At 37.8% G+C, this 72089-nt stretch overlaps 2 pseudogenes; one reads left to right on the plus strand and one right to left on the minus strand.

Moving 5' to 3' along the window:
• Positions 1-22377: 22377 nt before the first annotated feature.
• On the minus strand, positions 22378-23069 carry LOC144371207 (uncharacterized; annotated as a pseudogene).
• Positions 23070-33866: 10797 nt separating this feature from the next.
• LOC144371208 (uncharacterized) lies at positions 33867-60454 on the plus strand (annotated as a pseudogene).
• The last annotated feature ends 11635 nt before the right edge of the window (positions 60455-72089 follow it).

Here is a 72089-nt window from a genome sequence, read left to right on the forward strand (position 1 = left end):
ATAAGGATAGACATTTTCTCTCATTGTGGCCTCTACCTTCTACTCACAAAATGGGGACATTATACACGTTTGCAAACGTAGATATTATCCTGAGCCAACCTATAATATTAAAGTCAAGAATTTAATCACTGGGTCTGGGGTCAGGGTTAGAGCACCTGTCTAGCACATGTGAGGCACTGGGTTCAATCCTCTGCACCATATAAAAATAAATATATAAAATAAAGGTACTCTGTCAACTACAACTAAAGAAAACATAAAAGACTAATCCCTACCAGGGTTGTGATGGCACATGCATGTAACCCCAGCCACCCTGGAAGTTGAGCCTTGAGGGTCACAACTTTGAGTCTAGCCTCACTAACTTGGCAAGACCATATCTCAAAGAAAAATAAGAATGGGATGATGATAGAGCTCACTGGTAGACCATACCTAAGCCCTGTCCTCAGGATCACAGGGGAAACTTTTAATTCCTATCTTTTTTCTATAAGTTAAGGTCACCACAAAAAAGAAGGTGGCTTAGGGATAAAGGTATATTTTCTAAAAACAAGCCATGTTAAATGTGCAAGTGTTCACATTTCTTGAAAAAATTCCCAAGTATTATGCTTTTGATATTGTGGTCATTAGAACTGTCTTTAATTTTATGTTTGCTACTTACTTTCTTATGCACATAAATAACTGATGATACTAAATTTTATTACTGTTCTGAGCTCATCTGTTGCTTCTAATAGTAATTAGTGAACTCCTACATTAAAAATATCCACTTAAAATCCACTTCTACCTCATACCTCATATTGGAAAACCACAAAAGTTAGACAGCAAGAAACACAAGTAAGTTGCAATACCCAATTGACAAAGGCAAAGATACTGGTGAGAATCTCAGAAAAACTCTATTCCCTAAAAGTCAGAAACCAAAAGTCAGAAACCAAGAGAACAAGACTATAATCTCACACACACACACATGATTTTATTCTTTTATTGCTGAATAAAATTCCATTGTGTATAAATAATGCATATTTTTTTATCCATACATCCACTGAAGGGCCTCTAGGTTTTCTCCACAGGACATCTGGGTAAAATTTTTTTTCCATTCTCAGATTTCCAAGGAATCTTCATACTGCTTTCCATATTGGCTGCACCAATTTGTAGTCCCACCAGCAGTGTATGAGTATACCATTTCCCCCACATCCTCGCCAATACTTGTTGTTCATTGTCCTCATAATAGCTGCCATAATAAAATTTTTATTATACTAAAATTCACAAAGACACACACACACACAAACACACACACACACACACTCGGGTTTTGCTTTGGTGTCTCTGGACAAGACCATGTGGAGTAGGAACCTACAAACATGATGTCATCCTACTGCTAGTTAAGAGTAGGACTTGGTGCATGAGCAGGCCTCTGGAATCACCCACAGCATCTCCCATAAACCTGAGGATCAAAGGGGTATGAGGCCTAGAGTTGTCAGAGAAGACTCACGGTTTTTCTCCCTCCTTCTTGATAGTGATTTCTGGGCCAATAAACTTTGCTCTACTTTGATTACATTTTATGTATTATGTAAAATTCACTCTTGCAAGAACACAAGATCCAAGAAACACAACACAATCTTTGTATCTCTGGGATCACAACCAGCAACAATGTCAGATTTTTTATTGCTTTACTTATTTACTCACTTCATTTGATCTATTTATTAATACAGGTGGACACCAGCAACTGCTCTAGGTCCTGTTGGAAGGTAACAGTCACACACCTACACACAGCATCCTAAGGGGAGACTGTGGAAACAGGAATTCTGACCCTTCACTGTTCATGAAGACTCACCAGTGTCAGAACTTTGAATATTTTATTTTGAAGCAGGGTCTTGCTAAGAGGCCAACTGTGGCCTCTGACTTGATATCCTCCTGAAGCAGCCTTCCAAATTCCTGGCCTTAACGACATGTGCTACCAAACCTTGTCTTTTGCTTATTAAAAATACTGCATGGGGCTGGGGATGTGGCTCAAGCAGTAGCGTGCTCGCCTGGCATGCGTGCAACCCGAGTTCGATCCTCAGCACCACATACCAACAAAGATGTTGTGTCCGCCAAGAACTAAAAAATAAATATTCAAAATTCTCTCTCTCTCTCTCTCTCTCTCTCTCTCTCTCTCTCTCTCTCTCTCTCTCTCTCTCTCTCTCTCCCCGCTCTCTCACTATCTCTTTAAAAAAAAATACTGCATGGCTGCTAGTTACCTCCCTCCAGTGATATATGTAATATCAGACCCCAAACAATAAAAAAATCCACACAATTACAAAGCTCAAGTCTGACTTTTGCTGTGTGAGGTTGTGTAGTGGGAAGGGATTTCAGGAAGAGAGAGGGACATCAGCTCAGAAAAAGTAGGTTCCTTGGTTTTCAAAGCAGAAAACAACTTCATCATTGTCAGGTGCGCGAACAGACCTATTTAGAAAACAGATGCACATTCAGAAAAGAACGTGAGGGGCCAGGGATTCAGTGAGGTTGGTAGTGTGCTTGCCCTGCATGCACAAGGTCCTAGGTTCAATCCCCAGCACCAAAAGAATAAAGAAAGGAAAAATGTGAGAAAGCTCTTAAGGGAGAGACAGCAAATACGTGCTCTGAGGTGTTGCTCTTTGAAGAGGGACATTTAAGTGGGGCTGGACTAGAGATGGGGCCAGAGCAGAGTTCTGTAATTTCTCACCCATTTTTCTAATCTTGCTCATATTATGCTGGTATATGGGTGTCCAGGAAGCTGGTCTAGGAGAAATGCTCCATTGCAGGGTGTTGCTTTTCTTTTTCATTTTAAATCTGATCTTTATTTTTTTTAATAGTTTTTAGGACAGAATACCTTCATTTTATATATTCCTATTTTATGTGGTGCCAAGGATCGAACTCAGTGCCTCACAGGTGCTAGGCAGGTGCTCTGTCACTGAGCCACACCCCAGTCCCTTGTTTTTAATTTCAAGTTTTGTGGACATTCCTGCATTCTGGTTATTTATGAACCTTCTCTTTTGAGGTTCAGTGAAACTTTCTTGTTGGTATCCCAACATTTCTGTCCCATTCAGACATGTTCCACAGTTCTTTATGGACCTCAAGTGTTGCTAGAGGAATGATTAAATGATCATTCAGTTATCAAAGCACATTGTGCAGTGTTTTCAGGAAAGAAGTCTTAAGAGAATGCTCATTATTAGATTTCTATTTTTACTTATGTATTTAGCCATGGACTCATATGGATTTGCAGTGATCCACAAACCAGCAGATTTCAGAAACTTTTCATGTTGACAACTCTTTTCAAATGGTTTCATTCAGATTGAGGTACATTTGACCGAGGGCAAACATTAAGATGCTTTTAAAGTGCTCATGAATTTTCCTGGCTAGAATATTGCAGAGGGTTTTGCCAGTGTTCTCACAACTTTGTTTATCTCATTGTTGTTGAAAAACCTCCCAGATGCAAGGAATGCACCCCAGAGGCAAGTTTCTGCATCTGGCCACCCACAGACCCCACACCCACTGATCCAATTCTCCGTCCCCTATTAATTGGGTGTGGGGTGCTGTTGGATTGTTAATTATTGGGTAAACCCCAGTGTTTTGCCCCCAAGGAGCCCAAGGTCTAGCTTGTTGGTATTGGAACAACTTGGTTGGTTATTCACTTTCCTTGCCTCCTAAGACAAATCTGAGCTTTATCCACGGAATTATATCTAGTGGCACTGGTAGCTTAGGAAAATCTCTCATTTGGGTTAAGAAAACTAACAGCAAGAATAATTTTCCTCATGGGAGAAGGAGAGTTTCTGGCCCAAAACTGTCCCCAGCTCTTTCCCTCTTCTCACCCACATAATCTTCTCATCCTGGGCAAGACAACTGTGTACTGCTCATCCCTGGAATCCTGGGCATGTGCCTTGACCTTCTCAGTCTTTCTTCAAAAGAAATGTTCCTAATTCACAAAAGCAGCAAAACTGGTTCCCCAAAGACCTAGTCTGTTGTTACTGAGAAACAAAAGTAAAAAATACTGAAAATGGGGGCTGGGCCTGGGGCTCAGCCATAGAGTGCTCACCTAGCACATGCAAGGTACTGGGTTCCATCCTCAGCACCACAGAAAAATAAATGGATAGATTAAAGGTATTGGGTCCAACTCCAACTAGAAAATGTATTTTAAAAAATAAATACTGAAAAGGCAATTTATCTAGCAATTAGGGAAATGCAAATTAAAACTGCACTGAGATTCCCTTTCACTCAAGTCAAAATGGCATTTATCCAGAATACAGTAACAATCATGCTCACCCACATGAATGGGGTCCTAAGGAGAATAAGGTATATTTTATGCTTGGATAATTTTACCTAAATGGACTCTCTGGTCATGTATAACTAAGAAGAACCAACAAAATAGAAAAACATAAAACATACTAAACAGGACCTTAGGACGAAATTGATAGCATCACACTCGGATGAGGAAATGTCTTTAAGTACATTACAGAATTTTCTAAATCGCTCTCCCAAAGATGTTGGAGTGTGAAGGGAAGGTGGAGGTTCAGGGTGCTGCATGGAGAACAAAGGACCCCCCCCGCCGCTTTTATCTGCAGGAGCTGGGGTCCCAGGGGGCAGGTAACCTGGAGGCCTCCATGATTAATTATGGCAGAGAGCAGCAGGGTGCATTCGAATCAATGGCGTTATTTACCAAATTAGGAAAACCTGGAATTGGCTTTCCTGGACTCCCAATCAAACCCAAATTGTTTTTCATTAATAGACAGACCCTGGAGCCACCCTTAACGAGAAGTCTTCTCTGTATTATGTGACTTTTTGCACCATTGAATTGGGGGTACAAGACCAGAGCTCTCTTTGGAAACACATTGGCTTTCTTTGCATCAAGACAAGCAGGAAGGGTCTGTCTTTTTCTTTTCTTTTCTTTCCTTTTTGTCAAGTGCAGAGTATTTAGCTGATATAAGGATGCACACCTGGGCAGGGTGTCTCTGGTTTTTGGAGGAGGCAGGATCCCATTGCCTGGGATCCAGGGAACTGGTGGGAATCAGGGAGAGTACCCAGGGTGGCCTTGATCTGCACAAGGCTGTTATCCTGTGGCCACTGCAGGTATTTCTCTCAAAAAGAAAGAAAAAAAAGTGTCACAAGCCCTTCATTGCAGCATCTAGGGCGGCTGAGGCAGGAGGATGGCAAATTGAAAGCCAACTTCAGCAAAAGCAAGGTGCTAAGCAACTCAGTGAGACCCTGTCTCTAAACTTCAAACTAGGGCTGGGGAAGGGACTCAGAGGTCGAGGCTTCTGAATTCAACCCCCAGTGGCCAGAGAGCAAGAGAGCCCTGGTGCAGCTGCGGTTTACTCAGGTCTGCGCTCTGGGGGTCTCTTCTGTGCTGATTTCCTTACTCTGCCTCCAGCTCAATGTGGGCTCCAGATACAGATTCAACTCAGCTGGAGGAACATTATCTCTCAGGCTTCCAACTCGGTGGGAACCTCCTCCAAGGGGCCTGCCAGCCCCCCCGTCCCCCCTCCCCCTGCCCCGTGAGCCTCCACCAGTGATGGCCGTGATGCACTGGACAGTTCCTACTGGGCGAAAGGCCAGTTCTGCTTGGAGAATTTTGCACAGATGAACAGAGGACAAGTCAGCCTCCCTAGGACGCTCTGGGAGGTCTTAATATAAGAGGAGGCCCAGGTGGTGAAACTGTCAAGAAATGACTTCAATTTCCTAACATCAAAACCCAACAGAACTTAGAATTCTGGTCACCCTAACCCTAACCCAATGCCCAGACCTCAAAAGGAAAAGAAAAAAAGCTGCACTCAAACCCTGCCATTCTGGCCACCTTCTTGCCACTGTCACTCAAAAAGAAGGTTTGCTGGGCTCAGGCTGGGGAGAGCGGAGACTGACTGATGCCCTGTCCAATAAGAAGCCCCCGTGCTGAGCGCTGACCAATCCTGAGCGCAGCCAGCGAATAGGGGGCGGGCATCTGCGCTCGGGATGGGATTTATTTCTCCTGGGTCTGTGCAGTTGGCCTCCAGGTTTCGCGGTGCCCGGGATCCTGGTTGGCCCTGCCATGCAGGGGCTGAAGCTCCCCAGGTCAGGCTTGTCTGCTGGGCACCAGGAAATGGTGAGTGGCACCTGGTGCCTGGACAGGGAGGCTTGGGAGGGAGGCGGGGCAGGGAGGCCATCTGGTGGGTCCCACAGTGGCGGAATCTGAGTTGGCCGACCCTGACTCTGGGGGCTTTCCGCATCCCCAGGCCTGAGCCCATTGGAGACAGCACCCCTCAGTCTCCATGGCCAGCTGGGTGGAGAGCGTGACAATGGTGGAGACCCCTCCAGCCTCCCCATCCCCTGGGGCAGCCTCAGCCCCTGCTCCAATCCTAAGTGGCAGGTGAGCTTGGCTGCCCAGCGTCTTCCTGGGCTGTGGTGATTGACAGGTGGAACCAGAGAATAATCAACTGCAAGCCAGGGGATGGTGCACACCTGTCATCCCAGTGGCTGCGGGTAGGGGGCTGATGCAGAAGGATTGCGAGGTCAAGGCCAGCCTAGGCAAGTGGGTGAGGCACTTAGAGACTCAGGGAGACGCTGCCTCTAAATAAAATTCAAAATAGGGCTGGGGCTGGGGCTCAGTGGTTGAGGGCCTGTGAGTTCAATGCCAGGTACCAAAAAAAAAAAATTCCAATTTCCAAACACCCTTTTCCTGCAGGAGGGGAGCTCCAGTGAACAGGGACCTTGCTTATTCCTGAGCTTGTTTTGTGGAGTTTGTTTTTTTTTTGTTTTGTTTTGTTTTGTTTTGTAGTTAACAGAAGGGTGCCTTACCACTCAGCAATGTCCCTGGTAGTTTTTAGTTTTTATTCTGACCGCGGGTCTAGCTAAGTTGCTGAGATTGACCTTGTTAGGGTTGGATTGATAATGACTTTTCCGTTGCAATTAAGTATAGGATTTTCACATCCACGTGGGTTCCTGGGGGGACTTTATTGACGTCGTGATTCCTAGATGATAATTGTAACAGTACAGTTCCACAATGTACATGTTAGGTAATAACTCTTTTTCTCTTATAATTCAAAAGTTTCTTGGTTAAGTTTACATGTATTTAACTTTGTGGACGAATTTTAGGACTGGATCCTTTCATTAAGAGTAAAGCATGCTGGATTTTTTTATTAGTGCATCATAGTTATACGTAATACCTCATGAATATGGCACCCGTGTAAAACTTACCCATGGTATTTTATACTATTTTTAAGCTGAATGTACATGACTATTAATGTATTATCCTGGTACTGTGAACTGATTGCAGCAAGTCCCTGCAGCGGGGGTCTATCATGTGTCTTTATTAGCAAAAGAGTTTCTACAAATAGTTAAGAGCACTTAAACTCTTTCAGTTTATTAGAATTCTTCTGTTTCCTATCATCATTGATACTATTTAATTTTGTCTCTGATAGAATTTTATTTTACATTTCTTGGGTTTCTAAAGATGTTGGATTCCTTTATTCTTATTATTAAACGCATGGGTATCTCTTGTACAAATTGGCAGCTTAAGTCTTCTCCCTGAATTTTTTCTGTGGTGGATTTCAGAGTGTTGGGACCATGAGAATTATCAGTTGGTGGGCCCTTTTCCTTCCAAAATGGGCTGGGATCTGAAGGGGTCTCAGGTTTTTCTCACCCTTGAGGTTTTCATTTTTTGGGGGGGGCATGGGGAGCATAGTGGATTGAATGCAGAGGTCCTTTCCTACAGAGATACATCCCTCGTACTTTCTATCATTTATCTCCTGACAGATGCTGAGATGCCGAGTCTGGTCTTGAACTTATACCTCAGCCTCCCGAGTGGCTGGGATTTCAGGTGTGGCCCTCCTGCCTGGGGCCCCCTGAATGTTCTAAATGTAAGAGAAGAAAAATGTCAGATCCAGAACCCCGTCTCCCAGATGAAATCTGTACATTTGTATCAATGAATTCCTCACATTCCAGTCCCCTGTCGCTACTGTAATAAAATAAGAAGCAAAGGTTTTGTTTTCTGTTTATGAGCATTTCACATGAGAGAAAAGTACACCCAAAACCACTTGACATTTGAAAAATGTGTGCACATGTGTGTGTGTGTGTGTGTGTGTGTGTGTGTGTGTGTGTGTATTCTCCCCTCCTCTTCCAGGCTAGACCCTGGTCAGAATGTTTTTGGGCTGAGGGTCCCCCTTGTGGACAGCATGTCCCAGGGGTCTCATGACCTCTGTGATATTTTCCTGGTCCTGATTTGGCTCTTCCTGAAACGAGGATCCCACACCTGGCTCATCTGAGGTCTCCTGAGCGTCTGGTGCATATCAGCCACCTGTGGACCTATGAGCAGGTGCATTTAGGGGAAGTAGTTTCTCAGGGGAGCAGGTGATGGCCCTGCAGCTGGGATGAGTCCCCTTAGCAAGAGCCACTTCAGATGTCCCTTGTCCTGGCTCCTGTTGATCCTGGAACAGCGATGGGCATGCAGCCATTTATGAACACACTGGTTCAAGTTTCTCTGGGAATGCATCCAGAGTTGTTGTTGTTCTGTTAGCTTTTAAAGAACTCCATGCTGTTTTCAAAAATGGCTGCACTGAGCTTATATTCTAGCCCCATGTGAGCAGGTCTCTTTCTCCATATCTATGTCATTGGAGGACTGGTTCCTTTGACTGTTTGGTAGGAGCCTTTTCCACAGCTGGGCTCAGACTGAGAAGCTGTCCTACTTGGCTGGGGTCTGAATTCCTGATGCAATTGGTTAGAACCCAGGCTGCCTGTGCTCACTGCAGGAAGGTGGTGTGAGCCTGTTCTAGAAAGAAACAGGAAGCTGTGCTTTTGATAGCTTTTCCTTCACTCCTGGGAGGGGGGATCATAGCCCAGGGAAGTACTCACACACCTATGTGAAACCCCTCCTTGCTGATCCAGGGAGATATGCACATGCACAGTTGCCACTGCTCCCAGAGCTTGGTGGGTCAGGATGGAGTCCACGGAATGGAAAAAATATGGGGACCCTGAGTTCCTAGAGATCCTTCTTCCAGAAAGAACTGGTCAGGCCTGGAGTTATTACTGAGGTGGGGGGAGAGGGCTAAGGCAGGGCTGCTGGGTGGACTGCATTTGTCCTGTCTACCCTCAGGGACTGGCTAGGGAGGAGCTCAACTGTTAGCAACCACAGTTTGCAGATCATGCTGCAAATCCCTTCTAGGGATAAACTGGGACCCTTGACATCACTCCCCTTCTGCAATTGTCCCATGGATAAAGCTCATGACCCTCCACAGCCATAGAAAATCTCCCCCTTTCTCTCATCCTGATACTTGTGTATATCCAGCTTTTTCTTCTATGAGAACCAGACAAATTCTGTTTCCAGCTACAAGTCATTTCGTGTCCCATATTCTCCATTTGTGACACCAATCAGTTTTCCTCTACTCTGGGTGACACTGGATGGGGGTACTCTGTCCCAATTATGTGGCACATTGCTCAAGGCAGGACTAATGCCCACGTGTCCCCCAACTTTGCCTGCCCTTTGGATGGTAGAGATTTTCTGAGTGGTCCAATGCATAGGTCACTCAGTCCATTATAACTTTATTTAAGAGGGACTCAAAACAGAAGTAGGTGTTTATTTGCTGTATCCATGTGTGAAGGGAATCCAGGAGCCTCCTATTCTGTTATAATGTTGAAACATAAAGCTATTCAATATGTGCTTCTTTGGGGTGCTGGAGTGTAATACAGTACCACGCACGTCCTGCCCCCAAGCCCTACCAGTGCTCTGCACCTCCAGTTCCCACACCTCCCTTCATATTGGGTTGTCTTGTTCATTCACATCAAATCTTCTGCTGGAGATGGTGGCATTTATTTAGGCTTTTTCATTGCACTTCATAATAAAAATAACATTTACATACATGTGGAGTCATCTATGAAACTTCTGCATTGTGATTTTTTTGGTCCTCAATTTACTGCAATATGATAATTTTATAACATGCATTCGTGCCTGGTATTGACAGCTCCTGCTTTTGCTCTTAGAGTTCAGAATTCTTGGCTAATTTCATATCGATTCAACCTTCCAGGAGAATTTTCAAAGTGTTTGCTTTGGTCCCTTCTTCAATTACAAGGAAATCATGGTGAAATTTTGATGGGGTGTTGTCATAGATGAACCTGAGGGAAGCTGTCCTCTGTATAATGAGGAGTCCTATCATCTATTCCCAGGATGTGTAATTCAGTCTGTTATGTGCTGATCTGAATTTTTATTTTTTTCAAATTCTGCAGATGTGCTATTTAAGTATGCTTATATGTGAAATGTGACATTTAAGTGACAGCTGTATAAAACTGACATGGTGTTCTAATATTTGTCAAACTGTATGAAATATGGCAAACAAAATGTTGCTGATTGCCAGAAATGGTTATTTTTCATAGTTTATTATTTATCTATTACCAAATGGACATTCTCTGTCACCAGGCCCTGGGTCTCAGCTCTGGAAGAGCATGCTGTGTCCCCATATGGACAGGTGCTGTAGGGTCCACATCTGTTTCTGTGGACCTTCATGATAACCCACATGTTCTTCAACACTGTCTCAATTTTTGTTCATTGTGATTTTATGGTGCGGTCCCTCCTTTCTTAAGACGTTGAATTCTTTGTGATGAAGGGACATTTAGATACCTGCTATTTGAAGGGGCTGTTCATGGCTCTTGCCTGCGTTTCTCTTGTAGTCTCTGTTCTCCTTTCTTAGAAGAGTTTGGTTAAAGGTGAGGCAATTGGTTTCTTTCATCTGTCACTTCTCCTTGTTCTTTTTAATGGAGTCATTTGAGGAATAGAATTTTTGTTTTCATATATACAATATATAAATTTGAAAATATTTTTTTCTGAAACTTTGAAAAGGACTTTTTTTTCGTTCTTTTTTTTCTTTTGTGAAACTGGGGATTGGAACCAGGGTGCCCTGTTACTGAACACTATCCTCAGTCCTTTTAAAATTTTTATTTAAAATTTTAATTTTTTCTTAATTTTTTAAAATTACTACTTCCTATTTATTTTTAAATTTAGGCAGGGTTTCACTCAGTTGCTAGGGTAAGCTTCACAATTGTGATCCCCCTGCCTCAGCCTCCAGACCACTGGATATATCAGGTATGTAGCACCAAATGCATCCTATCTCAGTTAGTTTCTTTCTTTGTTTCTTTGTTTATTTGTTTCTTTTTTTCCTCTTTCTTTTTTCTATATGTTTTTTAGATCATGATTTTTATGGTTTTTATTATTTTTTAAATACATGACAACAGTGGAATGCATTACAATCCTTATTTCACATAGAGCACAATTTTTCATATTTCAAATTTTCATGAACTTTGTATAAAGATGTCCTTCACATTCCATTAACCTTGCTAATCCCCTGTGCCCTCCCTTTCCCTTCCACCCCTCTGCCCTATTTAGAATTCATCTATTCCTCTCATGATCCCCCTCCCTAACCCACTATGATTCAGCCTCCTTATATCAGAGAAAACGTTCGGCATTTTTTGGGGGGGGATAGGCTGACTTCACTCAGCATTATCTTCTCCAACTCCATCCATTTACAGGCAAGTACCATGTATTTGTTCTTTTTTAATGATGAGCAATATTCCATTGTGTATATAAGCCACATTTTATTTTATCCAGTCATCCACTGAAGGGCATCTAGGTTGACTCCATAGTTTAGCTATTGTGAATTGTGCTGCTATAAACATTGACCTGGCTGTGTCCCTGTAGTGTGCTCTTTTTGTTTCTTGGTATAGTCCAAGAAGAGAAATAGTTGGGTCAAATGGTGGTTCCATTCCCAGATTTTCAAGGAATCTCCACACTGATTTCCAAATTGGCTGCACCAATTTGCAGTCCCACTAGCAGTGTATGAGTGTACCTTTCCCTCACATCCTCGCCAACACTTATTGTTGTTTGTCTTCATAATATCTGCCCTTCTGACTGGAGTGAGATGGTATCTTAGAGTGGTTTTAATTTGAATTTCTCTGACTGCTAGAGATGATGAACATTTTTTATATAATTGTTGATTGATTGTATATCCTCTTCTCAGAAGTGTTTTTTTCAGGTTCTTGGCCCATTTATTGATTGGATTATTTTTTGCTGTTAAGACGTTTGAGTTCTTTATATACTCTAGATATTAGTGCTCTATCTGATGTATGAGGGGTAAAATATTGCTCACAGAAAGTAGGCTCTCTATTCTATTGGTGTTTTCTTTTGATAAAAATCTTTAGTTTCAATCCATCCCATGTGTTGATTTATGGTTTTAATTCCTGTGCTATAGGAGTCTTATTAAGGAAGCTGTAGCCTAATCCCACCTGATGGAGATAAGGCCTACTTTATCTTCTTTTTGGAGAGTCTCTGGTTTAATTCCTACATCCTTGATCCATTTTGAGTAAACTTTTATGCATGGTGAGAGAGAGGGATTCAATTTTATTTTGCTGCATGTGAATTTCCAGTTTTTTCATCACCGTTTGTTGAAGATGCTCTCTTTTTTTCAGTGCATATTTTTAGCTCCTTTGTCTAATATAAGATAATTGTGGTTTTGTGGGTTGGTCTCTGTGTCCTCTATTCTGGGCTATTGGTCTACCAGCCTTTTTTGATGCCAGAACCATGCTGTTTTTGTTACTGTGGCTCTGTAGTATAGTTTAAGGTCTGGTATAGTAATGCCACCTGCCTCCCTTTTCCTTCTAATGATTTCTTTAGCTATTCTGGGTCTCTTATTTTTCCAGATAAATTTCATGATTGCTTTTTTATTTCTATGAGGAATGCCATTGGGATTTTGATCAGAATTGCATTAAATCTGTAGAGTGATTTTGGTAGTAGGGCCATTTTGATAATATTGATTCTGCCTATTCAAGATCAAGTTAAATCTTTCCATCTTCTAAGGTCTTTGATTTCTCTTTAGTGTTTCATAGTTTTCATTGTATAGATCCTTGACCTCTTGTTGATTCCCAAGTATCTTTTTATATTGAGGATTTTGTGAATGGGGTAGTTTTCCTCATTTCTCTCTCAGAGGATTTGTCACTGATATACAGAAATGCCTTTGATTTACGAATGTTGATTTTATATCCTGATACTTTGCTGAATTCTAGTTCTAGAAGATTTCTAGTGGCGTTTTTTGAGTCTTCTAGGTACAGAATCATATCATCAGCAAATAGTGCTAGGTTAGGTTCATCTTTTCCTATACTTATTCTTTAATTTCTTTCATCTGTCTAATTTCTCTAACCAGTGTTTCAAGAACTATATTGAATAGAAGGGGTGAGAGAGGGCATCCCTCTCTTGTTTCAATGTTGGAGGGAATGCCTTCAGTTTTTCTCCATTTAGAATGATGTTAGCCTGAGGCATGGCGTAGAGAGCCTTTAAAATGTTGAGGGAAGTTCCTGTTATCCCTAGTTTTTCTAGTGTTTTGAACATGATCGGGTGCTGTATTTTGTCAAATGCTTTTTCTGCATTTGTTGAGATGATCATAAGGTTCTTATCTTTAAATCTACTGATGTGATGAATTACATTTATTGATATCTGCATGTTGAACCAACATTGCAGCCCTGGATGAATCCCACTTGATCATGATGAACCATCTTTTTGATATGTTTTTGTATTTGATTTGCCAGAATTTTACTCAGATTTTTTGCTTCTGCTTTTTAGAGGTATTGGTCTGAAGTACACTTTCTTTTCTGTTTTTGTCTGATTTTAAAATGAAGGAGATATTGGCCTTATAGAGTGAGTTTGTAAGTGCTCCCTCTTTTTATATTTCATGGAATAATTTGAGGAGTATAGGCGTTAGTTCTTCTTTGAAGTCTTGTATCCATTGAGTCCTGGGAATTATGTATTTATTTATTTTTGGTTGGTAGGCTTTGATGGTGTCTTCTATTTCATTGCTTGAAAATGATCTGTTTAACTTACTCAGTTTGGGTAAGTCACATGATTCTATACATTTGTTGATGACTTCAATATTTTCTGTTTTATTGCAGTCCAAATTTTCAAAATAATTTCTAATTATCTTCTGTATTTCTCTAGTGTTCATAGTGATATTTCCTTTTTCATCATGGATTTTAGTAATTGGAGTATTTCTCTCCTTCTCTCCAGTAGCATGGATAAAGTTTTATCAAATGTATTTGTTTTCCAAAGAGCCAACTTTTCATTTTGAAAATTTTTTTAAAAATTAAAAATATATGGCAGCACAATATATTACAATTCTTTTTATACATATACAGCACAATTTTTCATATCTCTGTATATAAATAGGTTGACATCAATTCGTGTGTTTATATGTGTACTTTGGATAATGATGTCTATTATATTCCACCATCCTTGCTAATCCCTTTCTCCTCCCTATTTCTCCCACCACTCTGCCCTAAATAAAATTCATCAATTCCTCCCATGCTCCCCCTCCCTACCCCACTATGAGTCAGCCTCCTTATATCAGAGAAAATATTCAGCACTTGTTATTTTGGGTTTGGGTAACTTAGCTTTATCTTCCCCAATGCCATCCATTTACCTGCAAATGCCATGATTTTATTTTCTTTTATTGCTGAGTATTATTCCATTGTGTACAAATGCCATGTTTTCTTTATCCATTCATCCACTGAAGGGCATCTATTTTGGCTCCACAGTTTAACTCTTGTAAATTTTGCTGCTAAAAACATTGTGACTGTGTCCCTGTAGTGTGCTGTTTTTAAGTCATTTAGGTATAGACCAGGGAGTGGGATAGCTGGGTCAAATGGTGGTACCATTACCAGTAACTTTGTCAATTTTTATTTGCTTCTTTTGTTCCAATTTCATTGATCTCAGCTCTGATTTTAATTCTTTTCTGTCCTTTACTGCTTTTGGTGTTGATTAATTGTTTTTCCTAGGGTTTTGATATGTAATTTTTGGTCATTTATTTGACTTTCTCTTTTTTTAAGGAATGAACTCCATGCAATGAACTTTCCTCTTACTAATGCCTTCATACTGTCCCAGAAATTTTGGTATGTTGTATCTGTGTCCTCTTTCACCTCTAAGAATTTTTAAATCTCATTTTTGATGTTTTCTGCAACCCATTGTTCATTCACTAGCATATTATTTAGTCTCCAGGTATAGGAGTAGCTTCTATTTTTATCATTAATTGCTAATTTCATAACATTATGATCTGATAGAATTCAGGGTAGTATCTTTTTTTTCTGTATTTCTTAGAGTTCCTTTTTGGCATTGCATATGGTCTATTTTAGAGAAGGATCCATTTGCTGGTGAGAAGAAAGTGTCCTCGCCTGTTGAAGGATGAAATAGTCTATGTATATCAGTTAAATCTAAATTGTTGATTGTATTATTGAGTTCCATAGTTTCTGTCTTGTTATTGTTTGGAAGATCAATCCAGTCGTAAAAGAGGTGTGTTAAATTCACCCAGAATTATTGTCTTGTGGTTTACTTGGCCCTTAAACTTGAGAAGCCTCTGTTTGAACATAGATGCTTCATTGTTTTGGGGGTGTGTATATTTATAATTGTTCTGTCTTGTTGGTGTATGGTTCTGTAAGGGTATGGCGAAACATCGGAGTAGAGACCACAAGAGACTCTCTTATGCAAAAGCAGAAGGGTGGGTTTATTTGGAGACCAGCATGCTGGGGCTCCCTCTATAGCAAAGAGAGATAGAGCCCTGAGAACAGCTTGAGCAGAGCTTATATACTTTTCTTGGAGAGGGCAGGGAGGGAAGTTCATTGACAGGTCAGGGCGAGTGGGCAGCTTGCCTGCAACCGAGTGAGGGAGTGCATTCTGCAGCTTGGCAGTTGGGGACAGCACATCTGGGAACAAGATTATCAAAAACAGTTCTCAGGAATTAGCAAAAACAGTTCTCAGGATTTTAACAGTGTTTGTTAATCATATAGAAAATCGAAGTGACAAGTACCTATTTTATTAACCCTTCATTCCCCACTTCTTCTTCTGACTGCTTTTAATCATAAAAGTGATCATTGGGGGGTGTCACCTTCTGTGTCTGCTAGTGGAGTATATTGTTGTCTGATTACCATAAATTTGACTTGTCCAATTTGGGATTGGAGAAAGGAAATTACACGATTGAGCAAACAGGGTCCTAGAGTTAGCAACAATATAAGAATTATTAGAGGGCCGGCCAGGGCTGATAAAAGTGTAGTTAACCAGGGGGACTGTGTGAACCAAGACTCATACCACCCTTTTTGGGCATCTCTCTCTCTCTGATGCTCTTCAAGGCGTTTTTTTTAGTTTACTCATAGATTCTCTTACAACTCCAGTATGGTCGGCATAAAAACAACATTCTTCCCTCAATGCAGCACAAAGGCCCTTTTCTCTCATGAAGAGGAGATCTAACCCTCGCCTGTTCTGTAAAACAACTTCAGAGAGAGAGGTTAAAGATTCCTGCAAAGCTGTGATGGAGGTTTCTAATATCTTTAAGTTTTGGTCCATTGCTGTTTCTAATTGGGTCATTTGTCGTGTCCCACGGACCAGGGCAGTGGTCCCTGTGCCCACCCCTGCAGCAATTCCCATTCCTAATAAGATGGCTAAAGTGAGGGATACAGGTTCCCGGTGAAACCGGGTTGTATGCCCCACTATTTGATCTTCAAATGAATCTGCATCATGATAGAGCACTCTGGGAAATATCTGCACCATTACACAATAATTTACAGAGTTGTTAAATATCTGGGCTGAAATGCAAGGAGTCAACCCTGTGTCACAGGCCCACAAAGTTCCATTATCAGGAGTAAGGAAGCCCTGTGTGATGTCAATATTTTTTGTTTGGATACATAAGTGTTGTTTACTTTTAGGTGGAGACCCTATACATAAGCCTGCCCCAGTTACTTCTGGGAGGGTTAACTTAGGATTTTCACCCCAATTACAGGAGGAACTCTGCGCTTTTACTACATAAGTCCCATCAATTGCTATCCCTTCATAGTAAGGAGGAGCAGAGGAGAGACAGAGCCAGCAGGACTGAGTGAGGTCTGGCTGTGTGAAATTCAGCACCGCAAAGGCTCTTTCAATTAGCCTCCAGGGAAAGGGGTTGACTTCACTCTGGATTGGGGAAGTAAATAAAGGTGAAACTTGAGGAGTATGGGAAAGTGAAAGATCCCTAGTAGGTTTAGGTTCGGATGGTCTATGAGGCCTAATTACTGGCTTGAGGGGATTGGGCCCTATGGTCAAGGGAATTTTTTTTTTCTAACCTGATAGTGAACCACAGGCCAAAATCATATCCTGTGGTGTAAAATCGCATTCCATAGGTTTTTCCTGAAAGCCATGCCCAGATATTTTGGTTTCTTCCTTTGGAGGTGAAAGTTATATTTAGGGGATTGCATAGGCTATTTGTGTCACATGGAGTAGGGTCAACTAGTCCAGAAGTCCCCACTTGGGGGCTCCGTTTAAATGGGAGACATTGTTTGGGATTTAACTTAGTCTGATTCGGGTAGGAAGAAATAATACTATCAGGAGAGTTTGGGTTCCACCAGACAGCCCCTGTATGCTCACATCCCCATGACTTACAGAAGAAGTCGACTTTTCCCCCACACAGCTGTGACTGTTTGCGGCTTCGACAGTCTGCCGGGCATACATAATAATCTAGGCTAGCCAACCTACATCTGGCTTGTATGTCCCTACATCCATAATGTTTGTTTTTATTATCTATAGTACGGGGGGGGATTTAATGGAATTTTAGTGGGATCTTTTTTATCAGGGATGTCCCAATAGGAAAGACCTATAGCCAGCTGACAAATATCTGGGTGGAGAGATGACCACCAGGTCCCTAAGGGGGCTGTATGCGAGATAGACCATACTTCCTGTCCAGTAGGATTTATGATTAGCCATCGCTGCTGAATGGGCTGATGAGGGTTAGGACTGCTGGTGGTCAGGGGGAGAATCCATAGCCCTATCCACATGGCGAATACGCAATTTGAGAGGGTTACCAGTCTTTTCCAATTTCCAGCCAGAGTCTGGACAAGGCGCAGGCTTGAGATGAGAGGCATGGATCCAGGAAGTGATTCCATCTACTTTTACTGCTGTAGGTGTGATAAGTAGCACCTGGTATGGTGCTTTCCAGCGGGCTTCTAGGGTTGACACCTGATGTCGTCTTACATAGACGAAGTCTCCCACTTGATATCGGTGTGGAGTCCCTTCGTCCCCAGGTTGGTAGGCAGTGGCCAGCTGTTTCCACAGGTATCGCTGGGTTCTTTCAAGAGCTTTAAGTCTGTCAAGCAAGGGGGTGTGAAAGGAATCGTTAGGTCTTAGAGTTGGGGTCAGGTCCCTTACTGGAGGAGGGGCACCATAGAGAATTTCATAGGGGGTGAGGTTACACAAAGAAACAGAGGTAGTATTTCTTACACGAAACAGTGCATAAGGCAGGAGCATAGTCCAATCTTTTATGCCGGTCTCCAAGCTTAATTTTGTCAAGGTCTCTTTAATGGTTCTATTCATTCTTTCTACCTGTCCTGAGCTCTGGGGTCTATAAGCGCAATGTAACTTCCAATTAATCCCCAGGGTCCTGGCTAACCCCTGACTTACCTGGGCCACGAACGCTGGTCCATTATCAGACCCTATTACCTTGGGCAGGCCGTATCTTGGAAAAATATCTTCCAGGATCTTCTTGACCACCATTTGTGCCGTTTCTTTTTTTGTGGGGAAGGCTTCAATCCATCCTGAAAATGTATCTACAAAGATTAGGAGATATTTAAGTCCATACCTTGCTGGCTTAATTTCAGTAAAGTCCACTTCCCAAAATTGTCCTGGTCTAGTCCCTCGAAGGCGTCTTCCTACAGGAAGCTTGGAGGGGTATGCATTAACCAATTGACAGGCCCGACAGGCTTTTGTTACTTGTTCAGCTATTTTCCTTCACTGTGAGCCAGTTAGTGGAAAACTCTGTTCCTGATCCTTTAGGAATGCCTGCAGTTTCTTTGAACCAAGGTGAGTGAGTTGGTGTACATTTTTAATGTAGTGTAGGGCTTTCTGAAATTGCAAGCTGGGCTCAGTGTAGTCAAGGAGTTCAGTGTCACTGTCCTTTGTTAAGTTGTCGGGATGCTCTGATGTAATTAAATCTCCTGACTTATATTTCTCCCGTGTGGAAAGTGTTAACATAGTTATTCCATTAAGGGCTGCCAATTTAGCCTCTTCATCCGCCCTTCTGTTCCCGACCGCTACGGGATCATTTCCTTTCTGGTGTCCTGGACAATGCACCATAGCTAGTTCTTTAGGGCTTTGCACTGCTGAGAGGAGGCAGAGGATCTCATCTTTATTTTTTATTTTCCCGCCGAGGTTAATAGTCCCCTTTGCTGGTAGATAGCCCCGTGTATATGAGCGGTAGCAAAGGCATAGCGACTATCTGTATATATGGTGGCCTTTTTGCCTGCCGCAAGCTCTAATGCCTTCGTGAGGGCGATCAGCTCTGCCTTTTGAGCCGATGTTCCCTCCGGGAGGCTAGAGGACCAGATGACTTTAGTTCTGCTAACTATTGCTGCCCCAGCCCATCGCTTACCGTCCTGGAGAAAGCTGCTGCCGTCAGTGAACCATATGACCTCAGGGTGGGGCAGTGGCTGATCCTTTAAATCCCGTCATACACTGGTTTCTTCTGCCAGTATATGTTGACAGTCATGAGTGACAGGTTCTGATGATTGTTCAGGTAGTAGTGTAGCTGGGTTAAGCGGGGCGGGGGGTACCAGTATTATTCTGTCCTTGTCAAGCAACAGGCTCTGATAGTGTGTTATTCTAGAGTTTGATAACCATCTGTCTGGTGGCTGGCGGATGATGCTCTCTAGGGCATGGGGGGCTATAACGGTTAGCTTCTGCCCCAGCGTTAACTTATCAGCATCTTTGATTAATAGGGCTGCTGCTGCTATAGCTTTTAGGCAATGGGGCCATCCACTAGCCACTGGGTCCAGCTTTTTAGATAAGTAGGCTACAGGCCTTCTCCAAGGTCCTAGAGTTTGAGTAAGCACTCCTCGCGCTATTCCTTTTTTCTCCTCAATGTAGAGAGTAAAGGGTTTTTCTACATCCAGGAGTGCTAAGGCCAAAGCAGATAGCAGCGCCCTTTTGATGTTATCAAAAGCTTATTGGTGCTCAGGGTTCCATTGGAATTGGGCATTTTCCTTTAACAACGGGTATAAAGGAGCAGCTAAGGATGCAAACCCAGGTATCCATAACCTGCAAAAGCCAGCAGTTCTGAGGAACTCTCTGAGTTGCCTCTTATTAGATGGGGGTGGTATCTGCACAACGGTTTGTTTTCTGGGCTCAGTAAGCCATCGTTTACCGCCCCTAAGAGAATAGCCCAGGAAGATTACTTCTTGCTGGCATATTTGGGCTTTTTTGACAGAAGCTCTCTACCCGAGTTGAGCAAGCTCAGATAGTAGTGCTTGGGTCCCAGACTCACAGTTTTCTCTGGTGTCTGCTGCCAATAGCAGATCATCCACATATTGGAGTAGGGTGACTTCGGGGTGCATGGTTCTGAAGTTGTTGAGATCTCTGTGAAGGGCTTCATCTAAGAGAGTGGGGGAGTTTTTGAACCCTTGTGGGAGTCTAGTCCAAGTTAGTTGACCGGACGTTCCGGTTTCTGGGTCTACCCACTCAAAAGCAAACAGCAATTGACTATCTTTATGCAGAGGCAAGCAAAAGAAAGCATCTTTTAAGTCCAGAACAGTATACCATTTTCGCTCAGGGTTCAGGGTGCTAAGCAGATTGTACGGATTAGGTACTGTGGGGTGAATGTCCTGCACTCTGTTGTTGATCTCTCTTGGGTCTTGAACAGGGCGATAGTCCCCAGTTCCTGGCTTTTTTACTGGTAGCAGGGGAGTGTTCCAGGCCGATTGGCAAGGCCTTAGGACCCCCAAAGCCAGATATTTCTGAATATGGGGCCTTATCCCATCTTTAGCTTCTTTGCTCAGAGGATATTGTTTAATATTAATTGGGGAGGCTGAGGTTTTTAACTCCACCATTATTGGAGGTTGTTTTAAAGCTAGGCCTAACCCAGAAGTTTCTGCCCAGGCATCTGGGTAATCTGTTATCCATTTCTGGGATAGCTTGCCTGTTTAATCAGTCTTGGGGGGTGTGAAGAGTTGATGTTCATCTTCTACTGACATAGTTAAAGCCATGACTATAGGAGTTTTTACTGAAGGATTTAGAAATTCCATTTGGGGGCCTTCAGGGTTAAAAGTTATTCTGGCCCGGAGTTTGGTGAGCAGATCTCTGCCCATTAATGGGGCTGGGCATTCTGGGATCACTAGGAAGGAGTGATGGACTTTTCCTTTTCCCAGGTCCATGGTCCTTTTAGTTGTCCAAGCCCGATATTTACTGCCGTTAGCCCCTTGAACTAGAGACCTTTTAGTTGATAGAGGGCCCAATGGGGCCTTGAGGGCTGAGTATACTGCCCCTGTGTCCACTTCAAAGTTTACTGGGGTCCCCTCCACTTCATAAGTTACCCTGAGCTCGGGGAGGGGATCCGAGCCCCGACTTTCCTAATCATCCTCCAGAGTTAGAATGGCTGACTGGCGTGGCTGTTTCTTTCTAGGGCAGTCTTTGGCCCAGTGTCCTTTTTCTTTACAGTAGGCACATTGATCTGAGGCCAGATGTGGCTTCTGGCGTGGACCCAGGTATCCCTTTCTGTCTCCCTGTCTCTTAACTTTTGGCCTATTTGTTGTTGTGACCAGGACCTTAGTCAATGCCTCAGTCTGTCTTTTGCTTCTTTCATCCTCCCTTTGCTCCCTTTCTTTCTCCCTTTTTTCTCCCTTTCTTCCCTTCTCTTCCTCAGTTTCTCTCTTATAGTATACCTTCTCAGCTTCTCTGACTAAATCTCTCAAAGTCATATCTTGTAATCCATCTAAGCATTGTAACTTTTTTTTAATATCCAGGGCAGCTTGCCCAATAAAGGTCATCGTGACAGATGCCTTTTGATCCTCTGCCTGGGGATCAAAAGGAGTATATCTCCTATATGTCTCCATAATTCTCTCCAGAAACATAGAGGGAGATTCATTAGGCCCTTGAATAATTTCTCTTACCTTGGCCAAATTAGTTGGCCGTCTAGCGGCTGCTTGGAGACCCGCTATTAGAGCCCGGCGATAAGTGGACAGATGCTCCCTACCTTCAATGGTTTTGGGGTCCCAGTTGGGTCGGTTCAAGGGGAAGTCAGCTTCGATTATGTTGGGAAGTTGTGTCGGTCGCCCATCTGGTCTGAGGATATTTTTTCTTGCTTCCAGGAGGATTCTCTCTCATTCCTCTGTCATGAAGAGAATGCCTAAGAGTTGTTGGCAGTCATCCCAAGTAGGCTGGTGTGAAAACATCAATGACTCAATCAGACCTGTGAGCCAGGTGGGGTCCTCGGAAAAAGGGGGATTGTTATTTTTCCAATTATATAGATCTGAAGAGGAGAAAGGCCAATACTGGTAGGCTTGCATTTCTCCACCATGGCCATCCTCTATCATTGGCCCATAAGGACGGAGGGGAAGTATCACGGGGGCTTCAGGGTTTTTAATCATTCACTGCCGCCGAGTTCCTTTATCCGGGCCAGCTTCCTCTAGGGGAGGAGGGGCTATGTATGCCGTGGGGGAGTCATCTGGAGGGCACTGAGCTGGCTTAACCTCCTGTGGTGGAGAAGCTGAGTCAGCAGCAGGGGAATCTCTTAGAGGGTGTTGGGGGTTGGGGAATGAAGGCAGGGGATAAGGAAAGGGAGGAGAGTCCAGCAGAGTCAAATCTTGAGACTCAGGGAGAACAAAGGGTGGAGAAGGAGCAGAGGGTTTGAGAGATAGAATCGTGGGAGGAGGAGTAGGAACGGGGATAAGAAAAGGCTTCACCCATGGAGGAGGAGATTCACAGAGGTCCTGCCAAGTTAAGATATACGGCTGTTGATCTGGATGGCTATGTGGCCCCGGCTGAAAAACAATATCTCTAATTTTTCGAATTAGTGGGGAGTAGAAAGATCCTTCTGTCCTTCTGGAGGCCATCCAATTCCAAAGGCGGGCCATTCTGAGGCACAAAGAGTCTGCCAGGTCTGACGTTTTACTGAAAAAGAAAGATTCTGAGCCCTTATGCGGACTTCAGCCCAGTGATCAAGGGTCAGGGACAGAGGCGTGGAATGACTCTGTCCCATAATGAAAGTTACTTGAACAAAGACAGGGACAATACAAATGTGACACCAACACGGACACACAATGAACACACAATGAACAGTAAACATGTAACACAAATCCAGAGGCAAAGATTAAAAACAGACAGTGAATTCAACCTGAGAGAAAGAATAGTTGCCGGCAAAACCCAGACGGGTTGGCAGCAGAATACAGATGGGGGCACCTCAGTCCCTCCCAGATGGGGGCACCTCCGTCCCCCCCAGAGTCTTTAAAAGCGTCCCTTGAAAAGACCGTGGCCTGTGGCTTCTTGACACGTCTGTCACCACCGCCAGGGGGAGCTTACGCTCTCCGCTAGCACCCACACTCTGCCAACCCAAAACCAAAAAACCAGAAGCTCTGAGAGCTTTCACTCTTCTCTGAGCCAGAAACCAGAAGCTCTGAGAGCTTTCGCTCTTCTCTGAGCCAGAAACCAGAAGCCAAAAACCAGAAGCCAGACAATCGCAAAGGAAAAACAAGGAGGAGAAGAAGAAGAAGATAAGGCGCCTTACTTACCCCCGTAAAGGAGTCTTGTTGAGGTCTCCCTGTCCGGCGATGCGCAGTTCCCGGCCAATGCACCAAATGTAAGGGTATGGCGAAACGTCGGAGTAGAGACCACAAGAGACTCTCTTATGCAAAAGCAGAAGGGTGGGTTTATTTGGAGACCAGCATGCTAGGGCTCTCTCTATAGCAAAGAGAGATAGAGCCCTGAGAACAGCTTGAGCAGAGCTTATATACTTTTCTTGGAGAGGGCAGGGAGGGAAGTTCATTGACAGGTCAGGGCGAGTGGGCAGCTTGCCTGCAACCGAGTGAGGGAGTGCATTCTGCAGCTTGGCAGTTGGGGACAGCACATTCTGGGAACAAGATTAGCAAAAACAGTTCTCAGGAATTAGCAAAAACAGTTCTCAGGATTTTAACAGTGTTTGTTAAGCATATAGAAAATCGAAGTGACAAGTACCTATTTTATTAACCTTTCAGTTCCTTTAAGCAGTATGTACTGTCCTTCTTTATCCCTTTTGATTAACTTTCACTTGAAGGTCACATTATTTCATATAAGAATGGAAACCCCTGCTTGCCTCCACAGTCCACGTGAGTGGTATGTGTTTTAATATTTATTTTTTTTTATATGAACACAATACCTTTATTATTTAGTTTAATGTGGTGCTAAGGATCAAATACAGGGCCTCACATGTGCTAGGCGAGTGCTCTACCACTGAGCCCCAGCCCCAGCCTGAGAAATATGTTTTTTTCCAACCTATCACGTTTAGTCTCTGGGTGTCTTTTTCTATGAGATGAGTCTCTTGGAGGCAGCATATTGTTGGTCTTATTAATCCAATCTGCCTGTCTTTTGATTGCTGAGTTGGAACTAATCTTTCAGGGTTATTATTGAGACAAGATTTGTATTCCCAGTTATTTTTGTTTATTTTTGGTATTTAACTAAGTCAGTTTCTCTTTGATAGATTTTTCCTTTAGAGTGATTCTACACTTTTCTGATTTTTTATTGTTGTTCATTTCCTCCTCATGGAATATTTTGCCAAGGATGTTCTGTAGTGCAGTTTTCTCATTGTAAATTCTTTTACTTTTGTGTATGACAGGAGGTTTTTATTTTGTCATAAAATAACATCTTAATCAAAATCTAATTGCTAATCAAAATTTAATTTTGCTGGGTATGCTTCTCTGTTGGCATCCATTTCTTTCAGAGCTTGGTTTGTATTGTTGCAGGATCTTGTAGATTTCAGGGTCTCAGTTCAGAAATCTGAGATCCTGATTGGTTTTCCCCATATGTAATTTGATTCCTTTCTCTTGTGGCTTTTGAAATGCTCTGCTCCTCCTGTATGCTAGGTGTTTTCATTATGATGTGCGTTGGTGTAGACCTGCTTGTTCTTGTTCATTTGGTATCCTATACGATCCTTGTATTTGATTTCCCAATTCACTCTACATGTTTGGAAATTTTTCTGGTATTATTTCATTGAACAGATTTTTCATTACTGTAGTTTAGACCTACTGTAGTTTAGACCTCTATGCCTTCATCTATCCAAATAGTTGTTAAATTTGGTCTTTTCATATTATCTCACAATTCTTGAATCTTCTGCTCATGGTTTCTTACCATCTTCACTGGGGTCAACTTTATTTTTTAAAGATTATATATTTTGCCTTCAATGTCAGAAGTTCTGTCTTCTAAGTGATCTATTCTGTTGGAGATACTTCCTATTGAGTTCTTAATTTGGTTTACTGTTTCCTTCATTTCAAGGATCTCTGTTTTTTTTTTCAAAATCTCTATCTCCTTATTGAAGGAATTTTTTGCTTTCTGTATTTGCTTTTGTAACTCTTTATCAAAATAATCCTTTGCTGCCTGTATTTGCTCTCATATCATCCTTTAATTCACAGAAAATTATGTACCTTCTCCCATTTATCCTGCTATTCTGACCATGGATTCTAATAACGTAGCATCTTTGTTTGGGGCACATTCTTTCTTGGTTTCTCATGTTGTTCATGCATCTTCTCTTCCAACTCTGTGTTTTTAAGGTATATACCCATGTAGGCTTATAGTGTTCCCAATGGATTTCAACAAATTTCTTTTAAAAAAAAATATTTATTTTTTTAAATACATGACAACAGTGGAATACATTACAATTCTTATTACACACATAGAGCACAATTTTTCGTATCTTTGTATAGAAAGTATATTCATGCTAATTTATGCCATTATATATGTATCTATTTCTTTATGCAATAAAACTCTTAATACCCATATATATCACAATTTTTCATATCTCTGGTTGTATATAAGGTATGTTGGCACCAATTTGTGTCTTCATACATGTACTTTGGATAACGGTGTCATCACATTCCACAATCACTGTGAATTCCCTGCCTCTTCCCATCCCCTCCAACCCCTCTTCCCTATGTAGAATTCATCTATTCCTCCCATGCTCCCCCTCCCTACCCCAGTATAGTCAGCTTCCTTATATCAGAGAAACCATTTAACATTTATTTTTTGGGTTTGCCTAACTTCACTTCTCCAATAACATCCATTTGCATGCAATTGCCATGATTTTATTATTGCTGAGTAAAATTGCATTGTGTATACCCCATATTTTTATCCATTCATCCACTGAAGGCCTCTGGGTTGGCTCCACAGTTTGCTATTCTGCATTGTGCTGCCATTAACATTGACATAGCTGTGACCCTGTAGTATGGTTTTTTCAAGACCTTTGAGAATAGTCTGAGAAGAGGAATAGTGAGGTCAAATGAAGTTTTCATTCCAAAATTTTGAAGGAATCTCTATACAGTTTTCCATGTTATTTGCACCAATTTTCAGTCCCACCAGCAGTGTATGAGTGTGTCTTTCCCCCCACATCCTTGTCAACACTTGTTGTTTGTCTTTATGGTAGCTGCCATTCTGACTGGAGTGAGATGCTATCTTAGAGTGGTTGTGATTTGCATTTCTTTTATTGCAAGAGATGATGAAATTTTACAAAAATTGTTGATTGATTCTACATCTTTCTCCGAAAAGTGTGTGTTCAGGTCCTTGGCCAATTTGTTAATTGGATGATTGGGGTTATTTGTGCTTAGCATTTTGAATTCTTTATATACTAGATATTAGTTCTCTATCTGATGTGTGAGGGATAAAAATCTACTCCCAGGATGTAGGCTCTTGTTCACCTCAGATTTTTTTTTCTGAGAAGAAACTTTTTAGTTTGAATCCATCCCATTTTTGATTCTTGGTTTTAATTCTTGTGCTATAGCCATCTTATTAAGAAAGTTGAGGTGGCCTAGCCCCATGTGATGAAGATTATGGTCTACTTTTTCTTCTATTAGATGCAGAGCCTCTGATTTAAATCCTAGGTCCTTGATCTACTTTGAGTTGAGTTTTGTGCATGGTAAGTGATACGGTTTTAATTTCAGTTTTTTGAAAGTGGATTTCTAGTTTTCAAAGCAATGTTTGTTGAAGAGGCTATCTTTTCTCCAATCCATGTTCTTGGCACCTTTGTCTAATTTAAGATAATTGTAATTTTGTGAGTTAGTCTGTGTGTCCTCTATTCTGTACCATTGGTCTACTGGCCTGTTTTAGTGCCAATACCATGCTGTTTTTGTTACTATTGCTCTGTAGTATAGTTTAAGGTCTGGTATAGTCATACCACCTGCTTTGCTCTTCCTGCTTATAATTGCTTTAGCTATTCTGGGCTTCTTATTTTTCCAGATGAATTTCATGATTGCTTTTTCTATTTCTATGAGAAATATCATTGGAATTTTGATCAGAATTGCATTAAATCAGTGTAGGGCTTTTGGTTGTATGGTCGTTTTGATAATATTAATTCTGCCTATGGAAGACTAAGGTAGATCTTTCCATTTTCTAAGGTCTTCTTTGATTTCTTTCTTTAGGGTTCTGTACGTTTCCTTGTATAAATCTTTCACCTCTTTTGTTAAGTAGATTCCCAAGTATCTTATATTTTCTTTTTTTGGAGTTATTGAAAATGGGGTAGTTTTTCTTTTTTTCTACTTGAGACTTTGTCACTGATATACAGAAATGCCTTTTTTAATGTGTGTTAATTTTATATCCTGCTGCTTTGCTGAATTCATTTTTTAGTTCTGGAAGTTTTCTGGTGGTGCTTTTGGGGTTTTTTAGGTATAGAATCGTATTCTCAGCAAATAGTGCAAATTTAAGTTCTTTTCCTGTAGTTATTTTTTTAAATTACTTTCATCTGTCTAATTGCTCTGGCCAGTGTTTCAAAAAATATGTTGAATAGAAATGGTGAGAGAGAGCACCCCTGTCTTGTTCCAGTTTTTAGAGGGAATGCCTCTAGTTTTTCACCCTTTAGAATGATGTTGGCTTTAACCTTAATGTAGAGAGCCAGTATGATGTTGAGGTATGTTCCTGTTATCTCAAGTTTTTCTAATTTTTTAAACATGAAAGGGTGCTGTATTTGTCAAATTGTTTTTATGTGTCTCTTGAGATGATCATATGATTCTTATTTTTAAGTCTATTGATGTGATGAATTAACTATATTGATTTCTATATGTTGAAACAACCCGGTATCCCTGGACAAACCCCACTTGATCTTGGTGCACGACCTTTTTAATATGTTTTTGTATTTAATTTGCCGGAATTTTATTCAGAATTTTTGCATCTATGTTCATTCGAAATATTGGCCTAAAGTTTTCTTTCTTTCATTTGTCCCTGCCTGGTTTTGGGATCAAGGTGATATTGGCCTCATAGAATGAGTTTTGAAGTGCTGCTTCTTTCTGTATTTTCTGAAATAAATTGAAGAATGTTGGTATTTTTGAATTTCTTCTTTAAAGGTTTTGTTAAAATTTTCAGTTTATCCATCTGGGCCTGGGCTTTTCTTGGTTGGTAAGCTTCTGATGGCATCTTGTATTTCATCATTTAATATTGATTTGTTTAAATTTCTCTCTCCTTCTTTTCATTAGCATAGCTAGGGGTCTGTTAGAGAACCAACTTTTTGTCAAGGTTTAATTGTTTCTTTTAATTCAACTTCGGTTTAAATTTTAATTATTTGTTCCCTTTTACTACTTTTGCTTTTGATTTTTTCTTCTAGGGCTTTGAGATGAAGTATGAGATTAATGATTGACTTTTGCTTCTTTTAAGGAATGAACTCCATGCAAGGAAGTTTCCTCCTAGTAGTGCTTTCATAGTGTCCAAGAGATTTTGATATGTTGTTTCTATGTTCTTGTTTACCCCTTAGAATTTTCTATTCTCCTCCTTGAAGTTTTCTGTAACCCATTGTTCATTGTATTGTACCAAATTGATTCACTCGTTGAACTATTATAGAACTTGAAATAATTCTTTTTTTTAAAAAAAAATGTTTTTAGTTGCCAATGGACCTTTATTTTTATTTATTAATATGCGGTGCAGTGAATCGAACCCAGTGCTTCACACATGCTAGGCAAGTGCTCTACCACTGATCCACAACCCCAGCCCCGAAATATTTCAAGTTTGTCTTTTCACAAGGTGGAAGTGTCACTTTACATGTCTCCAAACATGAATATTTTATGAATATATTACACATTGGGAATGTGCCATGCATGATACTTGAAACTAATTGTATTGTGGATCTCAACCTATCTCATGGATAGAAAGCAGAGAGAATAGGAACCACACTGTTTTCAAAAGCTTTTTTACCAGTCTTTTTATCTCCCTTGTGCACAATCTCCTTATGAGTATATCTCTGACAAGTCTGATTAGCATCTGAAATGTCCCCCAAATTTCACATTCACTGATGGCAGAAAAGTTAGGAGTTGGGCTTTTATTCAGTGCTTGGGTTATGGTATATATCCTTCACTTCACTCTGATATGGAATATATATATTGTTTTTAGACTTATGTATTTTCCTCTGAATTAGATAATGCAAAGTATCTTATTACATAATTAAAGTCACTCTCCTACATGACAGTCAGTTAACTAACTCTTAATTCAAATTAAAAACTGAATAATGTTTGGGTCCATGTTTTATTGATCTAACAATTTTTATTTCAGGAGCCATTGACATTCAGGGATGTGGCTATTGATTTTTCTGAGGAGGAATGAAAATGCCTGGATCCTGCCCAGCAGAGTTTATATAGAGAAGTGATGTTGGAGAACTACAGCAACCTAGTCTTTGTGGGTGAGCATAACTTTTCTTCAAAATACCTAATTATCATTATTTAGTTTTCTTACCTTGAAGTATATCGTTTGGGAACTTCTCCACAAGAATGTGTTGCAGATTTATGCTTTCAATAATAAAGATGGGGTAGTTCTTGGTGCTGACAAGAAAATGTTAATGATGTTTCCTTTAATTCTTAATGTTTTCCATTGGTGGCATGATATATATCTTTCACTTGACATATGGTTGACTTAGAGGAATGCAGTGATGTCAAATCCTGTGGCCCACATGTAGTAGAGGACATGATTGAGGTAGAGGAGGAAGTCTAAATTCAATTAGGTTCATTGAGCCATTATCCAGCAGAAAACATTTTTTAAAAGCTTTGAATTTTTTCTCCTGTTATCATAGAAAATCTGTCCTGTTTTTTGTGCTTTAAAATTATGTAGTATCCTGCTTTTCCTCCAGTAATGTCTTCATAGATTCAAATTAACAACAAAACACTCCCCTTGCCTTGTGAATGTCAATGTTATCTGACAGCGCTTCCATAATTTAAAAAAAATATTTTTAGTTGTTAATGAATTTCCTATTTATCCATATATGGTGCTGAGAATTGAACTTAGGGCCTCACACATGCTAGACAAGCTCTCTAACACTACTCTATAACTCCAGCCTTTCTTCCATTATTTGCAGGAAAGTTTTGCACATTTCTGGAGACCTTTAGGTCCACCCATTGTAATACATTACTATCATAAGTCAGTGTCTCTAATCTTATTTGTACATTTTTTTTCACTAAAATTTCCTTATCAGTGTTCTTTCTCATATGTGTAATGGATTTTCTGTGAAATTATCTACCATGGAATGAATGTCAAGTTGGAAAAAGACTGCTGTTTTGAGAGATGGTGTAAGTTTTATTTGAGTGAGAGGATTTGTAAAATATTATATCTGAGAATATGTACAAGTTAGTTGTTTTTTCCTCTTTCTTAAATTGTGTACAGTAGTTTCCATATTATAGACTGGGTTTCCTCATATCAGTTTATTGCTTCACAAACTAAGATATCTCTGATTCTTGTTTGCATTGCCAAAAATATTATATGTGCTTTTGCTTGTATAAATATTAAGCCTCTTTTGTCCATGACTTTTCTATTTTATCTTGATTGGCTTTTCATTCTGCCCATGTACGTAGAAATTGAATTTTTCTATGTGTAATTCTATTGGGGATTGATGGCTGTGATACTCTCATGTGGAACTACACCCCGAGCTCCTTTTCACTCATATTTGGAAAGAGGTTCTCGCTAAGTTATTGAGGATGTCTTTAATTTGGAATTCGCCTGCCTCAGACTTCCTAGTAGCTGAGATTACATGCATGCTCATCATTTGTATATTGATGAGCTTGTTCTTATTTATAGGATAAAGACCACATTATTTGAAATGTAGCTTTGAGAAATGTTGCAATTCTCATTATCTATTAATTTTAAGTGTAATCAAAACCACAAAGTAAAACTTACTGTCTCCGAAATTGTAAATATACAGTTCAGTAACATTAATTCAAATTGTTATACAATATATCTGTACAAAGTTTACATCTAAAAAAAAATGCCTAGAAAGCAAGGACTCATTTCTGTCTCCTCATCACATAACTATTCTCTTTGTTCAGAAAGCTTCTTTTTTAGTTTAGAGATGTCATGTTCATAAAATTATGCAGTATTCTTTCTGTGACATTTCAGTTAACCTAGTGTACATACATTTTGTTAAATATATAATTAGAATAAATTCTTGACTTCAAAGTTATGTAGTTTCTATATTCCAATATGGCTCATCGTTCTTTTCAAGGGATATTTGGTTTGCGTGCCCCATGATGGCTCTGTTGAATAACAATCTAACAACACTGGTGTGCAATGTTCTTAATTTGCTATTGATGTGAGGGCTTATTGCCACACTCACTGAGAACTCTGTCTACCTGACTCCATGTTTGCATTTACTATTGAATGCTGTAATTTTTAATATATATTTTTTTAGCAGGAAAATAGTCTTATTTTTATTTTGGGGGATATTCATACAATTTAAAGGATTGATTTGTCTTCAAAAAAAATTAACTATGGAAAGTTGATGAATACTACATGGAGCCTCTAGTTAACTTTAAGTAGTATAAACATCTTTAAATTTAATCATTCAATTTTGAACAACAGCATGCAAAATGGTGTTCCATCAAGTGACATATATTTAGGGATTTTTGAAAATCCCTACCACTTTTGACTTCAAATATTTATTTCATATTGGTTACAAAATAACTATCACTTAAATATTTATTAACCTTTGTTTTAATATATAAAATTGATCTAACCAACATAATATCCCACTTGTGATTAAGAACAGGGATTCTATAAGTCTATAGTAGTTTCAAAATATTTTCAAAGTCTTATGCTTTGCAATTACCATTTTGCTTCAGTGTATTTCCCTTTTCAGTAAGTGGGGATTGATGTCTCTTAGTATGGCAGTGATTCTTTGTTTTCATTAAACCCTCTCAGTGTTTTCTTTGTGTGTTTGGGAAGTATGAAGTACGTAGTGAATGTATTTACTCTTAATTCAGAACCTAGGGAAAGGGTCCTTTTCTCTCTTTTGCCTCTTTTCAAAGTTATTTTTAATTTAAAACGTCTTCTATGTTTTATAACTGTCTTAAACTATGTTTTGTGTACTATAATTTGGACAGCCCAGGTTTTGTTCAATCACTTTTGTATGTGTCATTATTATATCCCTTTGCTTTCAGTATGTGTGTGTTCTTAGATTTAGAGTATCCTGTAGACTACCTACAGTTGCAATATTTAGAGTTAATTCAGATATCCAAGTTTTGTTTTGACCAGAATTTTGTAATCTTGCATTTGCCAATGAAAATCTTTAAAAATGAAGAATCTCCTTTTTATACTTTATATGAGTATCAACTTGACTTTACTTTATTAAAAAACTGAATATATTTATGTGTTCTTTTAAAATGATATTATTGTTACAGGTATATATGCCCATTGACAGTATTTTTGTTATGCTATTTTCTTTCAAATTCTATTGCAAAATTACATGTTTTATGACCCATCATTACAATAAAATAGAATTGTTTTTGCCAAGAAATATTTAAAATTTCATATGACTTATGATGCTGTGCACTTACATTTTATTATGAAGGGTTACCTTTAGTACTTTTTGGAGAACTGATCCAGTGTTGATGAATAGTGTGTGTATTTTTATATGTTTAAAGTTTTCATTTTCCTTCTTTTTTGAAGGTAGTAGCTGTGAATATAATGTCTTGGTTGATAATTTTATTCTTTCATCCCTTGAATATAGATAGACTTGAATTCCTTCCTGTGTTGTGAAGATTTGACTAAGGATTTCACAATTATATGGTTACACATTTCTAGGTGACCCATCTTTTTCTCTTGGATGCTCTCAGTATCCTGAGTTTTTAAACTTGGATTAAAACCTACTTTGCGTCTTTACAACTTGGAGAAAACTGAGCTGCTTGGATGTTTTATATTTTCTATTTTCTGAGATGTGTTTATTAGTACTGGAAAGAGAAATAAAGGGCGATTTAGCACTTTGCATTTTTTACTTTGGCCTTCAAATTTTGATGCTGTAGCTCAACCTCCTATGTTGCTATGAACAAACACCCCTGACTCTTTCAGACGTTTACTAAAGAAAGTCTTTCAACATACATTTTCTGATTATTACTATTAACAATTCTTGACTAATTTTTATTCTGTTTTTCGTGTGTTGGTTTAGTTCAGTAAACTTTTTTTAAGTGATAATTGACTATTCTTTTTGAGTGATTCATAACTTTGCTTACAGTCGATTTAGCCATGTTTTTTTTTCTGTTGGTAAGCAGGAACCCCTTTTTGAACAGTCACCAAATATTCACATATTTTATGTTTTTATATTTTAATGAAACAGAAGAAAGTTGGAAGATTTTTAAAATATATTCTAAAGTAGGAAAGTCTTTGTGTAACATAATGTATTTTTCTCTACTATTTTACTCTCCATAATAATGTACTCATCTTGGATACTGTGAACACAAAGATGATTAGGACAATCTTCAAAGTAATTTTCTGTGTGTATTTTTATTTGATTTATATATTTCTACAGTACTGATGGACTTGGATTAAATAATCCACTCTCCTGCTGATGGTATTTTTTGCTGTAATTTCTTAGGTTTGCAAAATATACTCAGCCCAGTACAGTAAGTAAACATGTTTGTTATTTTTATTTATTACAGCCATGACTTCTCATCATCCTCGACAAATGTTACCAGAGCAGGTAATAAAAGAGAGAGAGGGAAGATATGGAAAGTGTGACTTTGACTATATACAACCAAGAAAATAATGGGAAAATATAGGTGAGAGTAAAGTTCAAAAATTGTATTATAATAGACAAAATCAATCAGTAGTCCCTATTTGTGATAAAAAATTTATGGTCAAAAGACACCAGAGACAATTAATTTCTGAAACAAAAATTCAATGTATTTCAATTATTTTGAGGAGATTTATATGTCTTTAAGAATAAACCCACAGCCATTTTTGAACTGAAAGGCAATGTGGAATATTTGAAATCTAGTCCATGCATCAGTTTTCAACTTGGCCAATTATAAAAGTAGCACTGATTTAAAATTCCACTCAAACATTTGCACAGAAAAGTTGTTTCTAAAAGTGATCCTTTTGGGAGTTTCTTTATGAAATGTACATTTTTCTGAAATGAAAGTTGAATTTCTCCTTGTGCCCAAATGGATAATATTAAGAATTGTAGAAAAGTTTCTACTTCCCCACTATTGCTCAATGACAATTCTGATACAGATTTCTGGAAAGTGCACTATATAGATAATGCTATAAGTAACACAAAAACCATGTTTTAATATTGAAGATCACATCTTACTAAACATTATAGATTTTATACTGGAGGGAAGTTTTACAATGAATACATTGCATCAGTGTTTCACAGTAGTTCAACAGTATTCCACACAAGAGATATGAAGGCACTGAAATCATATGAATGTAAAATAGGTGACAGAGTCTCCAATAGTTGTTCACACCCTACTCAGCACCTCAGAATTCATACGAGTGAGAGGATGTACAAAAAATTTTTTGCAAAGCTTTTGGCCATTGATCCATCATTTTTGAAACACTGGAGGATTTATAGCATATGGAAACCCAAAGAATGTGCCCAAGACTGTATTCAAATTTCCGACATTTTTTAATTACTGACCTCATATCTGTAGCAAATGTGGAGTAGAATCTGTTCAAAGTGTGTACCTTAGATAACAGCAAAATATTTACAAAAACACCTTGACAAATATAAAGATGGTAGTAAGTTTCATATCTATGGCCCATTCCTTGAAGTATTTGGGATTTAGGAGGGAAAAAATCATTTAAATGTAGAAAATGGGTAATCGCTTTGGACATTTGCTGAAATTTTTCTTAACATCTTTAGGTGATATGATAGAAATAAGGAAATACAAGTATAGAATTGTGCATCTCTAAAAGGATATAATTTTAGTGTAAATCAACAATTACTAAAGAGTCTCATTTTTCACAAATGGAGAAATAATATTCCATTGGTGGGGAAAATTATATATATATATATATATATATATATATATATATATATATATATATATATCACATTTTACTTATCCATTCATCTGTTGAAGGAAACATAGGTTGGTTCTATGGTTTAACTATTGTGAATTGTGCTGCTGTAAACATTGGTGCAGCTGTTTCCCTCTATTATGCTGCTTTTAAGTCCTTTGGGTATAGTCCAAAGAGAGGGATAGCTAAGTAAAATGATGGTTCCATTCTGGTTTTCCAAGGTGTCTCCATACTGCTTTCCATGGTGGTTGCATCAATTTGGAGTCAATCTCATGAGCAATGTGTGAGTGTTCCTTTTTCCCCACAACCTCACCAACATTTATTGTTGCCTGTATTATTAATGATTGCCATTCTGACTGAAGTGAGATAAAATCTTAAAGTAATTTTGATTTACATTTTCCTAATTGCTAGATAGGTGGGGTGTTTTTTCATATATTTGCTAATGGCTTATATTTCTTCTGTGAAGTTGTCTGTTCAGTTACTTAGTCCATTTGTTAATTGGTTATTGTTGTTGTTGTTTGTGTTAATTTTGAGTTTTTTATATACCCTAGACATTAGTGCTTTTTCTGAATTACGTGTGGTAAAGATTTGTATAAAATCTGTAGATTCTTTCTTCACATTATTGTTTCTTTTGCTGAGAAGCAGCTTTTTAGTTTGAATCTATCCCCTTTATTTATTTTTGATTTTTAATATTTGTGCTGTAGGGGTCTGGTTATGGAAGTCAGATTGTGGACCAACATTCACCTCAGATTTTTAAATGGCATCCCAAGTTCATGAATGTTTCAGTTTTATTGTTTCTCTTACTATCTTGCCTTATAGATCTACATGTTCTAAAGAGACATGAAATGATCTAGCTTCACATACATGATTTTCTGATGACTGTTATTTTTCAATATGTAGCTGCAGATGGTTTAAAATATAAATATATTATTTCAGACTTTAAATAAAGCACATCCATGCCTTGTGTAGGAAATATTCCATCAATAGATCAACATCAAATCTATAATATATATAGATATATATATAAAAACCTGGATTCAAATGCATGCAAATCCAACCAAGAGTGTGTCCCATAACACTTATTCTATACTAGTTCTACACTTTTGAACCTCCATGAAAGCTCTTATAAATCCAAAGCCTGATACTCACTCCCCAGACAGTCTTCTTTTTTGAAAATGGTATGATGACAAAGGTTGAACTCAGGGGCACTCAACCCCTGAGCCACATCCCTATCCTTATTTTATGTAGAGACAGGATCTCACTTATCTGCTTAGTAAATTTTATTCACTGAAGCTGGCTCTGAACTCATGACCCTTTTTCCTCAGCCTTCCAAGCTGCTGAGATTACAGGCAAATACCTCCATGCCCAGCTCCCCAGAGAGCCTACTTTAACTGGTTGGAACCCACTTGTTCAGTAATTGTGTCCTAATCCTCACAATTAGAGATGAAATTATTTTCCTCTGTATGAAAAATCATGGCTACAAAGAGATTAGACTCTACAACACCTAATTATTCAGCATGTCCACATTACAACAAAGGTGTGGTCTGCAATTCTCCACCTCTCCAATGAGCTCTTTTTGGCTCCACAAAGTTGGGAGTACTGGCCAACCCTCTGCCATGGCTCATTCAGAAGCCTCCAAGGAAGTGACTGTATATGAAGGACAGTATTGTAGGTGGCATGTTGGTGATTAATTGGCTATGCCAGGGAGTAAGACAGAGCCCAATTCACCAAAGGCACAAAACTTTCATGTGGTTGGTCCAGGATGGGAGCTGCATGAGGGGATACTTTTACTCCACCCTTGATGTGTCTTTCATAACTGTTCATATGCTGAAATAGTTGTTCAACGACTTGCACCCTTTTCCTGTTTTATTTTTCCCTCTCATGTGGCTTTGGAGGTCTCATGCTTTGGCAATTATTGTGACTTTCTTCTTCAGTTTTCCAACCTCCCTCATCACATCGATGTGGAATTTCTGTCTGTGGATATTAGTTTTCATTTTATATGTTTCCATTTAGTCCAAGTTTGTAATTACCTATAGAAAAAACAAATGTTTCATTCATTATCGTGCTTCTACTTACCCTTCACATGTTGATAATGGCAGTATTCAAGAGCTATCTTCTGATTTCTACAACTGGAATATAAGTGGGTCTGCTTGAAATAACTGTTCTTTCTTTTGACTCCAAATAATGGGGATCCTTTTCAATATAGCACTTTAATGCTTTTATGTATATTTATATACAGTACCCAGGAGACTGAGCCTGCTTTTTACATGGTTTTTTCTCAGAGAAGGTGGAGTTGATAATGTAGGTTTAGAGTGAAGTCCAGCTCAGACTCTGCCTTGGCTCTGACTAGATTCCATCTTCCTGTGATTTCTAAAACATGTGACCTATAGCTATTCTTCTTCTTTTCTTAATTTTAATATTTCACTTAGAGCTTGAGCCAAAGGACTGTAACTTTGGAAAGGATGACTTACCAAACCATCATTACCCCCAAGAATGTGTGGTCCATGTGCAAACTAGGAAAGAGGGGCCTACCACACATTTCAGGGCTTCAGGGAAATTATGGGGGTGCCAGGAGTTTCTCACATCAAAATAGAGGCAATAAAAGTTGTGGGACAGGTTTGGACTAATTTGATTTAGGACTAGAATTAGAGTAATTTAAGTTTCCTTATCAACATGAGAAAATGATCTCAATCAAGACCCTTTCCCAGATGTGTCCAGGAAACTTGAAGAGTTTGAAGCCCAGATCTCTTGGATTGCTGTTATCCATCAGAGAAGACAATAAAATTGGGAGAGATGTCATGTCCCACTGGGGAAGCCACAGTTTTGTGTTCTCCAGTGGGAACTTCTTGCCTTTCTACAGACTTTAAAATTACAAATCTGCAGAGACAGAACTAAAATACATCCTTTCCATAAAACTTAAAAGTGTTTGTGCTCTGCTCAGCTTATTCAGGTGACAAAGTATCTCTGTGTCCTCAGATTCAGAGTTAGTGTGGCTTCTGAAAAGGGCATTGGAGGAGGAAATTCGGTCTACTAGTGAGCTTTCCCAGTAGCTTCTTTGCTTATTAAAGTAGTAAATATCTATAGAAGACAATATCGTCATTGCACCATACACAACATGGTCCTCTGACCTCATTAGAACTGTTGGAGCCCAGAGGACCATGTTCTGTATGGTGTAATGAGGATGTTGTCTTCTAAACATGTTTGCTTCTTTGAGATCCTGCTAAAATGAGTCAATTTTTCTTATAGGGAATGTCAGTTTTACTTCTTCATTTTTCAATTTAATATCTTCATGGGACATAACTTACATATGGTATGTGATGTAGAGATTTTAAACACTACTTAATATCAGGGAATTAATAAGTTTTAATATTTTGATTGATAATCTTGCTTTGGTCATCTTCATGACTCAGAACCATTATGGTTTGAGTAATTGTACATTTTGAAATCTTTAGAGGGAAATGAGGTTCTACGTTCAAAACCTCATTTTATAGAATGGAATCTCCCATGGTTAAGAATTTTCAGTTGGTAAGTGTCAAACAAGAAACCATGATCAGAATGAAGTACATTAAATATTTTAGAAAACCAAATAAATGTGCTGGTAATTTCCAATTTATTGTGGCAAATTATAGGCTTGTGAATATAATTCATGATAATTTGGAAGAATATGTTTATGTATTAGTCCATTCTGTTTTAATCACTAAAAACCTTTTGAAATATCTAATAATGGAAATGTGTAAATTCAGTTTTGTTAGAGGAACATTCAGGACACTTGAAACCCATCCTTCTCTGGTCATTTTCAGATTTTTTTTTCCAAAATTCAATTTTTCATGTCATTAGCATGCACAGATAAATGTGACCTTAAGACACAGAGAACAAGATAAAGCAGGAAAGCTGAAAGCTGAACTCGACTCTTGTGGTGAGCCGTTCCTGTGGACTATGGTCACCATTACATGATGGCGCTGGCTCCGCTGTGGTCTGTGAAGGACAACTCCATATCAGAGAGAGTTGGCGTATTGTCAACTCCTTATCAGAGAAAGTTGGCGTGTCGTTCTCTAGCACCCTGTGAGAAGGGTCCACGTGGCAGCTTCGCATTGGGGTTCGAGGTGCTTTATTAAGGCTGGGAGGGGCATCCAATTATGATTCCTGGGATTAGAAGAATTATTAGAAGAATGTCAAGGGCCTGAATAAACTGCTGATAGAAGATTCCTGAGTCGCGTCTTCCTTGCGGGCAAGGGGGTCGTGACAAGTGGTGCCGAGACCCGGGAGAAAAGAAAAAAGAAAAAAAAAAGAAAAAGAAAAACCCAGGAACCAGAACTTTCAGCAGTCAGGGAGGCGCGCCGGTAAGTCCCAGGTAAGGTGGGACCCGCTGTTAAAAAGCCGAGGCTCCTCTATACATAAAGAGGGAGCGTTAAAAGGTACCTGCTCCTCTGTAAATAGAGAGCGCGTTACATCTCATAGCAATTGCACTCTGTATTTTCATTTTTGTTTTCTGTGTATTTTCGTTTTTGTTTTTGTGTACTTTCACTTTCGATTTCTGTGTTTTCTTGTGTTGCGTCATGGGTGCCCTGACTTCAAGTCCACTTCTTCTGGCCCTAGATGGCCTTTTACATTCCAAAGGACTGGAGGAGAAACACAGTACCTTAGAGAAATTTTTACAGAGGGTAGATACAGCTGCACTGTGGTTTTTATTTTCAGGCAGCCTCACTACACCCAGCTGGGATAAATTAGGCAAAGACCTTGATTTTGCTCGTGAGCAAGGCATGCTAGAGGGCGGGGTGATACCCCTCTGGAAGATGGTCCATAGTTGCCTTACAGATGGCAGATGCCAAGAAGCGCTTGTTAAAGGGCAGGAAGTTTTTGAACACTTGCATGAGGAGAAATCAGAAACAACAGAGAGTGAAGTGTCTCAGGAAGAGGGGAGTGTGCGGGGCGTGGAGAATGGGAGGAGGCTGTATCCAGATCTCAGTGTGCTGTGCACGCCCCCATGCGAAAGTGGGTCAGAGGTAGAAGATAATGAAGAGGAGGAGCTGGAGACGCTGTCTTGGCAGCTAGGGAGTTTAGGTACAGGGAACAGAGATAAGCAAGGGCTCAAGAACAGACAGCCTCCCGATCCGCCTCCGTATGGCGGGGGTGTTTCGGGACGAAATTTCCACGCCCAAACATGGAGGGCTGTTAACTCTGAGATGGGTCTTGCTTATCCAGTTTTTCAGGATGATAATAGGGGAAGATTTCATGAGCTTTTGGATTTCAAAATTGTAAAGACCCTGCGCACTTATGGGGTTGATGCTGCTTTTACACTAACTCAGGTAGAGAATCTGTCCAGATACTGCATGACTCCCTCTGATTGGGCTAGCCTCATTCGGGCTTGCGTCTCCTCAGGCAAATATTTGGACTGGAGAGCATTTGTGCTAGAGGGCGCAGCAGAGCAGGCCGCCCAAAATTATGCAGCAGGACACCCCCATTGGGACAAAGACATGCTTTTGGGGCAAGGGAGATTTGCTAATCAACAGACAGGATTTCCTCTTGAAGTATATGACCAGATTTGCATTTGGGCATGGAAATCACTTCCAAATAGAGGAGAGGTGTCTGGTAACCTGACTAAAATTATACAAGGCCCTACAGAACCCTTTTCAGATTTTGTAGCAAGGATGGTGGATGCCGCTGGAAAGATTTTTGGAGATCCTGATAGAGCCATGCCCCTTATCAAGCAATTGGTCTTTGAGCAATGCACCAAAGACAAATACCCATAACTTGGCTCACCGAGGAGCCTGTTTTGGTGCCTCAGTGGCCCCTTCCGTCAGCTAAATTGGCAGCAGCCCATGACCTAGTTAAAGAACAACTTGACTTGGGCCACATTCAACATTCTACTTCTCCATGGAATACTCCCATATTTGTCATTAAGAAAAAATCAGGGAAGTGGCGCCTACTGCATGATTTACGAGCAGTTAATGCTCAAATGCAACTTATGGGGCCCATTCAAAGAGGGCTGCCGCTGCTTTCCTCTGTTCCTCAGGGCTGGCATATCATTGCTATTGACATTAAAGACTGTTTCTTTTCTATTCCTTTGCATCCTAAGGACTCACAGCGTTTTGCCTTTACCCTTCCCTCGTGTAATCACGAGGAACCAGATCAAAGGTTTGAGTGGGTTGTTTTACCACAGGGAAGGTCTAACAGTCCCACGATTTGTCAGATGTATGTAGGGAAGGCACTCGCACCTCTCAGACAAAAATATCCTTCCATCAAGATTATTCATTATATGGATGATGTATTATTGGCAGCCAAATTACAACAGTCAGTTTATGAGGCCTATAAAGACCTGGTGAAGCTGTTAGCTCAATATGGATTACATATTGCGCCTGAAAAGGTTCAAACAGGGGATTCTATTCAGTATTTGAGAGCGACGATTGGATATGACATATTAAAACCACAAAAAGTTACTATAAGAACTCAAGATCTCCAAACTCTAAATGATTTTCAAAAACTGTTGGAAGATATTAATTGGATAAGAGGTTATTTACATATTCCTAATATCGTGCTCCAGCCTTTGTATGCTATTCTTAAGGGTGATCCAGATCTTACTTCCCCTCTTACCCTCACTAAAGAGGCCAGAGCGGCCCTTATAAAAGTAGAAGAAGCTATACAACATGCTACTCTATGCAGGCTCCAGAGTGATAAACCTTTCCAGTTATGTGTGCTTGCCACTATGCGGCAGCCTACTGGAGTACTGTGGCAAGATGGGCCTTTACTATGGATCCACCCACATGTATCCTCAGGAAAATCTTTAGAATACTATCCTGATGCTGTTGCAGCGTTAGCACTTAGAGGGATTCAACAGAGCATTCAATTTTTTGGACAAGCACCTTCTTCTCTTATCATACCCTATTCTAAAGTTCAACTTAATGTTTTGTGTGCTACTCTGGACAACTGGGGCATTCTATGTTGCTCGTTTCAGGGGGATATTGATAATCATTACCCTTCTCATCCATTACTCCATTTTGTTAAAGAGCATCCTATCATTTTCCCTAAAGTAACTTCGCCCACTCCGATTCCGGGGGCTGTTAACATTTTTACTGATGGCTCTAAGTCTGGAATGGGAGCTTATGTGATTAATGACTCTCCCCCTGTCCAGCATCAATTTGCTCCTGGAAATCCACAATGGGTAGAACTACACATTGTCATTGAAGTTTTTAAACAGTGTTCTTTTCCTTTCAATCTCATTTCGGACTCCATCTATGTGGTGCAGGCGCTCAAAATTCTGGAGGCTGTAGGAGCTATTAGTGACACCCATGCTGTGTCTGCTTACTTTAATCAGCTTCAACAGCTTATCCGTAGCCGTACTGCCCCTTTCTATCCAATGCACATTCGGGCTCACATCTCTCTTCCTGGCCCGTTATCACAAGGTAATGCCTGTGCTGACTCGGCAACTAGAAGCCAGTTGGTATGCTTGGCCTCCTCCTTAGAAGAAGCTAAATTGTTTCATCACAACTTTCATGTCAATGCTATGACACTGCGCAGACGTTTTTCCATCTCAAGAGCGGATGCTCGTCAGATAGTATTACAATGTCCCCATTGTGTCACATTTCTTTATCCTCCTACTTATGGTGTAAACCCACGAGGATTGAAGCCATTGGTCGTCTGGCAAATGGACGTAACTCACGTGCCTGACTTTGGTAGCCTCAAATATGTACATGTTTCTATTGACACATACTCTGGAATTATTCATGCTTCTGCTTTATCGGGAGAAAAGGCACGTAATGTTATTACTCATTGCTTAGAGGCATGGGCAGCATGGGGTGCACCTGCATCCCTTAAGACTGATAATGGACCTGCTTATACTGGCAGACAGTTTACATCTTTTTGTTCTACTATGGGAGTACAACTTGCTCATGGGTTGCCTTACAATCCTCAAGGGCAAGGCATTGTTGAACGTGCCCACCGCACCTTAAAAGAAACCTTAGAAAAACAAAAAGGGGGAATAGGAGTTGACCACACTCCTAAAGAACGCCTGTCCTTAGCTCTTTTTACCATTAATTTTTTGAATTTGGATATTCATGGCCGCTCTGCGGCCGATAGACATGTGTCCCCTCAGCCCTCTGTGACTGGCTATGTTAAGTGGAAGGATGTTCTTACGGGCCAATGGAACGGCCCTGACCCCGTGCTGACATGGGCACGAGGATCTGTATGTGTTTTTCCCCAGGATCGCACGGAGCCGCTGTGGATCCCTGAATGCCTGACAAGAAGAGTCTCGAGATCTACTAACCAGCAGCAGGAGGTGCCACAACAGTCCCATGATGAGAAGCTTCATTCTGATGAGTGCTCTGGCTCTGATGCTGGTGCCAACAGTACAGATGGCACCAATGCAGTGGTGGGCAGTGGCAAGGGCATGGCCAATGCCAATGCCAGTTCATAATAATTCTAGTGTCCTCCCCACTCTTTTTTCTACCTCATGTGAGATGTCTGCTCCTTGTACCTCTCCTAGAGGGGACATAGAAAATATTTTTAATCAGTCTCAAGTTAATCTCACAGGAGTTTTTTGTTTCAGTCTTGGGAACACTAATTGTATTAGCCTTAAGACCAAAAATTTGACTAACTGGGAGGACCCATTGCGGTCCAGTCGAGTCTCAGGGAGTATTCTCAGTGCTGTATTGAGCCAAGTAGTTTCAGGGAAGCAATCGGGCTCAGGGACCCCCGCAACTAGCTCTGTTTTAAACATAACTACTTTAGCTATTATCTCCGAGGTATTAATCCCAATGCCTCCTTCTTCTAATAGTACTTGCTATGCCACTCATTTCAAGGCCTCTCCTTACTGTACCTCTAATTTTGATTTTCCCCCGACATTTCCGCCTTGTCAGGATCATTCTTGGGAGAAACATCATTTCAATGGCTCATTTCCAATGAGAAGGGGGCTTCAGCCGATATTTCCACATTGGCTCAATTACTAGGAGCCAAAAGTTGGCTGGCTAATGTTTCTGGCACTACTAAGGAGAGTGAACGAGGTAATAGGCTTACATCTGTTTCGTTCAACTCTCTGTTACATTATGCCACATTGCCTCCTGCAATGGTCTGTATCCAATCCCCGTTCCTGTTCCTTTTAGCTAATCACACCTCATCGGGGATGCTGGATTGTTCTATTATTACCTGTTTCTTATCTGAGTGTTGGAATGGTTCTTGGACTGTAGCAGTAATTATGAAAATTCCAACTTTTGTCCCAATCCCAGTCACTGCGGATCCAGATAAATTTCCTATTGTAGAGCTACTTAGAGTCCGCAGAGATTTTGGAATCACAGCAGCTATAGTGACAGCCGTGGCGGCATCTGCTGCTGCAGCAGTTACGGCCGGAGTAGCCATGGCCAGTCAAGTACAAACTGCTGCCACTATTAATCAAGTTGTTCAACAAACGTCCACTATACTTGAATCGCAAAATGCGATTAATCAACATATTTTGTCAGGGATTTTAGCTACCAACCAGAGAATAGATTTTCTTCAAGCTCAGGTAGAAGAATTGGCTGACCTCGTACTTTTAGGCTGCATTGACCAACGTGCACATTTATGTATAACCTCTGTCAGATTTAATGATTCCAGAAATGCTTCCCACATCATTGGTGGATATCTGGCCGGGAATTGGTCCATGGAAGCGGAAGACATGATCCAGTCTCAACTAACCCAGATAGCTGTCTTGAATAGTACCCGTGTCGATCCCGTGACTCTGGGTCAATTCACCAATTGGATATCTTCTGCTTTTTCCTTTTTTAAAGAGTGGGTGGGAGTAGGCATTTTTGGTGCACTGTGTTGTTTTGGTATGTTCCTCTGTTTGTGGTTTCTCTGTTGCCTTAAGGCTCGTAGTGCTCAAGATAAGGCTATGATCATACAAGCTCTTGCTGCTTTAGAAACTAGCAACTCGCCACAGGTCTGGCTTGCGCATCTTAAGCACTAAACTTTTGACATGGTCATTGCACCCCAAGTTATTATAACATTGCACTGGGATTGACATGTCTTTCCTCGTTATTCTCTTAGTGTCAGAAAGCCCTTGCACTCTGCCGGTCTTGCTACCATTGCACGCAGATGGGTTTCTACACTAGTGCCTTTGACATGGTCGTTGCACCCCAAGTTATTATAACATTGAACTGGGTTCGACATGTCCTTCTTTTGTCTTTCTTTTAGTGCTGGAAAGCCCTTGCACTCTGCGGGTCTTGTTGCCATTGCACGCAGAAGGGTTTCCACACTGGTCTTTATCTATCACTTTAAAGTCCGTGCCTTTCTTTCAGGGTGCTGCCAAGTTGTTTGTAGTTGTACTTCTGCATGGCCACAGTTCAACCTCAGCTATTCCCTCTTACTCACCATCGTCACGATACAGGATGCGAGGCAAGGCACTGCACTTGAGTGATCCATTGAGAAGAGGGACCTCAAGGGGAGCATGTCCTATTGCATGCGGGTTTGACATGTCTCCGCCCCGCCCCACGAAAAAAGGCGTCGGCTGATATGGTGTCAGGTCTGGGGAAGGCGCCCCCTGGGGCTGGCCCATACTATGCAGCCACTTTTGCACAGTGGGATAGGACCTCTACTCTTGCCTGTATTGTCTTAGTGAAACAAAAAGGGGGAGCTGTGGTGAGCCGTTCCTGCGGACTGTGGTCGCCATTACATGATGGCGCTGGCTCCGTTGTGGTCTGTGAAGGACAACTCCATATCAAAGAGAGTTGGCGTGTTCCCAGCTCCTTATCAGAGAAAGTTGGCGTGTCATTTTCTAGCACCCTGTGAGAAGGGTACACGTGGCAGCTTTGCATTGGGGTTCACGGTGCTTTATTAAGGCTGGGAGGGGCCTGAGTCACGTCTTCCTTGCGGGCAAGGGGTGTCGCGACAGTCTAAATTTGATAGAGCTCAATATCCTGCCATGTCTGGCCCTAAGAATGGGGTTCACAGTCAGAATTCTACTTTTTGTCCTGTGCCAGATTGGTGACCTCTGTCTGGCCTGAAACAAGCTCTGTACTTTCTTACCTATACACCTTCAGAGTGGTTGTTATATACGGAATCAGGACATGAGATTTTTGACTCATATAAATAATTCATATTTGAGAGTAGCTGTGGTCCAAGGGGTTTTCAGTTTCTCTTTCCTCATCAGGTGGCACCCACTTTTTAAAGTGCATCTTCCAATGTAGGTGAGCATGATTTTCCTAAATGCCATATTTTCTCTGCTAATTCAGTATATAATGAAGTATTGTTCCCAGAACATTTCAAATTATATGGAGTTTTAAGTCATCATTTTCTCTTAGTTTTGTATGGAATTTAAAAAGTGAGTGTGTGTGTGTGTGCGTGCATGTGTTTGGTTGTACTTTTACATGAGAGGAAAATGTGGTTTTAACATGAAACTCTTTAATAAGTATTTATACCTAATGCCAGGTGTGAAGATGCATGTTCATAATCTCAGCTTTTTAATATACTGAAGACAAGGGGATCAATATATTGAGAATAAGAAATATAAAGGGGAGGTGAATGTTGCTTAGTGTGTAGGCACTGATGAGTTTTACCCTTGATATTAAGAAATCTTTGAAATTTTGTTTATTTGTCTTTCATAAGCATATACAAGTTGAGGGCTCCATTAAGAAACTTTAGAGTGTGATGTCTCTTCAGTATCTGCCATGTCTTTGAGTGGCTATGAGGTAACAATTACATGAAGCTGACTCAAGATGCCCACAATTTCTATGTTTGTTGAATTACTTAAAAAATGCCAACCTGTGTGTGATCCTCTCTTCCTACACAGCAGCTTGTGGCCAAGGAATAGAGCACCTTGTTGTACTAGCTGGATACTCTAGATACTCTAGAGATTACAAGAATATCCTTTATACATTTCATCTTAATAGATCAGATATTGGAATATCAATATTATATTCCCCAAATGTTAGGTTAAACTTCCCAGGAACGCATTACTGCTCAGATCTATTGATTTAGTAACTGAAGAGAAAGACAAATATAATTTTGTCCTAGTCATGTAAGGAAGATTGATTATAAGGGCACAGATTTGAAAGGAGAATATGCTGTAGCAAGGATTTAGAAAAAAAAATCCTAGTGTGTTTGTGCAGATGTCTTTAAGGAAAAACTCACTATATGCTAATTGAAAGACATAATGCCTCAAGTTTGGGATGGTAACTAAATATTTAAGTACATAGGATGGTGGGTTGAGCATGTCTCACTTAGTCTAACATTTTTATTACCTATAAAATGCAATTTATCACTAATATTTGAAAGATTTCAAAAAGTTTTCAAAGAGAAAAGATAGAGGCCAATATCAAATAAAATTGTATTCAAACTAATGTAATTTTTTGAGCCTGTAAAAGAACATCATTGAAGGTTAACTAAGATATTTATTGTATCTGTGGCTATAATTTTTTTCTTGCTGTGTAGCTAGTTCTAGAATTTCAGATTAGAAAAATTCAAAGATAGGTTTATTAGCAGCTTTTGTTTTTCTAAATCTAAATTGCAATATTTCAAATTCATCAAACATAAGATATTGATGCATCCAAAATCTTAGGTTGTCGAGTGTTTCTTTTTAGAAGAAATGGCAAATAAATAAGGTGAAAGGAAAATGGACCAAAGGAAGTTGGAAAATTTATATTTTGGGGGGCATATCAGGACATGCCAGTAATCATAACAACCTGGAGGTTGAGGAAAAAAGATCAAAGTTGAAACTTAGTGTAGCAATGTAGTGAGAGACAGTCTCAAAAAATAAATAAATAAATAAAAGGCCTAGAATATATCTTAGTTTTAGTATACCCGTGTACCAAAAAAAAAAAAAAAAAATCAAAATTCCAAATGAAGGATCCTTTACCCTGAAGCCAATGAATACTTAGGAATTTTGAGAAAATTGTGTGTATGTTGGTTTGGGCTGACATGAGATGGATCAATATTCTAAGGGTTTCACATAAAGGAAATTACCTAGAGAATAGTAAATTGTTTTTTTAACAAATATTTTATCTTACCCTTGAATGTAAAAGTGTACAATTAAATATTTTTTATAAAAAAACAATGAGAATATTCAAAATGAGTATCTGAATAAGCATATTTAAAACAGTGAGGATCTTCTAAACCATATTGGGAAGGGGACTCTTCTGTAGCAGAACATAAAAATTAGATGAAATTCAACCAGTTATTTCCTAAAATGGGCTATATAAGTGTCCCATTTTCCTCTGATATATTTTTTTTGTTTTATGCAAGGTTTCATTTCTCAAGTTTCAGATTTGCATAACTTATAATATGCTGGTATACATAAGTGTGTTCTTTTATATCAGAATAAGTAACTTGAGTAAGTAGATGTAGAGACCCCTAATTTATAGGAAGTGAATCATAAATATAAATATTATACTATTCTTGGGCTTGAAACTGAAACTTCAGTTAGTAAAATTTGATAGTATTGAACACCAAACATGTGAGATCTGTACTAGATGGTATAAGAATTATTGAATTACTAGATGTTGAAATATTGGTTGTTGTGCAAGTTTGCACATTTGGTATCAACAGTGGTTGCAGAGTCCGGAGTGGTGGTACAAACCTGTAATCACAGTGATGTGAAAAAAATGAGGTAACAAGAAAGTAAATTTGAGTCCAGACTCATTAATTTAGAGATCCTAAGCAAATATGTAAGCCCATGTATCAAATTTAAAAAAAAATCAAAACTTCTTGAAATGCATTTCAGGGGTACAGTGCCCCTGGATTAAAACTCTAATTAACAATCAAACAAACAAATAAACAAACAAAAAACAAAAAACAATGCTCTTTCCGAAGAAAGACATCACAGATCAGAATGTTAAACTAACTTCATGTATGCATTGGTTGACTAGTGATAATTGAGTCCTTGGAAAAAGGAGTATTTGCATGCTGTCAGAGAGGGTTTAGCGTGCCAGAACCTTTCAGAATTTTTTTCTTAACTGCTTAGTATTCTCTCACTTTCTACTTTGAAATGAGCCAATTGAAGATACAGTTTCACAGTGAGAGTGGCTTTACAAATTTGGGAATGTTAAACCTGAAGTGTCAGTTTCCTTATGAACCGAGAGAATAACCGTCTATTCACTTAATTTGCTTTTTTATTTTTAATTTTGTGCCATGTAATTTGACCCAAGTACCTAAGAGTTTTGTAATAGTTTAATAGTTAAAAATTTTATTCTTTTGTTTTAGAAGTGAATTTTGATGTTGTGGTCTGCAGAAGTAAAAGTAATTTTTTTAAATAGAGTATAGATTTATGGTATATTTAAATAATGAGAAGATAGACAACTTTGGAGATAACCATTCAAATATATATGTGGACTGTTGAAAGTTTGGTGTGTCCTTAGTGATCTCTTATGTCTTCTACACACTGCGATGACCACTGTTGTATGAGTATAGTTATTACTTATAATTTTGCTATGCATGTCTCAAGTATCATTGCTTTGTTTGGTTGTGCTTCCTTTGAATATTCAATAACTAATTGCAACTATGATTTATCCTTTGGAATTATGTCGGATATTTTCCCACTTTATTGCTTCAGTGTTTTGTTTCACATGTGCTGCTCCCTGGGTTTTATTATACCAAAATGATCCACCAATTTTACTGCTTATAATGAATTATTGATGCTTGTTATATAGCTCAGTTGGTAGAGTGCTTGCCTTTCATGCACAAGGCCTTGGGTTCAATCCCCAGCACCACAAAAAATGTATCTTATTGAATGGTTGACCTCACTACCTTATGTGAAAGCCACCTCTTTTAACTCTCATTAAAATTTGTATGAAATTAAATACTATGTCATTAATCATATGATTTATGTGATATGTATTTACTCATTTTTATTTCAGGAGCCATTGACATTAAGGGATGTGGTCATTGATTTTTCGGAAGAGGAATGGAAATGCCTGGACCCTTCTCAGCAGACTTTATATGAAGATGTGATGTTAGAGATCTGTAGAAACCTACTCTTTATTGGTGAGCCTAAATTTCATTCAGAACTTCTAATTAAAATCCAATATTTAATTTTTTAATTTATAGAGTATCTTCTGCCACAGACAAGAGGCAGGTAAGGTGTCATAATGACAAGGATGCCAAGCTGCCAAGATTTATTCATATCAATCGGTTAATTTAGGTCATTGGCATCCCTTCTATATATTGTTCACTTTATTTCTAGGAAGGTTAAAAACTTAGCAACATTATGCAGCTTATTCCTCAGTTATATACTAACTCCTAATGTTAGGAGTCTTGTGTAGCTCTCATGAAAGTCCATTGTATAAACTTAATGTTATGTGGACACGTTTAAGCTCAGTGAAACCTTGTGTTTATCTATTTATTCCCAGGAGCTGTGTGCCAGAGATCTTGTTTTAGGCTGATAAGACTCCGTTACAAAGCTTTTCAAGCAGGTAATTGCCATAGCAGCATGACATTTGCACATGTATTTTATTATTTTAATAGTTCCTGGGGAAATTGCAGGGCATTCTAAGGGTGGGAAACAGAGTGCCTGTTACCCCTGGGAGTTTCCTCACCAGAGGAATGCTTCTCTTTATGTTTCCACAGTCAGAATCCCTACAGATTATTCCACAATGCCTGTGAGATACTTACAACCTGACATTTATTGATATTTGTGGGATCCCTAGAAATTTCTCTCATTTCCAAGTATTTCTATGTAAAACCGTTGTAATATATTACTATTATATAAGAGATTCTTTAATATAATTTAAATATTTATTCATTCAAAATTTTCTCATCAGAGCTTTATATGAATGCTTATATTGGATATTCTGTGAAATTTTTCCTCCATGTAATGAATAGCAATATTTCAAAATACCTGATTCTAGTGATTATGTAACTATTGCTGATCAATGTGGTTTAAAGAAGAATTTTCAGAGCTGGGGCTGTAGTTTATTGGCAGAGGGCTTTCCTCACATAAGTAAAGTGCTGTGTTTGATCCTTAGCACTACATAAAAATAAACAGATATAATGAATGCACTCTGTCCACCTATCACTACAAAAAAAGTTAAAAGAATTATTTCTATTGTAATTCAAGTGTCCAGAATTTTGTGGGTTACATTTTTCTAATTATTGTGTTGTTTTTTTTTCTTTTAGTTTCACTGTATAGAGCACTTCAGTGTTGTTCATTGGGTTTTCTCACATCAGTGATATTGTTTTTATTTCTATATCTGTATGTTATAATTGAATAGAAATTATCATGATTTGTCACTTTAGGAAAACATTAGTTGAAGTTAAACTGCACATGAACCACGGGGCAATTTTCAATCAAGTTTTCTATGCTTTTACTTACACGTATAAATATTACTCCTTTTTATATATGATTTATATATAGTACCTTGATTATTTATACTCAGTTCTTGTGCTTAATCATATAATGTGTCTATGCACACGCGCCCACACACGCACACACACACACACTCATACTTCAGATTGAACTCAGAGGTTCTTATAATATTGAGCTACATCATCACCCCTTTTAGACTTTCAGTTTACAATAGACTCTTGTTAAGTGGCTGATGATGAAATTTTATTTCCATGCCTCAGTCTTTCTTCCAAGTAGCTAGACTTAATGTCAGATTCATTATCTCTCTATATATGAATCTGTTCTCTTGTATAGGAGTAAGAATTTATCATTTTAAATGTAGTATAGAGATGTTTCCAATTCTGTTTATCTTTTATGTATTTGTCAGATTTTTAATTGTGATCAAAACTGTAACTGTGTAACTTTCCTGAATTTACAGTCTTATATATTTTGAATTTACTGGTCAGTAGTGCTCATTTAAATTATTTTTTAGGATTTCGTTTCTAAAAATTATGTATCACATATAAACTAAGTTCATTTTTCCTCCAAACAAGTGCTCCTTTTTCTCACCTTTTCATACATGATGCCCTTATTTTTGGTCTCTGTATTTGGCTACAGTAGATATCTTTCATACATAGAATTACCTGGTATTTTTTTTGTGTATGTGAATTACTATTTCACTTAATATACTATCTTAAAAGTTGATCATTGTAGATATTATATAATTTCTTATGTTTGTAAAGTTTTAAAACTTTATATTTCATTCCAAATTGCCTTTATGTAGTCATGTGAATTGTAATTTGATTGGCTTGTCACATTGATCTCTATTGAATGTTGTTTTAATGAGAATATATCTGTAAATATATTTTGATTTGACAATCAAGTTAATGGCTAATTGACATGCTTTCAGTTTTATTACTCATGCCTTCCTTATTTAACCTCAAGTTAACATAAATGTATAAAATATTGTAACTTTTATTATATTTATATAAGAAAGCATTTTTTAAAAAAATTAATATGTGTAGTTATGTATGTACCCAGTATATTCCATAGAATTGTTTAAATAACTTATTTTCTACATGCAAAAATAATATTGATTTTTTTTGATTGGTGTTACATAAACTTCAAAGATTACTTTGGGTGCTATAGGCTTTTTTTTTTTGTAGCAGATGTGTTTAACCTCTGAGCCACATCTACACCCCTTTTTTGTGAAGGGTACTGGGGATTGACCTTAGGGGCACTTGCCCACTGAGCTACATCCCAAGCCCCATTTTGTATTTAATTTAGAAACATGGTCTCTTTCAGTTGCTTAGCACCTTGCTTTTGATGAGGCTGGATTTGAACTCACAATCCTACTGTCTCAGACTCCCAAGCTGCTTGAATTACAAGTGTGTGTTATCACACCTGGCTGGCAGCTGTTTTTATATTTCTTTTTGTTACAATGCCTAGATACGTTGCTTATGGGCCTTGATTATTTGCTGAATTTGGCTTTAAACTCATATTCATAAATTTTAAATATCACTTTTGCTTTTGATTTCCAACTTATTATGTTATGTTAAAATACAATGTCATTATTGTAATAACTGTTAACATTTGTTTTGTGCTTATAATCTGATATTTTTGGAATAATATTCTATAGACTATCGAGAATATTTTCTTTAATGTTTTTTTGAAAGTTTTTTTTCCCCCCTAGGGTAACAATGCATTGCTATTTTTTATTCTTTGCATTAATTGTGGATTAATGTCTCCTATTATTTCTTTGTTGCTTTCTATGATGTTGAATTTTGTCTGTGTTTTCTTTCTCTATATGAAAAACATTATTTGAGTTACAAATATATTCACTATGATTGATTCTAGGGATTTGTCATATTTATCTTTATATCATATTCTACTTTGTCTCTTATTTATATAAATATTTTCAATAATTTTGAATGTAATATTTGTTTTATTCTTTTGTTTTTAGTCTTTTTGTGACCTTATATCTTTTGTAGATTTACATCTGACATAGTTATCATATTTTTAGGTTTAATCTTGTTAGTCATATTGTGTTTTGATTAGTTTTTTCTTTCAAAATAGTTTATTGATACTTAAATTACTGATGAGAAAAAACATACTTCTACAATTTTCAACTATTGTTAATTTCTTATATTTTTTTACTATTAAATGATGCCTTAATTTGTAGTTCATACATTTTTACGGTGGTATTTTTCTTCTACTTTTTTATCTTTGGTGTTGATTTTTTCATTACATTGGAATTATTTAAGTGCTTAAAAACAGTAGAATAAATTGGAAATAACATTCTTATATTCTTAAATGAATATACAACTAATTTAAATCCACATACTTTACCAAAAGAATAGGTTGTTATATTTTATAAATATATGATAGGTGATGATACATTCTACTGTCATGTATAAAGAAAACATAATGAAAAAAATAAAGTACTTAGTTTGTACTACATTTTAATCTGAATTAATTTTGGTTTCCTAAAACAATCAGTGTTTACATGTGTTTTCATGATTTGTTATTGACATCACACCTACTTTTCTAATTTATACTAATTAACAAAGATTTATGATAATTTGTATGCTTTAGTTTTCCACATTTGATAGTAGAATGAAATGTTTTATGTACAACAATGAAGGAATAATATATATATATTTGTATGTATTTTTCTTTTCTATAAAAGCTTTCAAAGTTTATATGATTTCTGTTATGTAGATTAATTTTATTGGAAATATTCCACTGATTATTTTTTTTACAGCAGGTCAAGAAGTGAAGCAATTTTTGAATATTTTCATATCTTGAAAGATGGATTTTATTTTTAAAATTCAAAATAATGGTATTGGTAGATAAAGTATTCTAGGTTCATATTTTCTTTTTTTTTCAACATTCCTACCTATGTATCTCAATTCCTTTCTGGAAGTCTTCTGCAAAGAAATCAACTGTTAATCATAAAAAAAATCTTTGTAAATAAAATTTTTCTTTTTATATCTTTTGATATCTTTTTATATCAATTTTTGTTGAAGAATTTTAAAATTTTGAATATAAATTGATTAACTTTTGTCTTTTATTTACTTATTTATAGGGAACTGAACTCAGGGGCACTCAACCATTGAGTCACATCACCAGCACTATTTTGTATTTTATTTAGAGACAGAGTCTCACTGAGATGTTTAGTGCCTCACAATTGCTGAGTCTGTCTTTGAACTTGTGATCCTCCTGTCTTAGGCTCCCGAGATGCTCCGATTAAAGTCATGCACCACTGTTTCCAGCACTACCTATTTCTTTTAATTAATTTTATACATTGATATATTTTCTTCCTCAAATTTTTAATTTATGAGACTTTGTGTGTGGCAGGGAAGAGGGGGTGTGCTGAAGATCAAGGCCAGCCTTTTGCATGTGAGGCAAGCAATCTACCACTTAAAATGTATCCCAATTCTGAGACTTTTTTAAAAGAACATTTCTAGTATAAAATTTCTAATTTTTCTGTTGGTTTCTTTTGTGAGTTTTTTAAAATTATGTTCATTTTTATTTAGTTTAATAAATATCTTTCAAGTGGTCATTGGGCATTGATTACAAAATTAACAACATAAATTTTCCGACTCTCAATTTTTTGTTCACTTGAGATGATTATATCCTTTGTGTGAGCTATTATTTTCATTGGGATTTTTCTATTTAAAATCTGTTAAACTAGATCATTATAATCATTTTGTAAAATATTTCAAAGTTAGAATGTAAACAAAACCACGTCATGTTCAATGATATATAAATGTAATTTTATATAATTGAGAATATAAGGCAGTGAAAAGCCGGTTTTAAATAAATTTCAGCATTGTTCAAATAAACTGTCTCAAAAGAAAGTATAAACATAGAAAGTTCTATGGATGTAGTTTAGTGATAGAATACCACTGTGTTTAATCCTAACAAATACTCCCCCCCAAAATAAAAACATAACTAAATAAGAAATTTATTTTCTTCAACATTTGAGTCACAGATGAAGTTTAAATATGTTGGAGTGAAGGGCTGTTGTTGTAATAACATCACTCAGTTTGAATGCTGTCTTCATCTGTGGTGCTATAAATTGGTAAGATGATTTTCAAGGTTCTCACTGCTTTTTTCAGCATATTGTAGTAAATTCTATATATTTCTTGACTATTAATGGCCTTGAATCCTACTGTTCTTTGGCTATTCCCCCCCCACCTTGATAAGGTTTTGTATATTAGAAGAGTATATTCACCATAGTGTTGTAAGTAGAATAACTTACTATTTCAATTTTTTTCAGGTATGACTTCTAATCCAAACCAAGAATTTTCAGAAGAACAAGAAATAAATCATTTTTTGCAAAACTTGATAAAGAGCAGGTATGTATACCAAGACAGTTAATACTTAATTTTAAACAAGAAATAGAAATTAAAAGAGAGGGAAGTTCAGAAAATTTTTAATAAAGAGAAAAATATCATAAAAAATTATTTACACAGAAAATTATAAATTCATCAGGTTATATTATTACCAGCATCTCAGAAGACTGACTCCTCAACTTGTGCCAGCCACTTTTTGTTTGGTTAAAACTTTTAAGTACATTAATTGTAAAATATTTACTACTCAGTATTTTGTGTAAAACTACTTACAATGCACAGTATTTTCAAATGCAGAAACATATATCAAACTACATGTATATCCAATGTTTACAGGCCATTATAAAGCTGAATCTTTAAAATACCTTCAGGAAAATAGTGATTCAACCAGTTTACTCAGCTTTACAAATAAAATTAAAATAGAAATGGGTATTTTAGTGAAAAAAATCTAAACAGTTTTAAAATGCTTATTAATCAGTTTTGTTTTAACTTTTAATAATCTCTATGTGATTGCACATTAGATCATAGTCTACAGATCACTAATACAAAATTGCAATATTCTAACCTGTCTTTTTTATGAAGTAATAAAGAGGTGATTTTCCAGACAGTATAGACAAATTGTCTCATTATTTAAACAGATGAATAGAGTTTCTACTTAGAGACAAGAAAAATACTTAGATTAAGGAGAAATGGAAATGCTCCAATACGCCTCACTAGAACTTTCTGTTGAAAAGAACTATTGAGTAATTAAATATGTTTAAGGTGAAGGTTTCGTAGGCATTGCTTTTTAAATGCAATAATAATTATTAAAAGAGAAGAGTAGCAGTTAGGTCCTTCTAAAACACATCGAATAAGCATACAGCTCATCTGTCATGTACAGCAGGTGAAATAAAGGAAAGACTCAGGAACTTCTAGCACAGTCTTTCAGAAATCCAAAAGCCCTAATGGCTTGCAGGAATGCATCACACCCCAAAAGGAGATATGAGGGTCTTATGAGAACAGTGTAAGTGTTCTGACACTCTTCTGGGCTCATGCTGAGGGGCAGAAAATATGCCTGGGACATTAGCAATATGAAAAGTGTGGGGCTACTGAAGAACAATGAAGGACTATAGCTTCTAATTCTAAAACTTTTAAGACAATTAAGACAGCCACATTGGTGAGGTAAGACCACCTTGGAATGGGGCATGGCTTACCATGAAATATCCTTTACGAAACAAAGATCTATAATGTCTTTGTCATTCCATGATTCTGTCTACTGTTTCAGAATACCATTTTTGTAGACCCTTCTTCCTAAAACTTGATGGTTTGTGTCAAGGGTGCTTGTAAATATTCATTTATAATGTAATTTAACTTGAAGCAGTCTTTGTGTAGTTACCTATCTATTTATGCCTCATAAGTTAGCGTAATCATTCCATGTCATGGGACCTCAAGCATCCCACCTGAGTCATTTACTTCTTTTTAAGGTGGCTAAGTGATGAGCCACCTTAAAAAAAGTAATATCTGAAATAAATAGTAAATGAATATGAGACAGGGCCATAACTTATGTTATAAGAGGTAAAGCACTTTGTAGATTCTCTAGACCACATAGGATCTAAAAAACAATGACTAGATAATTTTTCCATTTTTCATTTAAGGGAGTGTACATCAGGGGTAGGAATGAGATTCTAATAGGAGGAGTCTTTCTTCATAAAGTTTGATTGGCATTCTGGCAAGTCCCTCCTATATCTGTGATGCTATGTGGCTATGTGGCTCTAATGGTTGGTACCATCTCCAGTGCCATGATAAATTTAGACAAAACTAGGAAGTATACAAAATATACTGGATAGTCTTAAACCAGCCGTATTTTAACTGTGAGTCCTCAGATACCATACTTTTTTCCCTAAGGCTTTCATGCTTTTTTTAATATTTCATGCACAGTTCATCGATATCTTTCACCATCTGTCATGCACTGCTTCATCTTTCATAGCAACAGGGATTTTTGCCAAACTCCAAGTGAATATCTTAAAAAATCTATGCATTCTGTGGTTGTGGGTGAAATGGGAAAAAACTTTCCAAGTGTGAGATCCAGAGTCTTCCTCGATCCTATACATGTCCGCAGTGAACTAAATCCTTTTGCCATTAGAGTTTTCTAATGCCATAGCACTATTCATCTGTGCATCTCAGACTATGTTTTCAACATTTCAAAAGTATTCTCTAACTGATTTTAGTGAGCTAGTTACATAGAAAGAATTTTAACAACACCCTTAGTGATAGATATTTTTGCTGGAAAGTTGAACATCCCAGCTCAGATGTAGTTTGCTCTTTGCCTTAATGAAAATGCTCTAGCACATCAGGGCCATAATTATATCCCAGTGCCTGCAGGATTCCCCACAACTTAAAACCAGACAATGGTGTGTTGGAGGCAAAGTGGAACTGTAGGAATATGCGGCATTGACTAAGCTGGAGAGAGACAACAACACATATGGCAGTCATATTTGGAGACTTGTGTGTGCTTTTAAATATATTTGCATAGCATTTTGTAATTATACCCTTCCTCTAAAAATTGAAAAATTTTCTGTGTTGTCTATTTCATGCTTTAGTCACTGGAATAATTTGAAATGCACCATTTTGTAAATATCCACAAATATTTCTGTAGACAAGATAAAAGGAGGAGGAGGAGTTGGAGGTGGAGGAAAAGAAGAAGAAATTTCTGAGTTTTAGTAGGCTGATTGTTACTTTACAAAAATGATGAAATGAATAATTTCTCTTTTTGGCAATTTATGGAATTATAATGAATGTGGGAGTATTTGTACTTACCTAGTGTTGCTTAATTTAAAAGAAGATGCAGATACTTGGAGAGACATCTATGTTTATGATAAGTCTTTTAGGACCTATAGACAATCTCTACCCTAGGTAATTAGCAGTATATTAGATTTGGTGTAAAACAGTGTACATTCTGTGAAATTCATTAAAATTTTCTTTTTTTTAAAATCCTAGAAAACACCCATGTGATCATTTAAAAGAGCTTTACAATGATAAATGTGAAAAAGGTTTTAATCCATGCCTAAAACTTATTTATCCAAGCTTTCATAATCAAGAGACAAATTACAGATATAAAGTATGTGAAAGTACTTTTAATAAAACTACAAGAATTTCTGAACTCCAGAGAATTAATGTTTGTGGGAAGCCCTACAAGTTAAAAAAATATGTAAAAGCATTTAAAGAGTCCTCAATTGTTTATCAGAGCAGTGATAAATCCTCCATAAGTAAAGATTGTGTAAAATATTTTACTCCAATCTCATCCATTACTAAAAACCATAGGCTTTACAATGGAGATATACCTTACAAATTGAAGAAACGTGAAAATGTCTTTAAGTGTTGCTCAAACCTTTTAAAACACTACAGTAATTATACTGGAGAGAAAATCTGGAAATGTAAAAGGGGTGTCAAAGCTTTTAATCAAAAATCACACCTTACTGAACACCAGAAAATTTATACTGGAGAAAAGCCATACAAATGTAAAGAATGTGGAAAAGCTTTTAATCGGAAATCACACCTTACTCAACATCAGAGAATTCATACTGGAGAAAAGCCATATAAATGCAAAGAATGTGGCAAAGCTTTCACTCAAAACTCATGCCTTACTCAACACCAGAGAAATCATACTGGAGAAAAGCCATACAAATGTAAAGAATGTGGCAAAGCTTTTAATAAAAAGTCAACCCTTACTCAACACCAGATAATTCATACAGGAGAAAAGCCATACAAATGTAAAGAATGTGGCAAAGCTTTTAATAAAAAGTCAACCCTTACTCAACACCAAAGACTTCATACTGGAGAAAAGCCATACAAATGTAAAGAATGTGGCAAAGCTTTTAATCAAAAACCATACCTTACTCAACACAAGAGACTTCATACAGGAGAAAAGCCATACAAATGTAAAGAGTGTGGCAAAGCTTTTAATCGAAACTCACAACTTACTAAACACCAGAGAATTCATACTGGAGAAAAGCCATACAAATGTAAATAATGTGGAAAAGATTTAATATAAAATCAACCCCTACTCAACACCAGAGACATGATACAGGAGAAAAGCCCTACAAATGTAAAGAATGTGGCAAAGCTTTTAGTAAAAAATCGACCCTTACTCAATACAAGAGTATTCATACTGAAGAAAAGCCATACAAATGTATAGAATGTGTCAATGCTTTTAATGCAATATCTCTTCTTAGTCTACCCCAGAGAATTCATACTGGAGAAAAGCTATACAAATGTAAAGAATGTGGCAAAACTTTTAATACAAAATCTCACTATTGTCAACACCAGAGACTTTATACAGGAGAAAAGCCTTACAAATGCAAAGAATGTGGCAAAGCTTTTAATCAAAGATAATGCCTTACTTGACACCAGAGAATTAACACTGGGGAAATGCCATACAAGTGTAAAGAATACGGCAGAACTTTCTATCAAAAATCACACATTTCTCAACACAAGAGAATTCATATTAGGGAGAAACCATACTACTGCAAAGAATGTGGGAAAGCTATTTTATTAGGAAAAGAATTGTTGTTCACCAAATGGACATACTGGATAAGAGCCATGTAAATCTTAAGAATTTGGCAAAGTTTTAAGTATGCTTCAAGTGTTAACAAGAAACAGATCATTTATAGTTGAGACAATTCTCACAAATCTATACACTGCAAATGTCATTTGTTGTAAGATCACACCTCATTGGTCACGAGAAACTTCATACTGGAAAGAAAAATTACAATTGCCCAGAGACAGCTCCGCAGCGCTGACTCCATGAAACCCCAAACTTTGCCCAAACTGGCCATTACTCAGGAGCCCATAGAAATGAGCAGGAAGCATGTTTGGATCCTTGGTCCTCTTTCCTTCTGTGGACCTCTCCAGGTTCACTCGTTTTTTCCTCAGTTTCTTTGTATTGATTGAATTTAATTCATCTTTTTTTCCCCAAAGCTATCCCTGGACTTAAAGGCCTTTTTTGTACCAAACCAACTTATTAATAAAAATGTCTTATGCCTGAAGTCTAAGATCACATCAATGTTTTCCCCATAACCTCAGATGGACAGCATGTTCCTTTGTAAATGTCTTATTTATCTTATTTTATTTTGGGGGTATACCGAGGATTGAATTTAGGGACACTCAACCACTAAACCACATACCAGCCCTTTTTTGTATTCATTTAGAGACACAATTTCACTGAGTTGCTAAGGGCCTCAATTTTACTACTCAGGCTGGATTTGAACTTGTGATTCTCCTGTGTCAGCCTCCTGCACTACTTGGATGGCAGGCATGCATCACTGCATCCAGAAGTCAATATCTTTTGTCTGTAGTTAGTTAACAAATTTTACTCAGGTTTTCATATCCATAAAAAGCATTCAAATATATTTTTGTCAGACTTTAGGCATCAGATTCTGGCTTTTAAAATGTCCTACATGATACATCTTAGCTTTCTACATCAAATGCAGAGTTTACAAGTTTGAAACCAGGCTGAAAAACAAAGATATTGAACAGCAAAATTCAATGCATGTTGTGTTTAAATCCACACATGTAGTTGGTGTGAATGCTTTCACTAAATAGCAGGAGGCCTGTCCATGACCCCTGAGGGCCCTGATCCTCCATTTATGACTTTGAGCTCCTGAGCCTCCAGAAGGTCTGCACAAATGAGAAACAAGCATACTACATTAACCCACCCCTAAACATACTATAGCATTTACTAGAAAGACCAGGGGAAGCACTGTGTGTCTTTGTACCAATGTGAAAGTCTGCTTGCATATACATGACATCTGTTTTAGAGAACACTCAGAGAGTACCTGATGAAACATAGTTGCACTTTTATCTTTTAAAAGAAAGCTGCAGCCATGCACAATTTTAAGTCAATAATTTTGTTACATTTTTTTAAAAAAGAATGGTTAAAAATGGTGTAAATGAAAAGCATTTGCACTGATGAGTCTATTTTTTCAGTAACATTTACAAGGATACAGTTGTGTCACCCAGGAAAAGGCAGGTCTGTCCCAAGCCACACTCTGAAAGCTCAGAAAGTTACATCTTTTCCTGGACCCATCCTTGGCTCCTCAATGTGCTTCTTCCCGTGGAATGATGTTTTTAACAGTCAATAAAGTATGAGAAAATCTCTTCCACTGCAGTACTTCAGGTTCTCTAAGGATTCTGGAAGACTCAGACTTCATCTGGGCACAGAGGTACACACTTTTCATCCAAGCAGCAGGGGAGGCTGAGGAAGGAGGATCACACTTTCAAAACCACCCTCAGTAATTTCACAAGAATATAAGCAACTTAGGAAGATCCTAACTGTAAGTAAAAAAAATTTAGGGATGTGGCTCAGTGGTAGAGAGCACTTTGGTTTGATCCCAAGTACCAAAAAAAAAAAAAAAAAGACAAAGAGACTCGGGTTTTATGGTTATCAGACTCAGTTTTTGCTGTGCATAACTCTGAACAATTGTATCATTTAAAAATATTTTTTTAAAAAAAATGATGATAGTTATAAAGCACAGATAGCTCCACTGACTTTTACTGTCATAGAAATACCTCCATGATAATCCCAGAATATTAAGATGGTGCCTCTGTTATGGGGGATTCATTACATAGCCTCTGTTCAATTACTGTCTCATAACAGGTATGCACTAAACCCCTGAAAGTACTAGTAATTCAGACTAAAATATTATTCCTTACTCAACACCAGAAAATTCATACTGGAAAAACCCATTAAAATGTAAAAAAGGTGGTAAAGCTTAAATAAAATATTATGCCTTACTCAACACCAGAGAATTCACACTGGGGAAAAACCATACAAATATCAATAACGTGGCAAAGCTTAGAAACTTAGAAGGATCATAACTCTAAATAAAACAGACCCTAAGAAGTCACAGAGACATCCATGCAAACTCCACTGCAGGTGTGAACTTAGATTTGTGCCTCACTGCTCAGTAGTTCTCAGCCATGGAAGTGGTTACACCCAGTGAGCATTGGGCCTTCTAGAGGCATTTTTTATTTTCAATGTAGGGAATAGGATTACTAAAAATCATCATGATGGGCAAGCCCCTTACAAAAAAACAAGCCTTTTGTCTCTATGTTTAACCATGCTGAGAATCAGGAACCCTGAGTTAGATTATACATGCTGAAAAAAAAAAAAAGAAACACTGTTATTTTTCTAATTTATTATTTTCTCCCCAGTGCGTTAAGTACAATATTTGTCTCCCAGTAGTGAGGAAGGGTGAAAATAAACAAAAGTAGGAGCAGAAGGAGTCACACAGAATATTATCAGAAGGTACCTAAAGCCTGCAGGCAAGAGAATTATTAATTTGGGCCTGATTGTTGTGCTACTAACTCTGTCAAAAAGTTCTACCATCCTTCCCAAACGTTACCAGTCCTAGGTCAGTTGTCAATATCAAGCCAGATGGCCTACTTGAACAACAGGCAAGATTCTTCCTTAACACAAACCCCATTGAGGAAGTAGTCCTACATTCCAGGAATTAATAGTGAGTAATTGAACATTTAACCTGCATTCACATTCACCTGAATTTGACCTGCACACACACATACACACACACACACACACACACACACACACACACACACACACACTCACACACACAAATGAATATTCAGACAATCAGAATCTGCAGCCCCATGCTGGAGCTGGTGAAAACATTATCTTGTCATCTACAAGAAAATCATTTGACTTCTGATCCTGCACATTCCAGAATTTTCTGTGCAGTGTTTAACTTTCACTTTCTAAGGTGCCATCTGAGAGACGTAAAGCTCCAGTGAGATTCAAAGCCAGGCCACTTGCCTCTTCTCTGTACCTGAGTAGTCTGTCTTTGTCCAAAACATCCTGAGCTTGCCCCAGGCAGGTATCACCTAGTGACAAATTGAAAATCAAAGGACAGAGGAGAGACTGTTGACAGGCATCAGAATACTCTGCTCTGCTGGCCAAGATCTAGGCCTCACTGGAAGACTCTCTATTAAAACAAAGAGTCCTTCTGCTCTGCAGTCACCCATAAGGCTGCATAGGGTCCATGAAGCAAAAAAAAAAAAAAATGATCCCAAACACAGTTCCTTGCTTGAGGGAGGAGAGAGCCAGCCTCTAGAAGCACCTACAGGGTCCTTTCCTTTTATTCCCTAGAAATACAAAGTACTTGTGTTACCAAGGCCTTTTACGGTTGAGACTCTCTTTCTTTGACAATGGGGCTTTGCTGACCATGAAGGGGATAAATTTTGTAGACTGTGTGTGGGGGGGAGGTGTTTGTTGTTGGGTGTGTGTATGTTGGGGAGAGAGGAAGTATACTGGGGATTTAACTCAGGAGCATTTCAGAGCTGTTCTACTATACCTGAAGACGATCTCTAGATGTTTTTTTTTTTTTTAATTTTACTTACTAAATTGTTCAGGCTGACCTTGAACTTACATTCCACCAGCTTTAGTCCTCTGAATCACTGGATTTATAGGCATGGGTCAACTCACTCAGGCATAGACCACTTCACCCAGTCATGACCTTCTGTAGAGAGGTAATTCTTAGAGATAGTCAGCCATCTTCACAAGTTGTTCATGTGCAAAATAACTAATATAATTTCCATACTACAAATATCCTTCCTATTGTGCTCCCACATCCAAGGTCAGTCTTTGTCTCATCTAATCATAACATGTCCAGGTACCAGAATACCAGAGATGGCTCATGCCTCATAAATCTCACTGAAATTATAGTAATATACTAACCTTAAATCCACTTATACTGTCTCATCTTTTCTTCCTCCACAAATAGAAAAAAGTCTCTTTTCCAAGTTCTCTATCACCTTCTACACACTTATCTTCTGACCACCCCTGGAGCTTCTGAAATGTCTCTTCACTACTGCTTATAGCAAACCCTAGCTTGGGCTGGGGATGTGGTTCAAGTGGTAATGCACTTTCCTGGCATACAAGGGGCGCTGTGTTCAATCCTCAGCATCACATAAAAATAAAATAAAGATGTTGTGTCAACCGAAAACTAAAAAAAAAATAAATAAATATTTAAAAAATCTCTCTCTTTAAAAAAAAAAACATTAAAAAAAGAAAACTAGCTCTCTGTGGCAGTGCATAAGTTCATCTATTTATGTTAATCTCCTATATATGATTAAAACAAACACAAGGCATTCTGTGCAAATGGAACATCTATAAATCTCCTCAAAAGTGCCAGAGCAACTACATCTGTAGCCTGTACCACTTGGTCTTGGCCATGAGGAGACACTGAAGGCCCTGCTTTCTGTTAGGCCTTCCCCATATTAGTACTGGGGAATACATAGGGCTTCCAGAGGTGACAGGAAATGAGGGACACTGACCTAGAATGTGGGAAATGTGCAGGCACTTTTCCTGTTGCATACAGTTTCTTCAGCTATTGTTCCAAATGTGGACTGCAGAAGAGGTACATTAGCAGATAAAGTCCACAATAGTCTGGAGTAGAGCTAGGCTTGGACCCAAGATTCAAATTCAAGCTATCTTTCCACCTTCTCAGTTACCTTCTGAATCAGCACTTCAAAGCATCTAAAAAGGCAGGCCATATGTTCTGGGTATTCCTAAAACCAGAGTATACTTTTCAGGAGAAGAAAATATTGTCTACGCTTTTCTCCTCCAGATTGGTATTATTAGGGCCTGTGTCCATATCTCTGTCACCACCAGGGCTTTAGTCTCTGGGGAAATTGTCAGCCTGTCCTGTATGGGGAGGAGGATCATGATTTTAAAGCCAGTCTCAGAAACTTAGTGAGGCACTTAGAAACTCAGCAAGATCCCTTCTGTAAATAAAATACAAAAAAAGTGCTGGGGATGAGACTCAATGTTTAAGTGTAGACCTCATAATGAAACAAATAAGTGGAGAACTCCAAACAAAACCCTTTCTTGCTATTTAGGCAATGGTAACTCATAGATGTTATTGTGTACTGAGGAAGTAAAAAGACATTCATTCAAAAGTAAAATGTTAGGGTATTGAGACATCTTTGTGATAATAAAATGCTAATGTACCCTTCACTCATAAAATATAACAGATTATTTTCACACACTAAACATTGAATATAAGAGTTAATAATAAATAATTCTTAAATAGAAAATAAAGCATAAAGAATTCATAAGTTAACATAAGTAAGAGGGACATACAATGAATATTTTTTATACTCCTGATATATCCTCTACTCTGAAACCAATGGCAAGAACACCACAATTCTAAAGTAAAACCACACAAGTGAGAAAAACCCCAGCTCAAAACAAAATTTTAAAAATAGCTGAAAATATAGCACATTAATAGGACAACGTGAATTTAATCCCCAATATCACAAAAATAAAAAAAAATAAAATCACATCATATACACAAATATTATTGATTAACATGGAATAAATGCATTCTCAAAAAAAAGATTGTAGAGTTTAAACTGTTTGTATCCATTTATAGAAACATTTTTGTTAATAAACATATATGGTACACTTCTACCACAAACAGAAACTAAAATTACAAAACTTGTACATATGCGGATACAGCTGTATTTCTTCAGATTTGAAACCCAGGGCATGGTTAAATTGAATGTACATTTAGGAAGAAATAAGTATTATATTGTGGGAAATAATGACTATAGAAGCCAGATACTTCCTTATTGTATTACATCTAGTTTAAAAAATATATATAAAACACTAGGTATACTTTTGGTAGATGTCACATGAATGTTGCATTTTACATGAAGCATATTTTAAAAGGAAATGTGCAGAGTTTGAGAAAGTAAAAATACAAAATGCACATAAAAGACTCAATTGCATACCCTATTTATATATGATAAAACTGTCATTATAAAGAAGACCATTTTCCTCAGGTTAACCTATAATAATACCCCATCAAAATTTTACCATACTTTACTTTTTGTTAAAGAATGAATAAAAGCAAAAATTTATAAAATTCTCTTAAAAGGTTAAATGTATATAAAATTTGCCAAGGACTTTGTGATATATAAGAGCAAAAGTACCAACTATCTTTACCTGACATTAATATATGTTATAAAATTACAAACCACCATAGATAACCTCATATGTATGTAAATCCATTTTTATTTTTAATTGCAACAAATTTTTAGTGCACCAGACAAGTATGAGATCTTCTGCAGCTGAAGCACAGCTGTTAGAATGGCTACTATAAAAAAATTTAAACAATTATATGAATGTGGAAGAAGGTAACATTTTCAAAATGTACTAGAATATTAATTTAATGGAGTAATTTTTTAAATCAGTGGAATTTAAAATTTTCTTTGATCCTACTTTTCTGAGAAAATATACCTATTATATTTAGACTGATCTTTAACAAGAAAAGATTTAAATATTGACATAAACAAGACTCTCAATAGACATACAATATTCCACCTGTAGGATCCTCATCTCAAAAAGTTCTGAAACACAGTACCAGAAAAATACCAGAGTGGGGAATGAGAACACTGACATAGATTCCACAAGAGGGACTCTTGGCACAAAGACACTTTGACAATGTATCTTCTTCTGAAGAGACAAAGAAAAAAAAAAGAGACACATTATTTCCAAGGCCAAGTGATTCTTTTTTAAATTTATATCATGTAAAATGTTCATAAACAAACAAAAAGTCAAACATTTGATATTGAGTTTTTCTATTATTCTGGGAATTTGAAAGAGGAGCATGTTAAATCTGAGGTACATACCCAGTTCTTGTTTTAAAATTTTGAGGAAAGTTTTTCTAACTTTCCCATGATCCAACTTTCCCATGTTGACTTTGAAAGTGTAATCTGTGTGATTACATGCATTTGTCAGAGCACCCAGTGAGGAAACCAATCCTTTAAAACATTCTATGCAGATTTTAGTAAAACAATTAAAAAATTTGTGCTCATTTTGTATTTAATATGGAAAAATAATTCAGAATACTTGGAAAATGGAAAGCTGTCATTGGGAAGGTAAAATGGGAGCTGAATATATAATTTGTTTTTCTTTGTCTCCAAAAGATTATACACACACACACACACACACACACACACACATATACATACAAACACACACACAAGCTTTAGGCTGGAAGACAGTGTTCTAGATTTGGAATTTTGCTTTCCATGAATTTAGAACATTCAAGAGTATGCAGATAGTGTGACACACACCTCTATTACCAGCAATTCAGGAGACTGGGGCACAAATTCAATATCATACTCATCAACTGTCTCAAGAAAAAAAAAATTAGAATGTACCAAGAGTGTAGCTAAGTGGTAAAGGTAATCTGGGTTCAATACACAATACCATGATCTTCCAAAAAGAATAAAAAGGAAACTCAGGAAGAGGTTAAAAAATGGGACACCTACAGACCACAGACCTCCGCCTCAAGCAGAAAAAAATGCCAAAGTCTGGCTGGGCAAAATAACCGGGAGGTGACAAGCAACTTGTGAAGGTTGCAGCTTGAGCCGATTTATTGCAGAACAGCAGAGGTATATATACCTAACTGATTACACACAGCTTGACTCAATTAGTATCATCTAGATACAGCAGTCAGCCAATAAGGAATCCCCATCATGTTAATGGCTCAGTGGTATTGCCTAACAAACCACTCCTCCTGGCAAACTTCCAGGCACCATCTTGACTTGGTCGTGTACTCCAACAACAACAACAAAACATCATATATTTGTAATTTTGAATATTTTTTTCAAATAATATACAAGATACTTTTAGAAAATATGGACAGGAATCAAAAGAAGTTGAAAGAAAATGTAGTAAACTTCCCAAGGCATACACGGAGCACTAGAGTAGAATGATGCCAGAGTACCATGCAAATGTGATTTTTAACAGCGAGCAAGATGGAATTTAGAGGAGCAGCAAAAACGAGTACTTCTGATTTTACAGGCTATCTTATTTATCTGTAATGTGCTTTAATTAATTTCACTGTAAATTGTATTTTGGATATATATATATATATATATATATTATATGTGTATTCTGTATCTCGTTTTTTTTAAAAGAGAGAGTGAGGGGGGAGGGAGGGAGAGAGAGAGAGAGAGAGAGAGAGAGAGAGAGAGAGAGAAAGAGAGAGAGAGAGAGAGAATTTTTTAATATTTATTTTTCAGTTCTCGGCGGACAAAACGTCTTTGTTGGTATGTGGTGCTGAGGATCGAACCGGGTCGCACACATACCAGGCGAGCGCGCTACCCCTTGAGCCACATCCCCAGCCTAATATTCTGTATCTCTTGAGGAAAGATGTTTTGTAGATTTCTAACAGGAAGAAGACATTTTATGCCCCCTTCAAATACCTAAGTTTCCATTATTTTTACAGCTAATTTGATCTGAGTAATGATTTTCTTAAAATAATCATGTGATATTAGAAATAGTGGGCATAAATAAGAAAACAAGGAGAAAAGAAAAATGTAATATATAAATATAAGATACTTTTGAATTGTTAGGTTAAATTTTCAACTTTTATACTTTGAATTAAGTCTATTATTCTTTAAATTGTCAGATCATTTGAGTATTAACATGAGAATGATTCATGACTGAGAGTACATTTCAAAAGTAGATACCTAGCCTAGCCTGTGCCAGGCCCTGGGTTCCATTCACAATAAAAAAAGGAGGAGGAGACGAGGGGGAGGGAGGATGGGAAGAAAGGGGACGGCAGGGGATGAGGAAAGAAAGGAAGAGAGAAAGAACTCAATTATTATTATTTCAGATTTAATGTAATTGATACTGATGACAGAAGTTTAAAGTCTAGCATCTTTTTTTCTTCACACTTAAAATTGCTGTTTGAATTTTTGACTCAGAACTAAATAAAATAAATACATAATAATTATTTGAATTCTATTTTTTTAAATATATTCTTTTTATTTTCTTTAGACACAAGCAGCAGCTGTGGAAATTTCAGAGCAGCTAAAAAAGACTAATTTTTCTTCACTAAGAAGGCAGATGGAACTCAGAATTAGCAATCTGGAATCTGAACTTAAAATTTTAATAAATACAACTGAAAGAATATAGGCCCTTTTATATAGAAGAATCCAAATTCTACAAGTATGTCAAAACCTAGAATAAAAGAAAGCAACCAAATCTCCTTAATTTGTCTCTAGTGAATAACTTTGAGACAGGTTCCTGAGATCAGTAGCATGCAAAAGCTAACTAGACCATATAATTTGTGGAAGCAATGTTAGAAAATGAGTGTATTTTTGAAATATTTGTCTAGGAAGTTTATCTTTCACCCAACTTTGCATTTTACATCTCTAAGAAAACTATCAACATTATTTTTAGATTTTTCCTGTGTGAAATCTGGTCTATTAAACTTTCAGGTAGGTATTTTTGAAGTTTTCTAATTCAGATGGTTATAATTTGACCAAATTTTTTTTTAAGTATTCCATTACATGGAAACATGAACAAGTTTAATGATTTTTAAAAGATTATAACTTAAACCCTGAGTTTCCAGTGTAGCTATAACTGCACTCTGTGCGAATTCTGACACCTGATAGATTAACTGCCTTTTATTTTGATCTTTGATATTATCCTTAGATGATACCTAGAGACAAAATATTCTATATAGTTTTTTTTTCCTCTCTCTACATTGTCATACTGGTAATAAAGGGAAAGATGATCACAAGATGAAGGGAAGTACAACTTTCAAATTGGGTAAAAATATTCTCATGTTCAGTTTTGGGGCCTGTAAATTACTGAATAAATGGGCAGGAGTCTCTTAAAGCCCTGGTAACAAATTCATGAGCCAACTTTTTTGACAGCAGCTTAAAACTTTCTTGATCACCAACCCAACTAATTTGTTCTGCACCAGCGGTTGTTCCTCTGAATTGGCTCAGTGCCAAATGCTTAATTTATCTAGGTAATGGGTAGAATGTAAATATGGCAGTAGTAAATGCTTAAAAACATCATTAACTGGTTCTCTAAATATGAATTTTTTTAGCTTTATTAAATTATCTAGTTGCTTAGGTTTAAGAAAACCATGATGATTTAATATACTTCAACATAGTAAAATAGCTTCGATATTCAAATAAACTAATGTATAAAACATCTGATATGTTTACAGTTAAAATACCAATATTTCTAATTGCATCCTCAAGAATCTTCCAAGGAGAGTCTTTCAAGAAGGCAGCATTGTTACCTGCAAAATCCTACATCTCTGATTGCTGTTTCTCTTCCACCTACATTTCTTTAATTACAAGTTTGAATTTTCCTAGAAATATGTACACTTCTTTTGAGCAAGTACAAACCTATAATTGAAGGCACTACCTCTGCTCTGATTTTTTTTATTGTGTGTAATCTTACTGTAATATCAGTTAGTGCCCACTTACAATTTCCACCTAATCTTTTTAAAATTTTTTTTATTTAGTTGTAGATGAACAAAATACATTTATTTTCTTTATTTATTTTATGTGATGCTAGGATTGAATTCAATGCCTCACAGGTGTAGGAAAGTACTCTACTAATGCACCACAATCCCATCACTAACTCTTTTGGCAACTTTTAAATTATTCTTTTATTTTATGAAAAATAGTTGTTAGTGCATTTAGATATATATAATGTTGAGATTAATTTTGACATAATTAAAAAAGAATGAAATATAATCTGCTCTAATTCAGTGACCAGTACTTCCACTTTATCTCCCCTGCTTTCTCTCTGTATTCTCTTTCCTCTTCTCTATCTATATCTTTCTTCTATTGATCTTATATTTATTTGTATTTTTTAGTGGATTATAGGTATAAATAAAGACCAAATTCAGTGTTGTAGGTTCATATGCATACAGAGAAAAATTTGATCAAATTCATTCCACTATTCCAGTGCTTTGAGTGCTTTCCCCAACTTCCTGGGTTGGTTTGGGGTAAGGGTTAGGGTTAAGGTTAGGGTTGCATTTTGTAACAGAAGCCCTTCGGTATATCTATGTGATTTCCTTCATTCTATGACTTCATTCGGGAATGTCAAATCTTATTCCAACAAAGGAATCAACATAATGAAAAAGGTGTAAGATTTCTACAATGAAAACTACAGAACACTAAAAATAAATTAAAGAAGACCTTAGAAGATGGAAAAATCTTCATTGTTCATATTTAGGCAGAATTAATATTATCAAAATGGCCAAACTACCAAAAGCACTACACAGATTTTATGCAATTCCAATCAAAATCCCAATGACATTCCTCATATAAATAGAAAAAGAAACCATGAAATTAATCCTGAAAAAATAAGGAGACCCAGAATAGCCAAAGCATT

This window comes from Ictidomys tridecemlineatus, chromosome 16 (genome assembly GCF_052094955.1).
Source record: "Ictidomys tridecemlineatus isolate mIctTri1 chromosome 16, mIctTri1.hap1, whole genome shotgun sequence".
Lineage (NCBI taxonomy): Eukaryota > Metazoa > Chordata > Mammalia > Rodentia > Sciuridae > Ictidomys > Ictidomys tridecemlineatus.